The sequence below is a fragment of the Erinaceus europaeus genome, chromosome 22 (genome assembly GCF_950295315.1).
Source record: "Erinaceus europaeus chromosome 22, mEriEur2.1, whole genome shotgun sequence".
Taxonomy (NCBI): Eukaryota; Metazoa; Chordata; class Mammalia; order Eulipotyphla; family Erinaceidae; genus Erinaceus; species Erinaceus europaeus.
The window spans coordinates 1046489-1113555 of record NC_080183.1 but is presented as its reverse complement, the minus strand read 5'-3'; the positions used below and the strand labels follow the sequence as shown (position 1 = coordinate 1113555).

The window sequence follows — 67067 nt, the reverse complement described above, 5'->3', positions numbered from 1 at the left end:
CATCTTACATTCTTTCTGGGACTCCTGAAATCCAGGAGCAACTGAGAAAACTCCAGAGCTGCCTGGGACATGGAACCACTAGTGGGTCGAGTCAGAGACTTACAGACGTGAGGTCCTGAGTCTGATACCTCATGGCATCTCATGTGCCAGAGTTCTGGTTCTCTCTCTCATATACATAAATAGATGCTTTAGAAAATTAAGACGTTAGTACCACAATCAAGAAACCCAAAAGAATTCTAATTTGTTTGGTCAGCACTATAATCAGGAAGCTCGTGGTCCAGGAGGTGGCTCCGTGGATAAAGCACTGGCTTCTCAAGCATGAGGTCCCAAGGTCCCAAATTCAATCCCCAGCAGCACATGTACTAGAATGATGTCTGGTTCTCTCTCTCTCTCTCCTCCTATCTTTTTCATAAATAAATAAATTATTTTAAAAAATATGAAAGCTCAAGGGAAGGGGTAAGAGGGTGTCTGAGGTTGGGCTCAATTCAGTGCTCAAGGACTGAGGTTCAAGCCCCCTGGTCCCTGCCTGTAGGAGGAAGCGCCACAAGTGGCAAAGGAGTGCTGCAGGTCTCTCTCTCTCTCTCTCCTTCTGTCTCTATCTTAAATAAATCAATTTTTTATAATTTTTAAAATCTTTATCTGTTGGATAGAGACATAAATTGAGAGGTAAGAGGGTGGTAGAGAGGGAGAGAGACAGAGAGACACCTGTAGCCCTGCTTCACCACTTGTGAAGCTTTCCCCCTGCAGGTGGGGATTAGGCTCTCGAAACTTTACATCAGGCTCAACCTGACGCTGTTGACTGGCTATGGAAGAAGGGCAAACGCTAGAAGAAGAAGAAGGGGCTCAAACCTGGGTCCTTGTGCACTGTACCATGTGTGCTCAACCAGGTGCGCCACTACCTGGCCCCCAAAATCAATATTTTTAAAAAGAAAGCTCTGGCTTCCCACCTGGGTTCCTCCTGCCCCCAGGACATGGGCTCCCCCACTTTTAGGTGAGGGGTCCCTGGTTCATAGGGCGCCACCAGGCACAGTGACAGGGTGGCCCACTGCTCCCTAAGCCTGGGGACACTCTCATTGGCCCCCTGGGGCTTGTCTCTCCCTGGCTCTGAGTCACTCAGACCTGACCTCCAGGCTTGGGGTGGGAGGCAAATGTGGGGGCAAGGATTCTCTCTGCTGGAGCCCGGAGCCCCCAGCCCTCCCCACAGAGGCCTGGTGACTCTGAGAACGGCCCAGATGAGAGCAAAGGAAGCCTGTCCTGGGGGTCCCGGGTTACAGGGGCTAGCCTGCACACACTGAGTACAGCCCCCCTCCGCGACCCACCAGGCTGCAGCCACAGAAGGAGCTGCTCCATCTCACCCATCCCCTGACCCCACCTCACCTAGAAGCACAGGGAGGTCTCCTCAGCCCGCAGAGGGAATTTGCCACTGCAGCGGGGAGCTGGGGATGTTAAGCCCACAGAGAAGCAGCCCCACCTCAGCGCCAGCCAATGAGGTAAGTTTCTATTTCCTAAGAATTGAAACCTTGGATGTTCTTCTTTAGACAAAGTAAACATCCTGGTGACTTGGATGTCCCTGGGGAAGGGGCTGGGGCCAGTGTAGGGAAATTGTGAGGATACGGTTGAGCGTGGTATGGGACCTCCCACTGAAAAGTGGGTGCCTGGTTGGCACGACCCTTTCCTATCAGTCTCTCTCTACCTGAGATCAAGCATGGAAGAAAACCACCACCAGGAAAAAGTTCCCTCTGTCAGTCTCTCTGCCTCACAAAAGACTCTGCATGCAGCCCATTTCCTTGTTCCCAAACCAGTTGGTTCCTTTACTCAGAGGTTAATAGAAGTCCATCTTCTCTGATCACATATGGCCCAGACATCATTGTTCTGCTCCGTCAAACAGTAACTAGGAGCATTCTCCTTACTCCTCCAACCCCTCCGGTCCTTTTTTTAAAAATTTTTTAAAAAAATTGTATTATTGTTGTTACTGATGTCGTTGTTGTTGGACAGGACAGAGAGGAATGGAGAGAAGACAGAGAGGGAGAGAGAAAGATAGACACCTGCAGACCTGCTTCGCCGCTTGTGAAGTGACTCCCCTGCAGGTGGGGAGCTCGCTCTGGTCCTTTTAATCCTACATGATCTATCTTCTCTCTTAAGGCTCTTCTCTGTCTGCTGGTTATTGATAACCCTACTTCCCCGTTCCTTTGATCAACTAAACCCCTTGCTCAACATTTACTAGGAATGCTCTGACCTTTTCCCAACCCCCTACTTCTCTTTGTCCCTCTTCTCCCAAACCATATATGGAATGGATAACTTACTTCCTCCTACAATCCCTTAGCAACCCTACTTTGCTGTTCAATAAATGGACTGTCCATGAGACAAGTCCCCGGGTCATCTCTTGTCAGGGCACTAGCACGGGACACAGAGTCAGTCCTGCAGGCTCACTCCTACTGCCCCAGAACATTCTTCTGGGCCTCCGAATCTGGTGCGTAACAGAGCGGGTAAGCCAAGAGTTTGTGCCCAGAAGAGGCCTCTCCCTGGCAAGTCCGGCAGCCCAGTGTTCAGAAGACTCACTCCTTGTTGACGTAGGCACAAGAACAGCAATGGAGGGGGGGCTGGGGTGGCACACACGTTACAGTGCACAGACTCTTGTTCAAACCCCTAGGCCCCACCTGCAGGGACGAAACTTCCCAAGCAGTGAAGCAATGTTGCAGGTGTCTGTTTCACTCTTTTTCTGTCACCCTCTTCCCTCTCATTTCTCTGTCTCTATCCAGAAAGTGAGCTTAAAATAAATTATTAGCAATGGAAAATCCAAAGGGATAAGAACAAGGGTCCTAGCTGGCCAGTTGCTGGAATGATAGAAGTCCTTGAAACCAAATTGGCTTCGGTGGGGAGGTAGCCTGGTTCCTTCTCAGATCCCAGGCAGAGTGATGACTGCAGAGCCTCCAAGAAGTGGAGGACAGGGCCACCATGCCTAGGCCACCAAGCCCTGCATCACAAGCCAGGAAACCCCTGTCATCACCCAAGGGTGAGAGCAGGCAAGAGCCCCTGACCTTGGGGGCCCTGGGACCTAAGGGAAGCAAGACCAGCTGTCCCAGCTGGATCTCCAAACACTAGAGGTAAGGACCTTGCTGGAGGCCTCCTGCAGGAGGACAAGGGAGCCACTCGGGATGACCCCCATAGAGCCTGACTGTGCATCCTGGGACCAACAGGGCTAAGAGCTGAAAGTCTCCCAGAGGGTCTCAGGGATCCTGGGAAGGGGTTTTGGGAACGTGGTTAGTGTACATTTGAGCTAGTTTTCTTTGAGTTATCTCTCTTTTATAAACAACAAAGGTCTAAACAAAATAAATAAATAGCAGCCCTGTCCCACCTGCAGGGGAAAAGCTTCAGGAGTGGTGAAGCAGGACTGCAGGTGTCTATCTCTCTCTCCCCTCTCCATTTCTGACTATCTCTATCCAATAAATATAATAAAAAATTTAAAAATAAAATGAAAAAAAATAGCAGCCCTGCTCTCATCTCTAGCCCTCAGGCATGCAACCTCTGTACTCTAGTGCACTGAATACAGGCAGGTCAAGGCCGTAAGGGGTGTGGATTTTGACATCAGGACACTTGACAAACAAGTGATCAGGCCGGAAGGGGCTAATCACCTACCAGAAGACAAAAACAACAGTGGCCAGGAAGCTACAGCGGTAAATGCATGAAATGCTGTGCACACCTTCCTGCGTGGTGGCGCCTTTTTTCTTTTTCTAGATTTGCATGGTTATTTGGGTGGACTTGCAGTCTTGAAAAGCAAACTCAAGTTGTAACCTGGGTGATTCTCCCCCTTGTTATTTTGCAAGGCCAGAGCAGGTCCTCACAGGAACCTTTCCAGAAAATGATTCCGAGTTCCTTCCTCAGCATTTCCTCTGCTGAATCATGACAAACATTGCATTATGGGTACTGATTCCTGTTAACTGCAGCTGCTCTGCTCAAGTTGTACAACCAAGGGAAGGAAGCTGAGCAAACTCATGAAACAAGAAGGGTTCTGGAGTGTTACTGAGGAGCCCTGGAGCCCCTGCCCCTCTCCCCGCTTTTCTGTCCTACGAGCTGCCTATCCTGAGCTCTTCCCCGGCTCTCCCCCAGGAGTGGCCGGACTCACCCTGACCTGCAGAGTCACACTGGGCTCTGCTGATGCCCTGGTGGGTGTCATCTCCGCCTAGTTCCCCAGCTCTCCCTGCCCGGCCCTGCCGAGAAGAGGAGCAGCCCAGATCCACTCTCCACCCCGCCCTCCCTGGACCTGGTGAAGCAGGGCTGCAGGTGTCTCTGTCTTTCCCTCCCTATCTCCACCTCCCCTCTCAATTTCTCTCTGCCTCTATCCAATAATAAACAAACAAATAAATAAATAAGACAGGCAAGCCCACCACCCTCCCTGTAGAGATCCTCCTGGGAGGTCTGAAGATTTCACTGGTGACTATAGGGCAGGAGCCTGGCACAGGCTGGGCCACAGAGTCAGCTGTAAATCTGCTCAGGGTCCCTTGCATCTGTCTCTGGTGCCCTCTGCTGTGTTCCCTACAGATGGGGGCGCACCCCACAGCATCTGCCCTCTCCCTGCAGGTCTCTGACCAGGAAAGGCCTCCCAGCTGGACCCTCTCAGCTGGGGGAGGGGGCAAGTTGGGATCCTTAGCTGGTCCTTGTGCTTAGTGCCATGTGCTCCTAACCTGCTGCGCTAACGCCCCACTCCCAAAAAACATAAAAGACATCTTACCTGGGAGTCGGGCGTTACCGCAATGGGTTAAGCACAGGTGGCGCAAAGCACAAGGACCAGCATAAGGATTCCAGTTCCAGCCCCCGGCTCCCCATCTGCAGGGGAGTCGCTTCACAGGCGGTGAAGCAGGTCTGCAGGTGTCTGTCTTTCTCTCCCCCTCTCTGTCTTTCTCTCCTCTCTCCATTTCTCTCTGTCCTATCCAACAACGACAACATCAATAACAACCACAATAATAACTACAACAATAAAAAAACATAGGCAACAAAAGGGAATAAATAAATAAATATTTTTAAAAAGACATCTTACCTAATGATCTGTACAGAAGTATGGAGAGTGGCTCAGTGGATAAAGCACTGGACTCTCAGGTCCCAAGTTCAATCCTTGGCATCACCTATGCCAGCCAGAGTGATACTCTGGTTCCTCTTCCTTTCCCTCCCTCTCTCTCTCTCTGGTTCCTCTTCCTTTCTCTCTCTCTCTCTCTCTCTCTCACACACACACACACACACACACACACACACACACACATAAATATTTTAAAAGTCCTAAGTCTATGGTAAATTGATTAGGGCTTGAGCCATTGTTGAGCAACTTCTGCTTTAAAATTATCAAGAAAGCGTCTCCAGAGGACTCTGTAGGAAAGCCCCAACAATGGCACTCACAGGGTGATGGGGGAAAGAAGAGCAGGTCATTGGCCTTGGACCCCAAGCAGCTGAGGTAGGAGCATGTTTGGCTTCTGTCTCCTCTTTGCATCTTTCAGTGACACTTTTGCCCATGTCGCTGAACTTTCTGGAGAGGAAACGACCTCGTATAAGTGTTGGGACTATGCAGACTGCCCAGGATGCAGCCCCATGGAGTAAGGAGCAGGGTAGCTTGGCCCTCCACATCCAACTCCCAGACGCAGCAGGAACTTGGAACAAGACTCCTGGACTTGGAGCACAGTCTGTGCTCAGCACCCTTCTCTGCTCCCCAAGAAAAACTGGGCGGACCAAGGACGTCACCCCCACCACCACCCCCAACAGCACCTGCAGGAAGCATCCACCATGGAAACAGGACTCCTCAAATTATTATCTTGTTAATAGATCCTTTCCCCATAAGCAAATACTCACACTCACACATCAAAGAACTGTGAAAAAGACGAGACGGACTAAAACTCCAAGAGGATCAGACCTTCATAAATACAGTGTCCTGTGTTCAGTACAGTCACAAGGTGTGCGACGACTTGAGTCAAAAGATTCAGGAGAAAAGTGCTCTAGGAGGTAGTGCCGTGGCCAGAGTGCCAGCCTTACGAACCGGAGCTCCTTACTGACAGCCTGGGCACCATTTATGCCAGAATGCTGCTCTGGCCTCTATCTTACTCCCGTGTGCAATGAATAAATCTTCATAAATAAACAAATAAGAACACAAATGCAAAGCCCCAGGCAATGAACAGCCACTGTAATAACAGACCAAGAAAGCAGGTGTTCTAACACAGATGCTTAACATCTTTGGATCTTTGGGGAGTGGGGCGGTAGCCCAGAGGGTTAAGCACTCGTGGCACGAAGCGCAAGGACCAGCTTAAGGATCCCAGTTCCAGCCCCCGACTCCCGCAGGAGTCACCTCACAAGAGGTGAAGCAGATCTGCTGGTGTCTTTCTTTTCCCCTCTGTCTTCCCCTCCTCTCTCCGTTTCTCTTTGTCCTATCCAACAACGACGACATCAATAACAACAATAACTACAACAAGAGCAACAAAAGGTAATAAATATTTAAAAATATATATTTATAAAAAAAGAACTTTGGAACAGAAAGCTTTGCTATTTTTTACATTCAATTGTGATAGCCAGCACATTGTAGCAACACAAATCTTTTGCTTTTTAGGGCTCATTTTCATTATCACAGTTTATCATATTACTGTTGGCTTCGTAATGTAATGCTATATACTGAACCAATTAATTTTTTTTTTTTTTTTTTTTTTTACCAGAGCACTGCTCAACTCTGGCTGATGGTGGTGTTGGATATTGAACCTGGGACTTCGGAGCCTCGGGCATGAGAGTCTCTTTGCATAACCACTAAGCTATCTACCCCCTCCCCAAAGTTAAATTGTTTATTGCCATCGTTCATGCTAATTATGGGGCATTCAATTGTCTAGTTTTTTTTTTTTTTTTTGGTGGCTACCATTCTATGTTAAAATGCTAGATGGTGTATCTCTTACGAGCTGAATTTCACAAGATCCCCAATATGTATACCACAAATTTCATCTTAATAAACTGTGATCTTGAAAGTGGGGGAAAAAAAGGAAAGAAAGAAAAAGAAAAGAAGGGCTGAGGAGGCAGCCTGATAGTTCTGCAACAGATTCTCTGAAGTCCCAGGTTCAAGCCCCAGCCCCACCATTGGGCTCTGAGGAAAACAACAACAACAAGGGGCTGAGGAGACGGCACGGGGATGCTGCAAACACCGAGGGCCCAGGTTCAAGCCCTAGCGTCACCATCATTCCGAGCTGAGCAAGGTCCTGGGTAAAAAGAGAAGAAAAGAATGGACGGCGAGCAGGTGAAGAGAAAAGACAGAGCTGCGGGCGGCTCCTGGGACATGGCGACCTCCTGCGGTCGGTTCTGCTCGGGCGCCCCGGTCGGCGGCCCCTCAAGTGCCCGGATGCTCTCCAGGCGCACGCCCCGCTTCACAACAACACGTCAGCTCCCGAGGGAGCCAATCAGATCGCGACTCTCAGAACGAGGGCGGGACTTCCTGTCCCACTGCGCACGCGTATGTGAGTGCCGGCCCCGCCCCGGAACTGCGGTCCACGCCGCTGCGCTGGCTTGTCGCGGCGTCCGAGGCGGCTGAGGACCGTCGGAATCGGAGGCCGCTGTGGCGTCTCTGCGCGGTGAGTGCAGGGGGCGAGCTCTCGGGCTGCCGTCGGTGGCCCTGGGCTTCCGGGTCCTCAGGTTCTGAGAGGACACAAAGGACGCCGGGCCCTCCTGAGGGCAGGGTTCTGGGCGGCCGAGGAGCGGCCCCGCGTCCCGATCCTGGGCCCGCGCGGCTTGCGGTCTGGGCGCCTCGGTGCGGCGGGTAGCCCTCGGGGGGCGTCGCGTCACGATCGTCTGCGACGGACGCTCCCGGCCCGGCGGGGACACCGGCGACACCTTCTCCGGCCAGCGGAGACATCGGGACCGGGCGACACCCCCTGACAGGCGGGGACACTGAGCTGGGCGACACCCCCTGACAGGCGGGGACACTGAGCTGGGCGACACCCCCTGACAGGCGGGGACACTGAGCTGGGCGACACCCTCCCCACAGGTGGGGACATCGCGGACACCCCCTGAGAGGCGGGGACACTGAGCTGGGCGACACCCTCTGACAGGCGGGGACATCGCGGACACCCCGACAGGCAGGGACATTGAGCTGGGTGACACCCCCTCTGACAGGCGGGGACACTGAGCTGGGCGACACCCCCCCACACACACAGGCCGGGACATCGGGTCTGGGGACACCCCCCCCCTCACAGGCAGTGACATAGAGCCAGGTGACACTCCCTCAACAGGCAGGGACACCGGGACGGCATGGCTGCCAGCCCAGGGGACCCTCCTCAGCCTGAGCCTGTCCGGGTTAACCGGCTGGTGCTTAGCTGATGGGAAGGTGGGTGCCGGAGGCCTCCAACCCTGGCCCTGCTACTCGGGCTTCACCCCCCACCCACCCCACCCCACCCCACTTATTGCATATTTATAGTGAAGCACGCAGGAAAGGTGCGGATCGGACTTCTCGTCTGCTCGTGCGGTCCGCGAGGATCAAACCCAGAGCCTCAAGAATGGCTGTTGACTCCGAGCCGGCCCCCTGCCCATAGCCCCTCTCCTTGCTTCTTTTTCATATTTGTTTTTATTTAATTTATTGGGTAGAGACAGAAGTTAATGAAGAAGGAGGCAGAAAGGAGACAGAGATGCCTGCAGGCCTGTTCTACCACCCAGGAAACATCCCCCCGTAGGTGGGGAGTGGAGGCTCGAACCCAGGTTATTGTGCATGGGAAGAGCTGTATTCAGTCAGGGCACCATCACCTGGTCCCTTTTTATTATTTTTAATTAGATAGGACAGAGAGAAAGGGAAAGGGGATATATATTTGGGAAGAGTAGGGAGTGGGGGCTCGAGCCTACATCCTTGCGCTGTCGTGTGTGCCGCGCCACCTGCCCCCGGCCCCTCCTTTTTAAAAAGTTGAGAGCTCAGAGGCTCGGAGATGGTCCGAGCTGTCCAGGGACATGCGGGACTTGTGTGTGTGTCAGATCCAAGCTGGGTCAGGCCTCTATCCCGGCTCCATCTCCTGCGGCCGCAATGCTCCTGGCCTCTGGGTGCGAGCGACCCTTTCCCTCTGGTCTTTAGCACATCCGTGTTGCGGAGTGTTGCGGTCGGGGATCGGAGCAGCCCCGGGCTTCTCACTTGCCAGCCTGACGGGACATTTCTCTTTTCAGCAACTATGAAGTCGAAGAAGACGAAGTCAGATCCAAAGTCGCCACACTGTGGCCGATTGCACACAAAGGGCATCAGAGTCGTGGGCGAGTGGAAAGAAGTGAAGATTGACCCCAATGTGTTTGCAGACGGACAAATGGACGATTTGGTGTGCTTTGAAGAACTGACCGATTACCATTTAGTTTCCACAGCCAAGAATTCCTCTGGTCTCTTCACAAAGGGGACACCCAAGAAGAGAAAGGCACAGGCCGACGCAGAAGACGGGGAGAGGGAGGGAGAGCCTAGCTCCTCAAAGAAAAAGCTGAAGTTGAAGAAGCGCAAAGCTGAGGAAACTGAAGGAGCAAGTGCTCGGAGTGAGTTTGAGGTCCAAGATGCTGAGCCCAGTGTGCCAGGAGACAGCGTGCTTTGTCCTCCTCCAGAGGGAGGAGAGTTGACATCAAAAAGTCTGGCCCAGGCAGTCCCAAAAAAGAAGAAAAAGAAAGGGAAAAAGGTGCAGCCTCCCCAGGATACGAACCCGAAGGTGCCCAAGAAAGCAAAGACATGGGTGCCTGAAGCGCGCGACCACAAGGCTGATGTGTCCGCCTGGAGGGGCCTGTTTGTGCCCAAGCAGGTGCTCAGAGCGCTCAGCTTCCTAGGCTTCTCTGCACCCACCCCAGTCCAAGCACTCACCCTGGCGCCTGCCATCCGAGACAAACTGGACATCCTGGGGGCTGCTGAGACAGGTGAGGGCAGAATGTTTCTGGTGGAGTCTGGCTGCTCGCAGGCTGGCACTTCCTGCCTGGCCCTCTGGGCAGGTGGTTGGGAATGCTGCCATGTGGACTCAATGGACATGCGGGGGAAGTTGGCTCCACCAGTCTGTACGTACTCTGCAGATGGCTGAGTTCAGCATTTGACAGCCTTCCTAGGAAGTGGGGGTGAGATCAGCCTCTGGAGAGCTAGATCCTTACCAGTCAGTTTGAAGGAGAAGTTGAGCAGAGATACGGAGTCTGCTCTGAGGTGTGGTGAACGCGTTGTATTCAGACGGGTTTGAGAGTGTGGCGGGTGACTGCGGGGTGGATCCGAGCCAGATTCAGACTCGCAGGTGGGCCGAGCCTGCTGCTGGGGTGTTGCAGGGTCCGATGGAAGTAGACTGGACAGACACGAGCTGCGTGTGCCCTGCACTTGCTTCAGTAAGACTGCTGACTTTTGAAAAAAAGAGCTATTCCAGTTGGACTTTTTCCTTATCTTTTATTTATTATTACAGAGAGAGACGGAGATAGAAGGAAAGAGACAGACACCTGTAGCCCTGCTTCATCACTCGTGAAACTTTCCCCCTGCAGGTGGGGACCAGGGGCTTGAACCTGGGTCCTTGTGCACTGTAATGTGTGCGCTGAACTAGGTGCGCCACTGCCTGGCCCCGCAATTTCAAATTTCTTTAGAAACCATAAATAGCCATTTAAGTGCTCTCCGACCATGTGTGGCTAGTGGCATAGATGGGGGCGGAAGGGGCGCGATTGTGTGCCACCCACAGCACCTGCAACGCGGGTAACAGGAGTAGGACAGAAAAAGATAATGGATTTGCTGAATTTTTACTTGTTTTTTTTTTTAATTTGTGCCTGGGGGTTGGGGTTTGTACTTGTCTTCACTCCACCTATACCTGACTAGCGTCTGCGATCAGAAGTCAGTGCTGTTTAGTGAGGTAGGGACTGGGCACAGACTGGTCTAGTTATTTTCCTTGGTTTTCTGAAAGAGGTTGTATGGAATTGGTGTTTCTTCTTTCTGGAACGCAGGAGAAAGAGACCAAAGCCTTCTTGATCACGTGGACTGCTAATTGAACCTGGAAAATCATGGAATCCACCAGCCCTTGGAGCATGGGTTTCTGACCACAAATGAGTGCTTTAATACACTGTCACATTCATGGTGTTTTTCTTGAGTGGTAGTTTTCTACTTGGCATTCAACTGGTGCTTGGTTTGTGTGTTTGAAGCTCTGTTTTTAGATGCCTAAATGCTTAGAGTTGCTTCCACTCCTCTGTATGTTGGATGGTCTCTTTCTCTCTGGCAGTATTAATTTCCTATAGTCTCTTTTGTCTGCTATTAATGTAGCTTTTTTCCATGCTTTACTTTTGACTGTCTTTATGTCTATAGTAAAAACCAGCTTGGAAATGTCAAAGCATGGCAGCTATTTTGTAACTTAAAATTTTCTGGAAAACTATAAGAAATATTTCTTTTTTTTCTTCACCAAAGCCACAAGCACACAAAGCTCACACAGCACGGTTGTCTTAGGTTGTCATGACTTGGATGTGTATTCTGGTTCACTGTCAGTAACCTCAGCCCTGACTATCAGTCTCTAAGGCTCTGGTTGCAGTTCTGTGGGAAACTTGGTAGCACTTGACTACTTCAGAGTCTCTTATTTGATATAAAACAAAGGACCCCAGATAGTCGTATGGGTGTTTGTTGATTCATTTATTTATTTTTAACTTGTAAGGAAGCGGGAAAACTCTGGCCTTTGCCATTCCGATGATTCACACGGTGCTGCAGTGGCAGCGGAAGAAGAGCACCCCGACTCCAAGTAACATTGTGACGTTGCCTGGGGGGACCAGAACCGAGACTGGAGCTGAGAGCGAGTTGCCGAGCAGTACTGGAGCTGAACGCGGCCTTGAGAGTGAGGCCCCGCCGCTGGGCACTGCAGCACCACCCAGCAGGGCCACAGCCGAGATGGGAGACTCGGTCATAGAGCAGGTGCTGCCCTTCAATGACGATGACCCTGGTGCAGGACCTTCTTCCTCAAGCGGGAAGTCTGTCCCCAAACAAGAAGAGGACCAAGGGGAAGAGCTTGATGAAGAGCAGACTGGAGAATTAAAACAAGAGTTGGGCCAAGTCGTCTCCTCTAAAGCACACTCAAAACACCCTCTGCTTGGACTGGTTCTCACTCCCACTCGGGAGCTGGCGGTCCAGGTGAAGCAGCACATTGACGCTGTGGCGAAGTTCACAGGTGAGGCTTCCCAAGATGACCCGAGTGTTGGGTTGACACAGTGAGGAAACCATGCCTCCTGTCCTCTGCTGGAGAACTGAGCTCTCCAGATACTTGAGTGGCACTTATTTAATACCACTAGAGCAGGGGCGCCTTCTTGTTCTGAGGGGTCATCCATCTGATTTTATAAAGATAGTTTTACTTAGGCACAATAAAACTTAGGTGCCAGGGATCACGTACTTGTTTCAACTTAGAACAGAAATAGTGTCCTGTATTACAAAACTAATCGGATAACATTATCACTGTGACTAGTTTAGTTTTTGCCACCAGGGTTATTGCTGGGGCTTAGTGCCCCCACTATTCCCAGTAGCCTTTGTTTATTGACTTATTTCGTGATTGATAGCAGGGAGAGAGAAAGGAAAGACACCACCCACTGCTCCTGAAGCTGCCCCCTGCAGGCACACCCATGTGGTAATAGGGGTTATGTGTGCTCTGCCGGCCAAGCCACCGCTTGGCTCCTAGCCTTATTAGTTCTAACAGAATGTTTAGCCCACCAGGTCAAAAATGTTCACTCTTGACTCTAAGAAAAAGTGCTTCGGCTGGGAAGGAAGCTTTAAGGTTTGGTGTCTGTTTGTCTTAGATTTATTCACTGAGAGGGGAGAAAGAACCAGAACGGCACTGGCACATGCACTGCTGAGCATCAGACTCCCAGGGACCTCGTGCTTAAGGCTCTAACACTTTATGGTCACACAAGTCTTTTTGTCCTCTTTTCTACTTCACCAGAGCACTGCTAAGCTCCAGCTTATGGCGGTGCTAGGGCTTGGCCAGGGACCTTTGGTGCCTTATGCAGGAAAGTCTTTATAACCACGGTGCCATCTCCCCAGTGGAACATCTTTAAAGATTATTCATTTTTGCAAGAAAAAGGTTTGGGTGCAGAGCCCCACTTGGGGTGTTATCAGGTGTGGGGGAATAAACCCAGGGCCTCAGACACACAAGCCTTGCATTTTGCCACACAGCCCCCCACTTACTAAAAAACGGTCTTTTTTGAAGGAAAGAGAAAATGCTGACTTCTCCCTTAGGGAATAAGCTTTCTCTCAAGAGAAGTCCTTTTGAGGATTTTAATGTTATTTATCAAACTCTGTTACTAAATATTTTGCTTGTGTGTTCCTTTCATAGTGTAGCTCTTGAAAAGTCCTCCAAGAGAGGTCAGAACTCGAGGCATCAGAAGAGATTCATATTTTTTTATTTCAGTTTTACTTATTTATTTTTGCCAGGGCTCTGGCACATGGTGGCATAAGGGATTGAACCTGGGACTTTGGGGCCTCAGGCATCAGAGTCTCTTTGCTGCCTCCTCCACCCGGTGATTCTAATTGAGGGGATGGGCAGCTCTCTGAGCACCTCCCTCTGCAAATCTCACAGAGAAGCCACAGGCAGAATAACAGTGTTCTCCATGTTTCCTTTACTGTAGGAATTAAAACCGCTATTTTGGTGGGTGGAATGTCCACACAGAAACAGCAAAGGATGCTGAACCGCCACCCTGAGATTGTGGTTGCCACTCCAGGCCGTCTGTGGGAGCTAGTTAAAGAAAAGCACCCTCATCTGAGCAACCTTCGGCAGCTCAGGTGAGAAGCACTGCTCCCTCTCCCCTCCCCCCCCCCATCCTGAAGCAGGCCTGAGGAGTGTAGTGCCTTCACTGATGACACCTCTTGCCTGGCTGACGGAGTTATATGGGTGTTTGATCTTGCAGGTGCCTGGTGATTGATGAGGCTGACCGGATGGTTGAGAAAGGCCACTTTGCTGAGCTCTCACAGCTGCTAGAGATGCTCGGTGACTCCCAGTACAACCCCAAGAGACAGACGCTTGTTTTTTCTGCTACACTGACCCTGGTGCATCAAACTCCGGCTCGAATCCTTCATAAGAAGCACACTAAGAAAATCGACAAAACTGCCAAACTTGATCTCCTCATGCAGAAGATTGGCATGAGAGGCAAGCCCAAGGTGATCGACCTCACAAGGAGTGAGGCCACGGTGGAAACCCTGACCGAGACCAAGATCCATTGTGAGACTGATGAAAAGGACTTCTACCTGTACTACTTCCTGATGCAGTACCCGGGCCGAACCTTAGTGTTCGCCAACAGCATCTCCTGCATCAAACGCCTCTCCGGCCTCCTCAAAGTCCTGGATATTATGCCTCTGACCCTGCACGCCTGTATGCACCAGAAACAGAGACTCAGGAACCTTGAGCAGTTTGCCCGGCTAGAAGAGTAAGTTAGCCCTTCCTGAGAATCCATCCCGCTCTGCCCTGGGCCCAGGGGCCAGGCTGGCAGAGAGATGCTGGAGGTTGTGTCGTGAGGCCTGCCCACCTTCACTGCTGCCATTGGTTGCTCGTCACCCCAGTAGGAACTTAAGAGTATAATGACCACGTTACTGTTATTGCTGGGCCCTCAAAGTAGATTTAAGTGCTGTGATGCCATCGAACTTGAGAACAGGCTTCATGAATGCTCTCCCAGAAGACATTATATTCTTCAGAGTAGGGGAGCTTTTTCCATACTGAGTTGATCTGTCAGGTTTTCTTTTTTCTGTTTTATTTTAGTTTTATTAGAGACAGAGAATTTGAGAGGGGAGGGGGAGATAGAGGGAAAGAGGCAGAGAGACACCTGCAGCCCTGCTTCACCATTCATGATACTTTCCCCCTGCAGGTGGGGACCAGGGGCTTAAAACCCAAGTCCTTGGGGGAGTCGGGCTGTAGCGCAGCGGGTTAAGCGCAGGTGGCGCAAAACACAAGGACCGGCTTAAGGACCCGGTTCGAACCCCGGCTCCCCACCTGCAGGGGAGTCGCTTCACAGGCGGTGAAGCAGGTCTGCAGATGTCTATCTTTCTCTCCTCTCTGTCTTCCCCTCCTCTCTCCATTTCTCTCTGTCCTATCCAACAATGACAACAGCAATAATAACCACAACAATAAAACAACAAGGGCAACAAAAGGGAATAAATAAATAAAATAAATATTAAAAAAAACCAAAAAACCCAAGTCCTTGCAAACTGTAGCGTGGGCACTTAACCCAGTGCGCCACCGCCTGGTCCCTTCGTCAGAGTTTCTTCCACTTTTCCAGTGTGCTGTGAGGGAAGTGGTCACTGAAGTCTTCTCCACGCTGCTTATAAGCATAGCTAACACTCCCTGTGGACTGTGCTCATTTCTGCTGTTTGATGTTTTACACACGTCTTCCTACTGAGTCTGCTTTGAGGAGCGTTTCTTTTTTCAGAGAACTTCTCTCTACTCCCTTTGCTGTAACCAAGAGAGCACGTTGGGTTCATATGCATGATACTCTGGTCGTGTTCTTACAGCATCACTGTTCTATATAGGTTTCTCTGACAGGCTTCCTCTGGGGTGAAGTCCACAGTCAATCAGAAAGGTCACCTGGTCGTAGGAACAGTTTGTCAGTCACCATCCACTAGGCCTCTGTCTTCTCAGGAACATAGAAAGTGCTTTTTTAGGAAAGCACACTGACATAGCTCTTTCGTGAGAAGCAGAGGGTCGGGGCCTGAGCAGCTTCATTTGTATGTCAACCTTTTCCTTCAGGGAACCCACAAAGGTTACTTGTTGGCTTCTGAGCTTGGGAGCAGGTGTGCTAAGCCCTCCTGGGACATGTGGCCAACGGCGTCTTCCCACTTAATGTAGCACAGGCACCAGAACCACATTGAAGGGTAGAGCATGCCAGTCTCTCTAAGAGGCTCCTTTGAGTGCTGGCCCATCCTTAACATATTTTTTTTTTTTAAATTTATTTCTTTATTGGGGAATTAATGTTTTACATTCAACAGTAAATACAATAGTTTGTACATGCGTATCATTCCCCAGTTTCCCATTTAACAATACACCCCCACTACGTCATTTATCATCCTTCATGGACCTGTACTCACCCCCCACCCACCCACCCCAGAGTCTTTTACTTGGGTGCAATATGCCAATTCCATTTCAGGTTCTACTTGTGTTTTCTTTTCTGATCTTGTTTTTCAACTTCTGCCTGAGAGTGAGATCATCCCATATTCATCCTTCTGTTTCTGACTTATTTCACTCAACATGATTTTTTCAAGGTCCATCCAAGATCGGCTGAAAACGGTGAAGTCACCATTTTTTACAGCTGAGTAGTATTCCATTGTGTATATAGACCACCACTTGCTCAGCCACTCATCTGTTGTTGGACACCTGGGTTGCTTCCAGGTTTTGGCTATTACAAATTGTGCTGCCAAGAACATATGTGTACACAGATCTTTTTGGATGGATGTGTTGAGTTCCTTAGGATATATCCCCAGGAGAGGAATTGCAGGGTCATAGGGTAGGTCCATTTCTAGCCTTCTGAGAGTTCTCCAGACTGTTCTCCACAGAGGTTGGACCCATTTACATTCCCACCAGCAGTGCAGGAGGATTCCTTTTGACCCCACACCCTCTCCAGCATTTGCTGCTGTTACCTTTTCTGATGTATGACATTCTCACAGGAGTGAAGTGATATCTCATTGTTGTCTTGATTTGCATTTCTCTGACAATCAGAGACTTGGAGCATTTTTTCATGTGTTTCTCGGCCTTTTGGATCTCTTCTGTGGTGAATATTCTGTCCAAGTCCTCCCCCCATTTTTGGATGGGGTTATTTGTTGTCTTGTTGTTGAGTTTCACAAGCTCTTTATATATGTTGGTTATTAAACTCTTATCTGATGTATGGCATGTAAAGATCTCCCATTCTGTGAGGGGTCTCTTGGTTTGGGTAGTGGTTTCTTTTGCTGTGAAGAAACTTTTTAATTTGATGTAGTCCCATAGGTTTATACTTGCCTTAGTCTTCTTTGTAATTGGATTCGTTTCATTGAAAATATCTTTAAAATTTATGCAGAAAAAAGTTCTGCCAATATTTTCCTCTAAGTATTTGATAGTTTCTGGTCTAACATCCTAGTCCTTGATCCACTTGGAATTTACTTTTGTATTTGGTGAAATACAGTGATTCAGTTTCATTCTTCTGCATGTTTCAACCCATTGTTTCCAACACCATTTGTTGAAGAGACTCTGCTTTCCCCATGTAATAGTCTGGGCCCCTTTGTCAAAGATTAGCTGTCCATAGGTGTGGGGCCTCATTTCTGGGCTCTCAATTCTATTCCACTGGTCAGTGTGTCTATTCATGTTCCAGTACCAAGCAGTTTTGATGACAGTGGCCCTATAATACAGTTTGAGATCTGGGAGTGTGATGCCTCCCTTTCTGTTCTTTCTTCTCAAGATTGTTTTGGCAATTCTAGGTCTTTTCTGGTTCCAGATAAACATTTGTAGCATTTTTTCTATTCTAAAAAATGTGGTTGGGATCTTGATGGGGATAGCATTAAATTTATAGATGGCTCTGGGTAATATAGTCATTTTGATGATGTTAATTCTTCCAACCCATGAACATGGAATATCTTTCCACTTCTTTGTGTCTTTTTCAATTTCTTTGAGTAGTGACTCATAATTTTCAGTATACAAGTCTTTCACTTCTTTGGTTAGGTTTACTCCTAGATATTTTATTGTTTTTGTTGCTATAGTAAAAGGAATTGATTTCTGGATTTCAATTTCTTCTAACTTAGTGTTTGCATAGAGGAATGCCACTGACTTTTGAATGTTAATTTTGTAGCCTGACACCTTACTGTATTGCCTGATGATTTCCAAAAGCTTCTTGCTGGATTCCTTAGGTTTTTCCATGTATACTATCATGTCATCTGCAAATAAGGAGAGTTTGACTTCTCTTCCAATCTGTATGCCTTTAATTCCTTGCTCCTGCCTGATTGCTATGGCAAGAACTTCCAACACTATGTTGAATAGTAATGGTGATAGTGGGCATACCTGTCTAGTACCTGATCTGAGTGGAAATGCTTCCAGTTTTTCACCATTGAGTATGATGCTGGCTGTAGGTTTGCTATATATAGACTCCACTATCTTGAGGAATTTTCCATCTATTCCCATTTTTTGTAGTGTTTTGATCATAAAGGGATTTTGTATTTTGTCAAAGGCTTTCTCTGCATCTATTGATATGACCATGTGGTTTTTGGTCTTGCATTTGTTGATGTGGTGGATCACATTGATTGATTTACGTATATTAAACCAACTTGCATGCCTGGGATAAACCCCACTTGGTCATGATGAACAATCTTTTTGATATACTGCTGTATCTGGTTAGCTAGAATTTTGTTCAGTATTTTCACATCTATGTTCATCAGAGATATTGGTCTGTAGTTTTCTTTTTTGGTTGTGTCCCTGTCTGCTTTTGGTATCAGGGTGATGTTGGCTTCATAAAAGCTGGAAGGGAGTATTCCAGTGTCTTCAATCTTCTGGAAGACTTTTAAAAGTAGAGGTATTAGTTCTTCTTTGAAGGTTTTGTAGAATTCATTTGTAAAACCATCTGGTCCAGGACTTTTATTTTTGGAGAGATTTTTGATAACTGTTTCAATTTCATTAGCTGTGATGGGCCTGTTCATGTTATCCACTTCCTCTTGACTTAGTTTTGGAAGTTGGTAGGTATCTAGGAAATGGTCCATTTCTTCCCGGTTCTCTAGCTTGGTGGCATATAGTTGTTCATAGAAGCCTCGCATGATATGTTGAATTTCTGCGGTGTCTGTTGTGATATCTCCTCTTTCATTTACTATCCGATTTATTTGGGTCTTCTCCCTTTTTTGTTTTGTGAGTCTGGCTAAAGGTTTGTTTACTCTTTCGAAGAACCAACATTTACTTTCGTTGATCTTTTGTATGGTTTTCCTATTCTCAATGTTATTTATTTCTGCCCTAACTTTAGTGATTTCTGTCCTTCTGGTTGCTTTAGGGTTCCTTTGTTGTTCTTCTTCTAGGTCTTTAAGATGTGCAATCAGGCTGTTTATTTGTGCTTTTTCTTGTTTCCTAATGTGTGCTTGTATAGCTATGAACTTCCCTCTTAGGACTGCTTTAGCTGTGTCCCAAATATTTTGATAGCCTGTGTCTTCATTTTCATTGAACTCTCGAAACATTGATTCGAGAAACATGATTTCTTCCTTGATTTCCTCTTTGACCCAGTAGTTGTTAAGAAGTGTACTGTTGAGCTTCCACATTTTGGGACTGTTAACTAATCTTTTGTTGATTGTTAAGTGTTAGTTTAATTCCACTGTGGTCTGAGAAGATGCTTGGGATGATTTCAATGCTCATGAATTAGCTGATGCTGTCTTTGTGGCCTAACATATGGTCTGTCCTTGAGAATGACCCATGTGGATTTGAGTAAAATGTGTATTCCAGTTTCTTGGGATGAATGACTCTGAAAATGTCCAATAGTTCTAGTTTATCTCTCTCTTCATTTAGCTCCCTTATGTCTTTATTGATTTTCTGCCTGGATGATCTGTCAAGTTGAGATAGTGGGGTGTTGAAGGCCCCTACTATGATTGTGTTACTGTTAATATATTGCTGTAGCTCTTTCAGTAGAAGTTAGATGTATTTAGATGGCTTCTCATTGGGTGCATAGATGTTAATAATTGTTAAGTCCTCTTGATTGACTGATCCTCTGAGCATTAAGTAGTGTCCATTCCTATCTTTTTTAATCTTATCTATTTTAAAGTCATGTCAGATATGAGAATAGCTGCTCTTGCCCTTTTTTGTGGGCCATTGGCTTGTATGATAGTTTTCCATCCTTTCACTTTAAGTCTGTGTTTGTCTTGTTGAGTTAGGTGGGTTTCCTGTAGACAGCATATTGTTGGGTTGTGTTTTCTGATCCGTCTTCCTACTCTGTGTCTTTTAATAGGTGAATTCAGGCCATTGACATTTATTGATATCAAAGATTGAAGATATTTTAACGCCATTCTTGTAGAGTTTTAGGTTATTTTATGTCCTATTTGTGGTGGTCTGGTTGTTTATAGGAGACCTTTCAGAACTTCTTTCAGGGCAGGCTTGGTGATGGTTGATTCCTTCAACTGTTGCTTGTCTGAGAAGGTTTTGATGCCTCCATCTAGTCTGAATGACAGTCTAGCAGGATATAGTATTCTTGGCTGAAAGCCTTTCTCATTGAGCACTCGATAGATATCTTGCCATTCTCTTCTGGCCTGTAGTGTTTGTATGAAGTCTGCTGCTAATCTTATGGGTTTTCCTTTGTAGGTGACTCCTTGTTTTTCTCTTGCAGCCTTCAGGATCCTTTCTTTATCCTTGTTCCTTTCCATTCTAAGTATGATATGTCTTGGTGTCTTTAGGTCTGGGTTAATTCTGTTTGGGACCCTCTGGGCTTCTTGAATTTTTATGTCTTTGATGTTGTCTAGACTAGAGAAGTTTTCAGCTACTATGGCCTGGAAAATTCTTTCTTCCTCTCCTTCTCTTTCTTCCTCTGGTATGCCAATAATGTGTATATTGTTTCTTTGAAGTCATCCAAAAAGACTCTGTTGTTGTTTTCAGCATCTCTTAATCTCTTTTTGAGATATCTTACTTCTTTTTTAGTTGTCTCTAATTCATCCTCAATCTTGCTAATTCTGTCTTCAACCTCATAGATTCTATTCTCTCTGCCCTCTACTGTTTTCTGGAGTTCATCTATTTTGTTGCCCTGCTCTGATACTGTTTTAGCTTGTTCAGCTAGTTGCATTCTTAGCTCAGCGATTTCAGCTTTCAGCTCTCTAATAACCATGAGATAATTAGTATTTTCTTCCATATTCTCATTTGTTGTTCCTGCATTTCTGGTTACAATTTTTTCAAATTCTTTACTCACTCCTGTTATTATCTCCTTAGCTAATGTTTGGATGTTGAACTCGTTATTTTGTGCTTCACCCTCTGGAGGACTTTTAGCTGGACTCTTGTCCTGGTTCGATTCTCCAATATTTTTTCTTGTTGTTTTAACCATTTTATATATTATGTTATGAGTTCCCTTTATCAGTACTTTTCAAATTATTGATCACTATTGCCTGGATTGACTTGTGTCTAAGTAAGTTAATTAAAGGGTTCACAGTGGTGCAAGTTAACAGTTATTTCAATCCCTGAGTTGGAGCTCAGTGGTTTAAAAGCCTCTTTCTTTTTTTTTTTCCTTCCCTGTAGGCTATGGGAGCCTGAGGGCTTTTAAACTATCAATAGGCTTTTTAGCTTAATCACTGACTCCTGACCAAGAGATAAAGCAGGGTGTGGCAGAGATAGTCCAGTGGTTATGCAAAGAGACTTTCATAGCCCCTCAGCTATGCCACCGAGGTATAGGTCTTCTCCTGAGTTTCCTGGTTAGATCTCTGTCCCCTGGTGTCCCTTCCTGTCGCTGCTCCAAATTCTGAGGGTAGTAGCAATGGAGACTCAGAGTTGCACTTGGTGAGTCTTTGGGGAGTCCTTTCCTCCCTTCAGCTGTCCCCTTGTTGTGGAGCAGACTAGAGGTGGTGTCTCCACTGATAAACTGCTGAAGTGTTAGCAGTCACTTAATCTCTCCTTAGGCCCCTCTCTCCTCTCTGTCACCAGCCACACGTGTTTGTACTCACCGGTGATTTACTGGGTTCCTGTGGTCATTCTACTCCTGTCTTGTTTTGGTCCCGGGTGGTCTCCTTTGGTATTCCTAGTTGATAGAGGAGAGGAGAGAAAGCGATCTGCTGCTCATAGCTCCGCCTCCGGAAGTTGAATCCCCCTTAACATACTTGACAAAGAGCAGAATACGCCATTACCAGAGCGCAGGTTCTGGAAACAGACAGCCTGAGGACAAAGCCTAGTTGTGCCACTTCCTAGCTGGCCAGATGATACTCTCATTCTGTTTCAGTTTTCTCACAGTTTAACAATTTGAGCTATCTCAGAGAGTTGTTACAAGGATTAAGAGTGAGAGAGAGAGAGTATGTGTGTGCAGTGTATTTGGAGCAGTGACCTTTTACACTGCTAGCTAGTTTGTAAGTAATGCAGTGCTGGTGAGATGGTAAGAACTTGACTCATGTTAGCAATTAGTTACTAACAAGCTTTTGCTCTCTGTCATAGCTGTGTTCTCCTGGCAACAGATGTGGCAGCTCGAGGCCTGGATATTCCTAAAGTCCAGCATGTCATCCATTACCAGGTAGGAGTTCAAGCCCCTGGTCCCACCTGCAGAGGGGAAACTTGATTGAGCAGTGGAGTAGGTCTGCAGGTGTCTCGTTCTTTCTATTTTCCTGTCTCTATAATGTAAAAAGTGATGGGGGAGGGTGCCCATTTGACTCAGAAAGGTCACCTGGTCCTAAGAACAGTTTGTCAGTCACCGTCCGCTAGGCCTCTGTCTTCTCAGGAACATAGAAAGCTTTTTTAGGAAAGCACACTGACATAGCTCTTTCGTGAGAAGCAGAGGGTCGGGGCCTGAGCAGCTTCATTTGTATGTCAACCTTTTCCTTCAGGGAACCCACAAAGGTTACTTGTTAGCTTCTGAGCTCGGGAGCAGGTGTTCTAAGCCCTCCTGGGACATGTGGCCAACGGCGTCTTCCCACTGATAGCTTTGGATTGCATCAGGAGGGGTGGGGAAGACTAAACAAATAAGAGAGGCTGGGTAGTGGCTCATCTAATTGAGTGCACACTCTATGATGATCAAGGACCCCGGTTCAAAACCCCCAGTCATCCACGTTAGGGGGAAGCTTCATGAGTGGTGAAGCAGTGCTGCGGTTGTCTCTCTCTCCCTTCTTCCCTTTTAATTTTTTTTCTATATCTAAAATAAATGGGTAAGATAAGTGAATACAAGAAGTGACTGCCTTTGTTCAGTTGCGTGGTTATAAGAAACTGAACCGGGTTGAGGGCTCTCTGAGGGCAGTGCCTGCGCAGTGAACAGGCAAAACCCTGGGCACAGTTTTAATACAGGACTAAGGGCTGGGTCTGCCTGTGATGCTGGGGAGGCTTCTAGCTGCCTGGGGTCAGGCTCCAGGCCCCAAGGGGCGAGGCATTGTGTGCCGATGGCCCAGCATTGACCTAGTTTTGCTTTGGCCAGGTCCCTCGCACTTCAGAGATTTATGTCCACCGAAGTGGTCGAACTGCTCGTGCTGCCAGTGAAGGCCTAAGCTTGATGCTGATTGGGCCTGAGGATGTGGTCAACTTTAAGAAGATTTATAAAACTCTCAAGAAAGATGAAGATATCCCACTGTTCCCAGTAGAGACAAAGTACATGGATGCAGTCAAGGTAACAAGTTAGATGCTAGTGAGGGGAGGCTGCCAAGGACAGAGGGGAAGGGAGGCTTGTTATGTTTTAAAAGGATTGGAGGAGCTGTGCCTGCCGAAGGGAGAAGGAGTGAGTTGACCAAAAGTGTGGGGACATTTTTCCCCTGAAGTCCCTGCCCTCCACTGGATGGATGAGTGCACACGGCTGCCTAGCCATGCCGTCTAGCAGTCACGGGGAAGGGAGGTCGGTCAGTGTGTCTTCTGAGGTAGCTATGAAAGCTGTGCCACATTCCTGACTAATAGACCAGGAATTTCTCCTGTGGGGGTTTGTCTTGACCAGCAGGCGTACACTGAGTGAGTGCTGTTTCCCATAGACCACGGTGTGTCAGGTACCGGCAGGCTCACGGGCCAAGCCCGTGCTAAAGCTCAGGTACAAGCTGTGGGTCTCCAGGGCATGTTTGCGGGATCCTCCAGAGATCAGGAGTGAGTCAAAGATGGACGCCCAGAAATTGAGGGAACGAAAGACTGTTGGCTTATATGTTCCAAAAGGAATGTCAGTTGTGTGGGAAAGACCATTAGAAGAGGAGGGTAGGGAAGAAATGGTGATTGCAGCGAACTCATTCCCTTGGTGCTTGTGTGCACAGTTCTGGGTAATGTTTGCCCTCTGGGTTTTTATTAAGAACAAAAGCATTTTGATGTGAGTTCCATTAACCAGTGATCTTAACAAGCTTTTTGAAACTGTTTCCTGGGGGGGGGGGGGGGGGAGAGAGGTCCTAACCCCGTCACCTAAATGCTTTCTGTCCTGTCTGCCAGCAACGAATCCACTTGGGCCGACAGATCGAGAAAGCCGAATATCGGAACTTCCAGGCTTGTCTGCACAACTCTTGGATTGAGCAGGCGGCAGCCGCCCTTGAGATCGAACTGGAAGAGGACATGTACAAGGGTAAGTGGGCTGGCAGGGCATTTGGCACTTTTCCTTTCTTTGAGGGTCTCCTCATCACCATGCAGCCTATCAGAATCACCAAGGCTCGTTTCCTTTCGACGTCTTGTCGAGTCCTCAGCGCCACATGCAGAGGTGAAGCGGGGTGGCACAGTGGTATCTGGGGCAGGCACTGTGGCCAGACCCACCCGCATAGTTGAGTGCTGGCTCCTACCCTCTTTGTACCTGGGCTGTTGAGTAATGCAGGGCATGAGCAGCGCACCTGCTTCTTCAGGCTTTTAGACAGTGACTTGAGCTAAAGAGTATAACGTGCTTACAGCAGAGTCTGGGAGACAGTCCTTGAGAGATCTGAAGCGACTTTTCTGGTATATGGCGCCGGGGCTTCCTGCATGCATGACTGCACTGCTCCTAGGCCAGCATTCATTTTACTTCAGAGAAAGAGAGCAAGACATCGGAGCACTGCCCCATCATCTGTGCAGTGTCCCCTGGCGTCATGGTACTCCCTTTCAGTATCAGGGCTTGAGCATGGTAAGGAACCTGTTCTGCTAGGTGTGCTCCTCCCCGGCACCCTGAAGCTATTGCTTTTATCATCATTAGTATTAATACTACACCTGCCTTCCAAGGTAACGGAGTACTATTACTATAGTCATTACCTCGTTTGATCTTCTGGCTGGCCTCATGGTAGACCAGTGCTGAAATAACTTTTTCTCATGGGAACTAAAGCTCACAGTAGGGTTGTCAGGAAACATCTCTGACGCCTAGTGTTTCCTGACTCCCTCTTGGTGAGGTGTGAAGAGCTTAGCTGTGTAGACAGTGTTCTGTGTCTTCCAAGAGGTGTTTAGCAAGTGGGTGGGTCACTGGAAACCAAGCTGATCTTCAGATCAGAATAGGTTCCCATCTCTCTGTGACCACTAATCCCGTGACCAGTTAGTGACGCCAGGCCCGAGTTTCCTTGTCTGTAAAGTGAAGAATGACCTTGAGCATCCCCAGGCAGGCTGCAGCCAGCCACAAGCTTCTGAGAGGACACTGGAGCCTGCCTTTCCAAGAGTCCCCAAATAGACAGTCAGGTGGTAGCACAGCGGGTTAAGCGCACTTGGCACAAAGCCCAAGGACTGCCATAAGTATTCTGGTTCGAGCCCCCGGCTCCCCACCTGCAGAGGAGTCACTTCACAAGCGGTGAAGCAGGTCTGCAGATGTCTTTCTCTCCCCCTCTGTCTCCCCTCCTCTCTCCATTTCTCTCTGTCCTATCCAACAATGACGACATCAACAATAATAATAAATGTAACAATAATAAAAACAAGGACAACAAAAAGGAAATAATAAATATTTTTTAAAATCTTTTTTAAAAAGGAGCCCCCAAACACTTTTCATGGAATGTATAATTCGCCAGAGGAAAGCGATGTTTCTCCATGTAGTAACTATGAAAGGGCCTTGTATTCCCAGGCGCAAAAGCTGACCAGCAGGAAGAACGACGGCGACAAAAACAGATGAAAGTCTTCAAGAAAGAGCTGCGCCACTTGCTCTCCCAGCCACTGTTCAGAGATGAGCTGAAGACTAAGTACCCCACTCAGGCAGGCAAGTTGCCTGTGCTTGGATCTGCCCCGAGAAGCAGCGAGTCTGCTTTGAATTGCCTCGCCAAACAGAAGAAGAAGAAGAAGAAGCCAAAAGAGCAACACCAGAACCAGCCACAGCCCAGTACAAGTACAGACTGACTGCCCCAGGTCAGTCTCTGTGACCAGTGTGTCTGTGTTCTCTGCTCGGATGGGAAACTTGCTTCCCTCTGTCCCTTTACTCCATAATTAGCTTGGTTGTGACCATCTTGCTTTCTCCATTGCCTCTGCAGCAAGCAGCCCAAGTGTTTTTGTGTAAAGGTGTTTGTGAGCTTCCTGTATGTTTGACTAGATTTCATCAATTAAAAGATTTTAAAACTAGAGTCAAACCAGCACGTGACCCTGAGTTTTTAGGATTTGGGGTGGTGGCTCAGTTTGCTTCATCAGCAATTCACCAAGTGATTCCCCCTGGGCCCATGTGGCACCGGGCCCTCTGGCTGTGAGTGCACATGGGCATCTCACCCTGCTGAACAGGGTGGGTGACCAGGAGGCTGGAGAGGTTTCAGACCACTAAGAACCATTCTCCTCACGTCCACAGCATGCGTCCCCACTCTCCCTGGCAAGATGGCTGTGTGACGGTTTAGTGCTCTATTCTTGCTCACCTCTGAGTCATCTTGGCAGCGGGGAAGGGGGCTGCTCTCCTGACTCCTGGAGAGCTCAGGCTTCCCTGGCATTGTTGTGCTAACTGCAGAAACCAGAAGCAGTGTGCTGAGTAACTTTGGAGAGGCCAGGAGCCATTTCTCAAACTGACTTCCATCCCTTCTCATTTCTAACATAACTACATTGGTGGCTGCTTGCAGTCCCACAAGCTGCATCTCTTGACCTGAGCTTTTGCACAATTTTCTTATTTTATTATCAGAGTGCTGTTCAGCTCTGGCTTCTGGTGGTGCAGTGGATTGATCCTGGGACTTTAAAACCTCAGGCATGAGAGTCTGTTTACATAACCATGATGCTATCTTCCCTGCCCTGCATAAGTTCTTCCCTTGACCTGACTTCCTCTTCCATCTTGGAGCACTGCTGTGAGTTCTCCTGGTTTCTGAGCCCCCAGGAGGTGAGGAGTGGTCATAACACCTGTGCTGATCTTAGCTGACCTCACACGCTATTGTTTTGGCCGGGCTCTGTGAGTGCAGGAGGTTTCTTTTCTCTTGAAGCCTTCAGGTCTAGGTCAGGCAGGCTGGTAGATCCCTATATGAAGAATTTGTCGTCCTGCTGCTGCCCTACTTTCATCCGTATGAGTTGCCACAACTCTCGGTGTCATGACCAAGCCTGGACCTCTGGTCACAGCTGTTCCTTATCCGCATCATAGCTGCTCATGCCAGGAGACCCCATGGGTTTGAAGAGTTACACAGAGAAGTAGGTAGCCCAGCAAGCCTCTGACCTGGTTCCCTTCAGCCTCACCACGGGCAAAGTTGGCACCAGTATTTCCTGATCCCTTCTAGAGAAATGCAGCAGGATAGTGGGCTTGAACTCTGTTTCAGGTGCCATCAAGTATTGACCAAGAAGTTAGGGACTTTAATCTCCTAGTTTCCCTCAAGACCCGGAGAGCTTTTAATACCCTCCCATAATTGAGGAGATTGACGATGGATGATTAAGATTTGCTTAAGACCACACAGCAGCTAGGTGGCAGAGCTCAGATCAGAACCCAGGATGTCAGGAGTTCCTGTGGACCCAGAGCAACTTCAGGAAGCTACTTCAGTCTTGAAAAGACTGCACTGTTACCCAGAATGCCTCCCCACTGCCAGAGGTGAGTTGCGCAGTCCAACACTAAGACATGGATCCTGTAGCAGCACCTGAGTTTTGAGGGACTTGAGGCCCACCAAAGGCCAAGCAGAGCCAGCATTTTTTTGTTTTTGATATGATACCATGTTAAAAGTGAGTGCCAGCCTAATAGGCACTTCTGATCTGATGAGGTGGAGCTTTGGTGCCTCTACTCCAAGGGGAGTGATGGTTGTCTGTTAAACAGAGTCCTCTCCAGTGCCCTCCCCACCTGCTGCTCCCCTCAGTCGCTTCAGTCCCACAGAAGTGTGTGTTGATCTTAGGTGCGTGACCAGCATACTACTACTACTGCATGTGCCGGCCACTAAATTAGAATTCAAGACACAGGTTGTCACGGAAACCTTTTAATGTGGGGAAGATGTTTCCAGCTGCCCAGGCAATCTGTAGGCGCTGCTCCGTCCCCCACAAGAGCTGGGACTTCTGACAGCCAACGCCTGAGCCACAGACCCCTCTTCCACTTCCGCTCAGTGTGGGAACGTGTTTCGTGCTTAGATCTAATGGCTGGACACGTCTATGTCAGGCGAGCCACAGCACCACTGCCAGGGTGGTTTTCCATCTTGCAGCGCTCTTCCTACTAGGAAGAGTAAGTTGGGGAGTGTTCCACTTGGACAGCACTTAGTATGTGCTGGGCCTTGTTTTCGTTACATGATCTTGTTCCACCATAACCATAATACTGATATGTAGGGACTGTCTCCATCTTGGAGTTGTGAGAACTGGGGCCCAGAGAGGCAAAGTGACCTGACCAAAGTGACACAGCTAGTAAATGAACCTAGGCAGTCTGTCTGTCTCTTGAGTTCTTTTGTTCAGAAGCAAGGACAGTCTGCTCAGTTCTGTTGATCTAGAATGCCACTTTTGGAAGGAAAGAAAATACAGTCGTGAAGGTAAATTCTCAGGACAACTTTCTGGTCAGCTTGTGGTCTGAACAAGATGGTTCATGGGTTGGAGAGAAAAATTATACAGAAAACGGTCGTGGCATAATGGCCGGCTGCAGTAGGCAAGCATGGTACTTTCCACGGCTGACTGGACTTCGGGCGGCTTCACTAAATCCTGGCATTCGTTGTCCTCCACTAGTGCCTACCCTTGGAGACAAGCACTGAGGGCAGATTCGAAGGGCCCCCTGCAGTGACTTAGTGAGAGGAAATAACTTGTCCTGACGGGCATGCTCCTGAGAAAACACTTCCCTGTGAGCTGGCGGGCCTGGGCACACAACGTTGGCAGGTCTTAATGTGAAGCTCTTCCGCAGGTCTGTCAAGAGAGAGCTCTGCAGAGAAGTGGTAGCCAGAACTGCCTACGCTAAGCTTGAGAACCCCGCAGATACCAGGTCCCACCTCTTAACCCCTCAGAGCACCAGGGGCATTCAGCTCAGCACCAGTGTTCAGCCCTTCAGTTTGGAAGTGGGCTGCTTACATTCACAAGACGAAAAGCATGCTCCCTCTAGTCCCAGTGTCTTTCTCACAGAGCAGGGTGGGACGCTGAACCAGGTCAGAGGTTAGGGTGAGGTTTACATTCCCCTGGGAAAGTGACACAGTCACTCAGCTTGAGCCCTTAGGTCCAGAGTCCAGATGAGGGTAGAAGGAGAAACTGATCCCTGCCCGGAAGTAAAGCATCCTGGCATGCTCTCCATGAAGGGAAGCTGTGGCCACACCTCTGGTGTTTCAGTGGCCGTCCCTACCTTGTGCACAGTGTGACTGCCTGTGGACTTGCTCCAAGCACTAGCAGCTTCTCATCGACCCTACTAGATGCAACCTGTGAGTTGGCAGCCTGAGGAGGCGGCGCCCTCAAAGGACAGTCCCACGCCTCCTGCAGTCTCCATGTCTTCCTAAAGAGCAAGACTTGCTAGCAGTTCCCCAGTTCAGCCAGCGCCCCTTGAGGTCCTGCAGAAGAGACTCAGCATCACGTCGCATGTGGGCAGATGGGTAAGGAGGCTGCCGACCAGACCTCCAGGCTGCTTCCACAGCAGCTGTCTACCCCACTCAAGTGTCTCCAGCTTATTTCTTCTGTCCTTTCCCCCTTGCCTCTGACCAGCCCGTAAACTGGGAAGCAGCGGGGAGAAAAGACACCAAGGGTGGTCTTGTGAAACATTTGCTGGCCTGTAGTCCACAGCTGTATGCACAACGTGTTCACCTTGTGGAGTATCTGGACTGTGTGTCCAGAATTCACTGGGGTGATGTAATAGCTGCATTTCCTGATTAGACAAAGGTCCACGAATTCTGGGAAGTCCTGACCCTGGTATTTCCCAAGCTCTGCCCAGGTGGTGCTGGTGACAGGATGGTAAATGACCTACCCCACAGGACCAGCAGTTCTGACCTGGGTAAGAAGGCCCAGTAACTGAAGCTTCCTGCTCAAAGCTTTGGTTTAGACTTTGATGTGAAAGACTCCCTCTAGCCCCCTTAAGTTGGGGGCCAGAAAGCACCATGAATGCTTGGAACCACAAGGGGCCCACTTTCAGATTGGCCTCAGCTGGCCAGTGCTTTTAGTCAGCCATCCACCCAAGTCGAGTCCAACAACTGATTGGACTTGAGTCTTTTCTTACAAAACTGGCAAGTCACTTAAGTTAGCGGACCTTGAGCTTTTTACACAGAGGAAAATGACCCTGTGTCTGTACAGCATTAGGATGGCATGAGCCTCTAGGTGAAGAAATAGCCCCCTTGAGGTCTTGGGGAAGTGGGAGAAGAAGCCGGTGGAAGCTTCCCAGCCCAGAGTTAGAAAGCATTGATGCTCCGTGAGAACCAGTACTAAAGTAGTCACCAAGTCACCACAGTCCACACGGCAGGGCCTGGTTCTCAGCGGCTCCACCCAAAAGGCTGTACATTCTCTAACTACAGTGCCAATCACTTAAAACTGAGAAGCCGGCATGTTGTGTTCAGAATGCAGTCCCATTAGGTGACAAGCTCCACAGCATGGCCCAGAAGGAATCAACGTTTATCAGCTGTGTAAAGGATGTTGTAGTGGGATGTTTTATAGAGCAGGTAAACGGAAGGGATGGCGGCCTCAGGGAAGACGTGGTGGTTCAGGGCTGTGTCCATCTCGTCCACGTACTCCACCTGCAGTGCGATGCTCAGAGCCTGTGACAGGGCCGTGATCTGGATGTGGTCGCACTCCATGGCCATGGGCTCCACTTCCTGCAGAGGCCAAAGTGGAAACAGCCTGATTTTAGCGAGGAGACCCAGAGGACAGGGAGAGCTTCAACCCCAGCTTGCCTAGTCATGGGTCAGAGCCTCCGTGCCAGGAAGGAATGTTCCCTACAACCAGGCAGGTGCTGAGAGAAAGTAATCGATAGAAATCACTGGTGGTGTAAGGTTTGAATCTAGAGCTTTTGATTCCATGCCCTCCTCTACCTGATTGAGGATACTATGAAGTTTATGGAAAGGGAGGCAGGGATTTTTTTGTTTTTAGCTTGGGTTTCCTAATGCAGACTGAAAAAACTCAGCTGAAGGAAGCTGAGTTTCTCAAGCTTCAATCCTTACAGAGGCCAGACATCCGAACAAGTCAGGATGCTGCGGAGGTAGCGAAGCGAAAGGCAGAAGTGGTGGCGAGTTCTCACTGTCCTCAGTGCTAAGCTGGAGCCACTCAGCTCCTGCTGCTTGTTTCTGCCGTAAGAGTGGGGCCTGAGAGCCGGGTACTCTCTTGTTCCCATGAAACCCTGACACTCACATGAAGTTGCCCAGTGGTTAAGTGTCAGCAACTCTTAGAGATCAATATCATACGTTATTAAAGACAAAACAACAACAAAGAAGACCCACATCTTGTCACAAATATGACTCCAACACTGTTACTCAGTGATTCGTAAACAACCCACCAAGGTGAAAGTGCAGTCCAGAGAGGGCCGTGAATTGCCTGAAGCCTAGAGCTTGGGCAGCGCAAAGCGGACCTGTCTCTGGCTTGCTGATCCGGCACTGAGGTGTGCAGGTGGACCCCCAAGTCCTAGCACTAATGTCCTCAGCAGTGCAGGACGAGCACAGGCCACGGGGCTGGGGACCTACGTGTGTGCAGAAGTCTTTGATGTCCATCTCCTCGTCAATGAAGTGTCGAAAGAAGTCCGCACGGTTCCTGATGAAGGCTGAGGTGAGCAGGCGCAGGAACTGCACGATCCTGTCTGAGGAGCTCTGGTCGTTGAACACCTTCAGGAGGCTGGACACTGAGCCGTCGGTCTCCAGCAGCTCCACCACACTGTAGAACTGGAGCGGACGGGGTCACCAGGGGGCCCAGGCTGGGTCCGCCTCCCCCTCCACCAGACTCCCTCCTCATGCGTTTTCTTTTTCAGATCCTCAGGTTGAGGTCTCAAATCCATCTGACATCCCACAAATCTCAGTGATGGGTTAGAGATACTTTGTAGCAGCCCAGGCGGTTGTGCAGTGGTTAGTGCTCCAGATTTGTGTGGTTTGATCTTTGGCCCTACACATGCCAGGACGAAACTGCTTATCTCTCACACATACATTAGTAAAAAAATTTTTTTCCAAAGCACTGCTCAGCTCTGTCTTATAGTGGTGCTGGGATTGAACCTGGGACCTTGAAGCCTCAGGCAGAGAACACTATAACTATTGTGTTATCTCCCAGCCCAAATTAACTTAAAAACAAAACAAAAACCTTCATAATGGGTGCAGTGGTGCAGAGTCATGTCTAGGCAGTTGGGGTCTCCCGTTCTTGGCTGAAGTTCATACATTCCGATTACAGGCTTAGAGACCAAGTCCCAGTAGCTTCACAGGGACCCAGGCAGTGGGGGTGCAGGAGGGTGGGGCATTCCTCCAACCTGAGAGCCACAGCCCCAAATGCAGGGCTCCTGAGGGAGTCCAGGGCTCTGGGCTCCCTGAACCCCACACCCTAACAAGCAGGACATCACCACAGAGCCACAGGCTGTGAGGGGCTTCCGTCAGTGCCCACTCCTATCAGCCATGTAGGAAGACCTGACCCCTCAGTGGCCGTGCCCTAGTTAACTTACAGCATTGAAGAAGTTACGGAACTTGTGCTCTTCAAAGCCAGCAGCCAGAAGGTCATTGGGGGTCTGCAGCACACGTTCTTTGAACCTAAAGGGGGCAGTAGGGAGACTGGTATGCACAGGAGACTGGTATGCACAAGCTACCTGCCACCCCCCCCACACACACACACACGAGAAGGCGAAGGACTTGCCCGTAACCACAAATGGACGTGTTATGTTATGCCCACCTGCTATGCCCACGGCCCATGAAGCTCCCCTTTTGCTGCCAGAGGTACATACATGCTCACAAGAGCTAACTGCTTCATGGCGCGTGCTAACCGAGTGCAGCACGACCTGCTTTTTAACAAGTCCCAGGTGGCTTTTCCATATGGGGATGGAGGCATCCTAAAGCAAGCCAGCACGCCAGGTCTGACGGGAGGGCTGTCGGGAGCTGGCCAGAGACCCAGGGCGCTGGCCTCCAGACCCAGCTGGCTGTGCACACTGGTCCAGGGAGAAGCTCTCACAATAGGGACAGGTGTCTGACACTACAGGGCTGGCTGGAAGCAGCTGGAAGGTCACCCGCTCCACCCCAGCCTCCCCCGAATCAGCACAGCTGCCGGGAGCCCGCACACCCTGCTCACTTGAGGATCTCTCTGCTCTTGCCCAACAGAGACTCCAGGTAGGAGTAACCCAGGGCCCGGTAGAAGCAGTTCCCGTCCCCCTTGGTCTTGCGGATCGCTGTGAACCTTTTGCTGAGTTCCTGCGCAACAGAGAGAAGAAATGCAGGCTCAGTGTTATAGTGCCCTCACTCCCCACAACACCCGCTGCCTCCAGTCTCCGTGGTCACAGCTATGCTTATTGCATCCTTGTGTCTGGTGCTGAAGGGGTCCCTACCCTCAGAGTACAGGGGAGAGAAGACAGACTACTCTGATTGTGACAGGAGGTCAGAGGAAGCAGAGTGGTGAGGTGGAGCAAATGTCTCTACCAGACATCAGAGATGGGTCAAGACTTGCTGAAGGAACTGTGCTCAGCAGAGCAGAAGTCCTGAGTGTGGAGCAGTGGCAAGGCAGAGGGGGATGGGGATGGCTAGGCCAGAAGCAATCACCAGTCAGATACCTTCGGAGTCCTGGAAATGAATTATCGCTTTGCTGCATCTAACAGAACACATCATTGCCCTTCGAGAGTGGATGGACTGCCTGTGCCCACCGCCAAGTGGACAAGCACTGTGTTCTAATTCAAGTTTCCTTTTTATTTCTTAAAATTTTTTTTCACAGCAGTTCTAGTGTAAGCACAGGGCTGAAGTCTATTCTGGTAGCTTGTAAAGTGTGGAATCAGACAAGAATTGGAGTTGAATAGGAGGCACCCTTCAGATACACCAGCCAGTCCCTCAGGTGTGTCACCTCCCCCAGCTCTGCGGCTGGCTGCTAGCTTCCCTCTGAAATGGTCTGCCTCATGGAAGGAGGGTCAAGGTGCTGCCAGCAGAGCGAGTTTGAGGGCTGCTAGTGTTTCTGCTCCAGAGCAGTGGGCACTCCACCTGCCAGAGTGTACCTGAGCAGGTGACGGGAAAGGCTGGGAGTTCCCCTGTTCTCACCCCTGAGAGAGGGCTTTCACCATGAAAGGTAATAAAAACACTGGTTTCAAGAAGCGTGTGGGAAGACCCAGACTGAGTCCAGCGCCAGAATATTCCCGTCAGTTTGCTCAGGAACCTGGTCCAAACTCTCAACCTTGTTTGCTTTCAAAGTCACCCAAGCCAGGGAGACAGCATCATGGTTCTGCAAACAGACCCTCATGCCTGAGGCTCCCAGACCCCAGGTTCAATCCCCCACACCACCCTCAGGAGCCAGTACTTAGCAGGGCTCCAGGGAAACAACAAATAGAAATCAACGTGCCCCCCACTGCCCTACTCCCAACTCCAACCCATCCAACGGGCCGTCTCCTCCTCCGCCTCACCTGGATTTTCCTCTGGTAGATCCTGTTTTCTGGGTGGTCTCGGAGAATGGATAGAATGTCACATTTTTCTGATATTAAGTTGAAAGATGTTTCACTCTGAAAAGCAAAGAAGCAGAGCTGTGATGTTTCAAAAGCAACAGGTGGGTTTTCACCAATGAGACACCAACCTGCTAGTTACATGGCCTAGTGAGAGGTGACAAGATGGCCAGGCTCTCGGATGGTGGTTCCCTGGACCACTCTTACAGAAAGGAGCCACCCCGTAACCCCTGCACTGATGATCCTATAGAATATGCCTCGAACGCAGTGACCCCACATGCTACCATAAGACACGTCTCCTTCACGTCTCCTGAAATCCAGCCTGCTGGAAATATAGAGCACCTGTCCCCAACAAGGCTTAGAGTCTGGAGGGAAACAGCAGTGGCACAAGGTCCTGAAAAGAAGCCATACTTCAAAGAAGGTCCCCCACCGCCACCAAGCCCAGGGTGCCACATCCAGTGCCAGCACAGACACCTATTGGTGAAAGCTCAAGTTGCAGCCAAGCTCAGTCAGGAAACCCCGAGGTCCAGGCCTGCCGGGCCGGGCCAGAGTCTGGGCTTCTCCGGACCACACACTAAACTCTGGCAGGAAGGAGGTGACGGCCAGGGACGATGCAGGCACATTTCTGTTCTCTTTGGCAAACTCCCCCCTCTCCAACCAACCCCAACTCATCCTCTCACTTCTCCTGCCCAGACTTAAGGCCCAGACAGGTGGGTGGGTGGTACACCTCTGCTTCAACCTGCCCCCGTCAGAGTCTCTGGTTTCAGCATTAAAGTATGTGTGAGAGATTGGCCTTTAGTCCATCTGGAGTTTGCTGCCTAGTGACCGGACCCTCGAACAGGCCTCTGGGGATTACTGGGAAGGCTGTGGTTTGGGACAAAACCTTCAACCACCTTGAACACAGGTGCAGTATCTGCATTACAGCAGACGGCCAACTATGAACTTGAAAGTCACAAACAGATGGGACTCACTGCCTAAGTCAGGGTGTGTGAGTTAACAAATGTCACTACTGTGCGCTTACTGCGTGCCGAGTTCCAGAGCCCACCTGTCCTTGTCATCACTTAGTCCCCACAGACAGGCAAGCCCATCCACAGCTGCTAGACCAGAAAAGAATATTCTAGGCAAAGCACTTTGGGGCCTTCTCACCACCAGGCCCTGAGCTCCTCTCCACCCAGGCAGCAGCTCAGTGCCTTAACAGTGCCCCTACAGCAAGACACACTCTTCACAGGTGAGGCGAGAGACCGTTCGTCAGCAAGGTCCTAACACAGCCTTAGAAGACACTGCAATGTCTGGAAGGCAAGTTCCTCCTCTCCACTGCCCTTTTTTATCTTTATTTATTTTCCCTTTTGTTGCCCTTGTTTTATTATTATTATTGTAGTTATTATTGTTGTTGTAATTGATGTTGCTGTTAGATAGGACAGAGGGAAATGGAGAAAGGAGAGGAAGACAGGGGGGGAGAGAAAGACAGACACCTGCAGACCTGCTTCACCACCTGTGAAGCGACTCCCCTGCAGGTGGGGAGCCGGGAGTTTGAACTGGAATCCTTCCACTGGTCCTTGCACTTCACACCATGTGTGCTTAACCCGCTGCGCTACTGCCCGACTCCCTCCACTGCCCTTTATTATTGCCACCAGGGTTATTACCACCACATCTAGCAGCCACCACTTCTGGCACCCATTTCTTCCCTTTTTTTTTTTTTTTTTTAATAAGACAAAAATTGAGAGATAATGGGGAGATAGAGAAGGAGCTAAATGAGACATCTGCAGACCTGCTTCACCTCTTGTGAAGTGGAGCCCCTGCAGGCAGGGAGTGGGTCCTTTTCTTTCCAGCCTTCTAACTACACCAAGAATGAGTCAGGGCTAGCACGCCATGACACCCTCTCTTTGGAAGACTGAGTCGGCCTCTGACCTGGAGACTGAAAAGGTTCTATTTTCACTCACAACCTGTTTTTTATCTGAAAACAAGCTGATTTTCTAAACTTCACTGGCATCCTTACACAAGGGTTTGGTCTAGTCAGAACCACAAAAGGCCTACGTTGTTCGCGTAGTAATGGCCAGCATGCAGTTAATGTCTCTCACATAGGCGTCAGTTAACCAAATACTCATGGGACTCCCATCATTCAGAATTTTTTTTAAAATCCACCTTTTTAAAAAAATCTATTTATTCCCTTTTGTTGCCCTTGTTGTTTAATTGTTGTTATTGATGTCATCATTGTTGGATAGGACAGAGAGAAATGGAGAGAGGAGAGGAAGAGGGGGAGAGAAAGACACCTGCAGACCTGCTTCACCACTTGGGAAGCAACTCCCCTGCAGGTGGGGAGCCCGGGGCTCGAACTGGGATCCTTAAGCTGGCCCTTGCGTTTTGCACCATGTGCGCTTAACCTGCTGCGCTACCACCCAACTCCCAAAAGTCCACCTCTTGAGTGGACAGCAACAGTAGCTAGAAACAGGCCTCACAAGTCCATGTCCCAGACTTCATCTCCAGAACCACCACGTGCAGTTCCTCCCTGCCCTTCCTCTTTCTTTCACTCTAAAAAAAAAAAAATCAACATTTTTCAAAAAAAAACGGGGGGGGGGGGGAGAGGCCACAAGATAGCTTATCCAGTCAGCTGTGTGCCTTGCAAAGCCCAGGCCCAGACTGGAGTGCCGGCCCCATGAGAGTACCATCACAGCAGGAAGCCCTGGCGCTGTAGTGGCTCTCTCTCTCAAATGAAAAGGAAAAGTCTGAGAGCAGTGGAACCGTGCATACTGGAGACCCGGCAACACACACACACCAAGTGCCCGCACTCCACACCTCCTTGCTCACCATTTTATTCCATTCCAAAGTTCCACTTCTTGTCTCACTAACAAAAGCCCTCATGTTCACAGAGAGCTGACTTAAATTGACAGTGTGGATCTTTTTAAGCAAAGAGTTAAAAGGCAGTGCAGCTGAATTCAATGATGCTTGTGCTGGAGCAGCTGAAACAAGATACGGACAGTGGCAGGAAGGTTGAGAGCAATGCAAACTCTGGCTTGTTTGTTTGTTTGTTTCTATCAGAGCACTGTTTACCTCTGCTTTATGGTTGTGCTGGGGATTGAAGCTGGCACTCCGGAGACCCAGCATGAGTGTCTCTTTGCAGAACCATGATGCTGTCTCCCCAGCCGTCAGGTTTATTTAATGAGTGCTTTCTGATAAGGCCTCACTGGGTGGAGGAAGGACTGGGAGGCATTAGCACACGCAGAGCTAAGTGGCCCAACAGTGGCGATGAGGACATGAAAGGGAGGTCAGGAAGGGGATACCCACTTTCTTACGCCAAGGAAGGGGGCCAGGCTTGGCATTTGCCAGAGAGCTTCAAGTTGGCATTTTTTCACAGACTGCTTACATTACTGCAATGTGGATTTTGCAGTGGCAGAAAAGCTCACCTAGATACTTCTCGGTCATGCACATGGCCTGGGCTCAGGCCTGGCCCCAGCACGGTGGGGAAGCTTTGGGGTGAACAGCATCTACCTACCTCTCTCTCTCCCTCCCCCTTCCTCCCCCCTCCCCCCTTCTCTCTCTTGCTGGCTGGAAAAGTCAGCCTGCATCAATGAAGTTCTAGCAATAACAAGAAGAACAAAAAAAAAACCCTCTCTTATCAAATGGGAAATGCATATTTAAAAAATACATTGTTTCAGTTCAGCACAAGGCCACTAAGTGATTCGGGGCCCAGTATCTCCAGAGTGTTGTGGTTGACATTTCTCCTTCCTCCCTGCTCCCTGTCCTCAACCTTGACACCCTCCCTCTATGATCCCTGCAGTAAGTCTTAAAGAAATAAAGATTGCTGATTTGTGAGGAGAGGTGGAGGGTGAGAGAGCGAGGGCGCTCTGGCACATGCCGAGTCGGGCACTGAGTCAGGCAGGACCCTCGAGCAAGGGTCCAGTGCTTTACCCACGGCCCTCCTCCGAGGCTGCACTCCTAGTGTGGTCTTTTTGTGGGTCTTGAGGGTAAGAGAGAAAGTCTGCAGGGCAAAGCAGGCCACCCTGACTGCTTGAGCGCCCCACCACCATCTGTCTCCCATGTTTCCCAGCTTTCCCGGCTGAAACACTCCCTGCTGAACACAAACTTTACATTCCCCCTTCTCCCTAATAATCATGTTTTGATTTTCTGCTTGGACTACCCAAGGGAGCTCCTATCAATGGGATGCACCTGCCTTTTAAAAAAATAAAGCATCTTTAGGGCCAGATGGTGGCGCACCTGGTTGAGCGTACATGTTAGAGTGCTCAAGCACCCGGGTTCAAGCCCCCAGCCCCCAACTGCAGGGGGAAAGCTTTGCAAGTGGTGAAGCAGGGCTGCAGGTGTCTCTCTGTCTCCCTCTCTATTCCTACCCTCTTGATTTCTGGCTGTCTCTACCCAATAAATAAAGATAATAAAAAATGAAAAAATAAAATAAAGCATTTTTAGGGCTAGCAAAATAGCTCACCTGGATAGCATGCTACTTTGCCATGTGCACAACCCAGATTCAGACCTGGCCCCACCTCTTGCAGGAAGCTTCGATGCTGTGGTCTCTCACTGTCTGTCTGCCTAAAAATAATCAATTAAAAGAACCAGGTGGCGGTGTACCTGTTGAGCACACACATTACAGTGCACAAGGGTCAGGTTCAAGCCCCCTGTCCCCACCTGCAGTAGTAGACTTCACAGGCGGTAAAGCAGGGCTGCAGGTGTCTCTTTTGTCTCCCCCTTTTCTCTCAACTCCTGTCTACCCATAATAAATAAATTCACAAATAAATACACAAATATACTTGTAAAGACCACACGGGGCTGGGCACATAGTATATGCTCAGTAAGTGCTGGGTTTGCCCCAGACTCCCCAACAGACCAGTCTGCCCATCCCTGGCCTCAGACCTGACGGGTGAGGGCTTGGTGCCTCTGAGCCTCTGGCCTCTCACTTCTGATCCCACAGGTACAACAGGCAGAAGGGTATTAACTAGAGACCTCGCTGTGACAGGAGAGTCCCAACCCCCTTCGGGTCGCTGGTGACCAGAAAACAAGCCAGCTCCAGGCAAGGTGACTCACCCCATTATTACCCCTGTACCTCCCCCACCCACCCCAGCAGATGAGGCGGCAACCCCTGGGCCCCGTGCAGCTGCAACTGAGCCAGGAAAGCCCCAGACCAGGGCAGAGGCAGGAAGCTGCAGCTTCCAGGGGTCCCAGAGGCCCCATGCCACACCCCAGCAGGCTGGTTTAGCCGGGCCAGCCTGAGCTCTGATGCCCTGGCTGCCCACTCTATAGTGCAGACATGGCCGTGCCATGCCCAGCTCTGACCCTGGCCCCTGCCAGCCTGCAGGGGCCCCACTTCTCTGCTCCAACATGGAAGCAAAGAAGCCAAGCACAAGGAACCAGGCACCTGTACATGCCCTCTGCCAGGCTCTGCCAGCTAAGGAAGTGTCACCTCCTGGGGTCTGCACACCTGCCCACTGGATATGTGTGCAAACCAGGGTGTGGGAGAGGAAAAGGACATCAGCAAGGTGGAGATAAGCTTTGAGGGGCTCAGAGATGGAGCACAGGTATTGGAGTGTATGTGTGTGTGTGTGTGAGAGAGAGAGAGAGAGAGAGAGAGAGAGAAGGAGGAGGAGGAGGAGGAGGAGGAGAGCTGGGGACAGCTTAGGAGGTAGAGCACACATCTTACTGTTTGAGTCCCAGCACCACGTAGGAGCACCACTGGCAGCACAAGAGGGGCACCATGGATAGAGTTGGCATTTTGATTTGTCTCTCTTCTCTTCTCTACCCCACCCCACCCCCCACCCCTGTCTCTTTCAAGAAAGTAAAGAATTGGGCCAGGAGGCTGAGAGACAAGCATAATGGTTGCGCAAAAGATTTTCATGCTGAGGTTACGAAGTCTCAGGTTCAATCCCCAGCACCACCATAAACCAGAATTGAACAGTGCTCTAGTGGAAGGGGGGCAATGGGAGGAGAGAGAAATGGAAAAGTTGGACCAGGGAGGCCACTCAGCAGTACTACACAGGGGCAAAGACCTGGGCTCATTCCTGTACAGCATAAAACATAAATGAATAAAAATAAAAACGGGGAGTTGGGCGGTAGCGCAGCAGGTTGAGCTCACATGGCGCCAAGCTCAAGGACCAACATAAGGATCCCGGTTCGAGCCCCCAGCTCCCCACCTGCAGGGGAGTTGCTTCACTGCCCCCCTCTCTGTCTTCCCCTCCTCTCTGTCCTATCTAACAATGATGACATCAGTAACAACAATAATAACTACAACAACAACAAAAAAAAGGCAAAAAGGGAAAATAAATTTAAAAAAAAAATTAAATAAATAAATAAAAACGGAACTCAGCTCTCACACTCAGTCCACAGGCAAGGGCCTTAGGTTTTAGGCAGCGTCACAGTCCTGGGAAATGGCCTAATTTCCCTTCACAGCTCCCCCCCTCCCCCTGCCCCACAACTGATCTAATCCAGAGAGCACTGATCTAGGAGTCCCAGACTGGAGGTCCAGTCCTCCCACCCCACACCTCACCACAGTCAGTCCCAGCCCTTTCCCTGTCTGTGCCTCAGTTTCTCCACCTGTCCAAGCCCCAGGTTCTGCCTGGCTCAGATGGGACCCTGAACCCATGGGGCTCTAGCCTTGGGTACCCTGGCCCTGGGAACGGGTCTATGTGTGTGGGATGGGCACCTCTGCCTCCAAGAGGATCACAGACTGCCCGGCCCTCCCCACCCAGGCACCCCCAGATCTACTCATGGGGATTACAACGGTGTCTCTGATGACAGAACCTCACATGGGGGTCCTTTTCAAAAAGGGCACCGTGGTCCTTCCAGCCTACCTGCGCTGTCGGGGCTGAGACCACGGGGACACCTGGGATGAATGTGGAGGGATGTGGGCTGGACTGGGCCTCCTGGGTCAGGGGTGCAGAAGACGGGTCTGGGGTCCCCACACCCCAGTATTCCTGGGAAATCAGAACTCTGCGGTTGCCTGGAGTGCACAAACGGTCCCCCACCTGCAGCCCCCAACCACTGCCTACCCAGAGTGACCGCTCACTGCCCACCCAGAGTGACTGCTCGCTGCCCATGGTGACTGCTGCCCACCCAGAGTGACCACTCACTGCCCACCTAGTGAGGGCTCACTGCCCATGGTGACTGCTGCCCACCCAGAGTGACTGCTCACTGCCCACCCAGAGTGACTGCTCGCTGCCCATGGTGACTGCTGCCCACCCAGAGTGACTGCTCACTGCCCACCCAGAGTGACCGCTCACTGCCCACCCAGAGTGACTGCTCACTGCCCATGGTGACTGCTGTCCACCCAGAGTGACCACTCACTGCCCACCTAGTGAGGGCTCACTGCCCATGGTGACTGCTGCCCACCCAGAGTGACTGCTCACTGCCCACCCAGAGTGACTGCTCGCTGCCCACCCAGAGTGACCGCTCACTGCCCACCCAGAGTGACCGCTCACTGCCCACCCAGAGTGACCGCTCACTGCCCACCCAGAGTGACCGCTCACTGCCCACCCAGAGTGACTGCTCACTGCCCACCCAGAGTGACCGCTCACTGCCCACCCAGAGTGACTGCTCGCTGCCCACCCAGAGTGACCGCTCACTGCCCACCCAGAGTGACCGCTCACTGCCCATGGTGACTGCTGCCCACCCAGAGTGACTGCTCACTGCCCACCCAGAGTGACCGCTCACTGCCCACCCAGAGTGACCGCTCACTGCCCACCCAGAGTGACCGCTCACTGCCCACCCAGAGTGACTGCTCACTGCCCACCCAGAGTGACCGCTCACTGCCCACCCAGAGTGACTGCTCGCTGCCCACCCAGAGTGACCGCTCACTGCCCACCCAGAGTGACCGCTCACTGCCCATGGTGACTGCTGCCCACCCAGAGTGACTGCTCACTGCCCACCCAGAGTGACCGCTCACTGCCCACCCAGAGTGACTGCTCGCTGCCCACCCAGAGTGACCGCTCACTGCCCACCCAGAGTGACTGCTCACTGCCCACCCAGAGTGACTGCTCACTGCCCACCCAGAGTGACCGCTCACTGCCCACCCAGAGTGACTGCTCGCTGCCCATGGTGACTGCTACCCACCCAGAGTGACCACTCACTGCCCACCCAGTGAGGGCTCACTGCCCATGGTGACTGCTGCCCACCCAGAGTGACCGCTCACTGCCCACCCAGAGTGACTGCTCGCTGCCCATGGTGACTGCTGCCCACCCAGAGTGACTGCTCACTGCCCACCCAGAGTGACCGCTCACTGCCCACCCAGAGTGACTGCTCACTGCCCACCCAGAGTGACTGCTCACTGCCCACCCAGAGTGACTGCTCGCTGCCCATGGTGACTGCTGCCCACCCAGAGTGACCACTTCCCATGATGACCACTGCCTACCCAGAATGACCGCTCACTGCCCACCCAGAGTGACTGCTCGCTGCCCATAGTGGCCGCCGCCCACCCGGAGCGCCCCCTGCCCCCTGCCCATAGTGGCCGCCGCCGTCCGGAGCGCCTCCTGCCCACTGACCATAGTGGCCGCCGCCGTCCGGCCAGTTCCCGCCCAGCGAGGCGCGATCCGATGCGGGAGGCTCCGCCGTGGGCGCGGGCGCCGGGCCTGGCGCGCGAAGGGCGAGCGCGGAATCCACCCGACCGCTCCGCGGAGCCCAGCGGAGAGCTGCGCGGCGTCCCAGCGAGACACACGCCCCCGAGACTGACGTCCGCGCCGAGCAATCACGAGTCGCGACGCGCGACGTCACAGAAAGGGGGCGGGGCAGAGCCCGCCCGCAGCCTATGCCTTCCCGCCCCGCTGACGGCGCCCCGCCCCCCCTTAAAGCCGCAGACACCTTTTGATCTTGCAGGGGGTGGCCAGCCCAGCCTCTGGGGTCTGAAGGGCTCTGGACCCTGCACTGAAAACTGTCGTCTTCGGGTCTTCGGGGAGCCGGCCGCCGTCATTAACTCCCAAACAAGATCACATAAGTACAGCCTGCTAAGATGAGAGGACAGGGCTGGGGAAGCACATGTCTGATGACATGAAGTCATCAGCGTGCTGCTGCTAAAGAATACTTTATCCCTTTTAGATGGGAAGCCGCCAGACTCCCAGGAATGTTTGTGCAATGATGCTCCTGAGCCTCAGGGACTGGGTGACACAGGTGGTGACCTGGGCAGGTGAGTCACCTGCATACAAGCGCATTATCACTGCCCATCAAACAGAGGGACTAGCATCACTCAGAAGTGCTCTGGGGGAGGAGGAGAGCGCCAGGGGAGACGTTTGGGGTCCACTACAGTAATAGCATCTGATTTACTTTGAACATTTTCTATTTTTATTTATTTTATACTGAGACAGAGAGGAGGGCGGGAGAAAGTTTCTTTTAACACAGTGGGGGCCGAGCTCCAACCCTGCCGTGCACATGACAAAGCTGTGCACCTGAACTATTTTGCCAGGCCAGGTTTTTTTTTTTTTTTTGAAGATTTAATTTTGTGAGAAAATAGGGCAGGAAACCATCTGGCTTATGATGGTGTCAGAGACCCAACATGGGGCTTCAGACCCTGAGGCAGGCAGAACCTGTGTCCCGTCAGGCTGAGTTCTCTCCCCAGCAAGGAGCGAAGCTTTTCCACAGAAGCATACATAACCTCACTCAGAGTCTGTTCCTGCAGAATGCCGTCTTTTCTCAACTGCAGGTCAGAAAGAGCCAGGACCACGCCACCTGTTTCTGTACCTAATCAGCTCTGTTCAGGAGGTTTCCTTTACATATATGTGCACATATGTGTGTGTGTGTGTGTGTGTGTGTGTGTATATGTATATAATATTGGGTAGGGAGAGAGAAACTGAGAGGAGAGGGGGAGATTGAGAGAAGGAAAAAGAGACAGACACCTAATGCCACACTTCACCACTTGCAACATTTTCCCCATTTTCTCTCACATGCCTCTGCATTCCTGCCACACCCTGGCTGTCCTTTTTTATGGAGCTGGTCCCTCACGCCGGCCATGGTAATTGCAAGCGTGGGCAGCGGCATCGAGTCTGTGGGTATTGTGGCTACCCTGGCATCGTTCCTGGAGCAAGTCCTCTCTCCAAGCCTCAGTTTCCTTATCTGTATTAAGTTCTCTCTGTCCTATCAAAAAAGGAAAGGAGGTGGTGGCCACTGGAAGTGCTGGATTCATTGTGTAGGCACCAAGTCCCTCTGATAACTCTGGTGGCAATAAACATATATATAATTATTAAAGAAATGGAAAAAATCCAAATCCCACAGTTGAGCACAAGGAGGCAGAGATGCCTAGGTGGGTACTGGTTTCCAGGGAGCAGGGTAGGCAGAGTCCCCCCCAGACTGCTCCCCTCCTGTGAGACTTCAGAGAACACACTCGTGGGGAGTCCATGTTCCCTGGGAAAGGCCCATAAGAGCCTCTGGAGCAAAGCACAGTGGTCCTTTCATGTGACCACCCATCCAGACTCTGAGACCTCAAGACAGCTGAGGTGCAGGGCTTGGGCACTGAGACTTGCAGCTCTCACCTGCCAGTAAGTTCCAGCCTGGAGCAACTTCTAGTGAGAAAATGCCAGCATGGGAGATCTGTGACGTCAGCACAAGGCTGGTGCTGGGACCATAGGCACTCTGGTGAGAGAAATGTCATGAGACCCATCTCCCCCAGATCCAGAGGGAGGGCTGATCTCCAACCCTGATGCAGCAGGAGTCGCCAGAGACAACTGCTCAGCATGGAGCTGCCCAGGGCTTCTGAGATTGGTTCTGTGGGGCCCGGCCTGAAATCTAGACTTGGCAGGAGGTCCCAGTTGGCTTAGAGACAGACGTGTCTCCACACACTGGATGAGCCTCACCAGCTTCTGAATCCCACAGAGAAGAGAGTCAGGCTCCCCTTTAGCTGGTCTTCAGTTGCAGGAAGGACTTTGGAAGCAACAGACATGCAAATTAATTAATTAAAGACCTGAAATTAATGTGCACAAAAAACTAAATTAATGTGCCCATACAAGAAACTAAATGTGTCTACTGCAGAACACAGAAAACAACACGCTGTGGGTGATGGTGAGGAATTTGAAAAAAGGATCAGTGTGATATGTCAGAGAGAGAGAGATAGAGACTCGAGCACCATACTGTCGTTCATGATGCTTTACTTGACATATTTACTTTGTTTTCATGCGGCGTTGAGGATTGGACTCAAGGCGTCACACATACAATGGGAGGAAGCCAGGATTAATGTTTTTGATATTTAAAAATCTCTTACAGGGCCAGGGAAATAACACAGTTGTTTGCACAACAGATGTTCATGACTGAGTTTAAGAGGTCCCAGTTTTAATCCCTGCACCACTACCTACTGGAGCTGAACAGTGCTCTGGTTAAAAATAGCGGTGAATAACACCGCTACCGTGTCTCAGTTAATGGCCCAAGCAATGGGAGCAAATTGGAAATTTCACTGTGCTTATTGGGCCCCAAAGTAGAGAGGTAAATTAGACCTTGAAGGAGTCTTTGGCCAAGTTAACCCTTGAAACTGGTGGGGGATGGGTTTCGCCCCGACCTCTTGCACCCCTGAGTGTGTGCTGTTCCCCTTATGTAGATCAACTGTCTCCCTTTGAAATTATTTTTGGCAGACCGCTGCCTCTGATGCCTGTCATAGCCCTGATGCTCTTGTCACTAATCCCACCACTGTTACCAAGTCCTTACAGAATCTCCAGCCTATATTGCAGGACAGTTGGAATGCTGTGGAACAGGCCTTGGGGAAGGACCAGTCACCAGCTCCACAGATGCCTCTGGTGGCTCCCCTTGGAGAGTATAAATGGTTGTCTTATAAAATAGGTGGGGTGGACCTGTTACTCCTGAGATAAAGAGAACTCTGCACTGCGTTAGGAGAGACTTGCTGTTTTTATGCCAATAGCTCAGGTGTGATCAGAGATAATATGGCCCAGCTTAAAAGGGGTTGAGGGAGCAAGAAGAAAGGAAGAATGAAATAACTTGGTTTGAATCTTTGTTTAGTTGGTCACAGTGGCTAACAAGCCTCATAACTGCCACAACAGGCCCACTTAGCGATAGTATTGCTTACTGTTAGGCCCTGTGTTTTAAACAAGTTAGTTAACTTTGTAACCCATAAAATAGAGAGTGTAAAGTTAATGGTCATGAAACAACAGTATATCCTACTAAGAGAAGTCAGAGATCCTAAAAAAAGAGTGGGACAGATGTCCTTTAAGAGTTATAAGAAGAGGAGGGATTATGAGAAAGCGAGTTTACCCAGAGGCTTGATTCAGAGTTCTCTCATTTTAAAAGTTCTCCATTTTTCCAGGCCGCCAGACAGAGGCCACCTGGCTCCTCAGATAGTGGGAAACTCCCTCTTGCTGAGCACCCAAGGCCAACTGGCTCTTCAGATGTTAAGATGTTAACGCCCCAAGGACAAATGTTTACAAAGAGTGAGATTACAGAACTCACCAAAAAAAAAAAAAAAAAAACCCTTTGCCCCTCTGACCATTTGAAAAAGACATGAGTTTGAAGATTCTGTCTCTCTCTCCCAGGCCATGGAGCCACTTTTGGCACTCTGGCTTGGGAGGGGACCCCTCAGCTTTCCTGAAGTCCTTATGTGTCAGTTCCTGTGTCTTTACATGTGTAAGTTGTTATAATGGCTATCCTGTGTGCTTGTGTAAATACTTTTATCTTCCTCTAAAAAAAAAGGTGAATGAATGAACAAATAATGCTTAAAAGGAAAAAGAAATCAACACCATTGTTCCAGTTGAGCCAGTCACAAAATAAATGTGGTCTATAAATATGAATAGTGTTTAGTCTCCATTTACTCATGACACAGGCAGTGTGAGAGCATCACTGAGCCCCCAGGACCCCCCCCCCATCCCATGCTCAGGTGGACACAGCTCCCTGGGGCCTTGCCACCCCCCAGGATAAGCTGTTGTCCCAGTGGCCACCGAGGTTGAGTCCCACAAAGCCAGGAAAGAAGCTCTTGAGCTCTCCAAGGGAGTTCGGAGAAAGCTCTCACCTCCTCCAGAGTCCCAGAATCACAGGAATAAATCATGCAGCCTGTCCCACGGGACAGCTGCCAGCACCTACCCCAGCCAAGATGGCGCCCTCTTCTGGAAGCCAGCAGAGCCTTACTCCCAGCTCACCCTCGGCAGCTCCCAGGCTCTCTCATACAAACATTGAAATGCCTAGAAAAAACCAGGATGGAGCCTGTGCATGTTTGCACACAGATGCACACATGCATACACATAGATATTAATGTATGAATAGGCACACATGTACATGCAGGTTATATGTTTAAACATGTCTGTTACTAGTTTATCCACAAATGAGAAGAGAATCGCCCACTCCAGAGGATGGGCTCGGGGAAAACCTGACTGAAAGTGATTCACAATGTAAAAGACAGGGTGGTGGGGAGAGCGTGATGGTTACGTAGAGACTCTTATGCTTAAGGCTCCACAGTCCCAGGTTTAGTCTCCTGTACCTCCATAAACCAGAGCTGAGCAAGGCCCTGGGAAAAAGAGACAAGAGACGGGCTGACAGATTTTCTGACTCTCCTTGTACACAGGACCCTGTGGCACACTGTTTAAAACACGCAGACACTGGATTTAAGAGCTTTATATAACCCAAGTCGAAGTGTACGATCAGTTCCTGCCAGAGACGAACACAGGCAAAGATGGCGGCTCACTTCTTCATTCCCTCACAGAAGGGTTCTAGGCAGAATTCTGCCACCTAGCCGATGGACTGATTTTTACTCCTCCCCCAGCAAGGGGTAAATAGGTGATATCACGGCGTGTGGTCAGTCAGAGAGAAGCAGCTGCATGTCCACTTGGCTGGAGGCAGGGTCTCTTCAGGGCGACTGAACCTCAGCTCAGAGAGGTGCAGACCTGGCTGAAGGCCACACAGCAAACGGATGTCAGAGTTCAAGTCTGAATGGCTGCACCTTAGGTTACTTCTCCTGACTGAAGTTTCTGGGTGCAGGGAGGTAGCACACCTTACCAGAGGCCCTGGGCTAGCAGCACACTCCGGTGGTGCTTCCTGGGGTGGGGAGGGGCAGTGCTGTGGTATCTCCTCCCCCAGTCTCTCCCCAACCCTTTCTGAAATGAAAACAGAAAAAAAAAAGTAGTAGAAGCACATGTGTGAGGCCCTAACATTGCAAAACAAAGCAAAGTGATGGAAGCTTCTAGAAAGTTCCCTTAAACATATCTACTGGGAGAGAAAGCAAGTGAGGGACATGGCTCTTGCGCACGAGTGAGGCCAATGATCTCTGCATGTCCGCATTCCAGTTGACAGTTCACGAGTGGACTCTTCATGCTGTTTCAGATATCTGGTTCTTGGGCAAAGATCCTGTTTCCTGCTTGCAAAGACCAAGCCAAGCACACAGTCCAGGATGCTGCTCCCTGTCTGTGCTACCCCTGCTTTAGTCAGACACACACACACACACACACACACACACACACACACACACACACACACCCCGTCGACTATAAACGCATCTCAGGTTTCTAGAAGCTTCTTCCACCCCCTCCTAAGCCTGGTTTCTCTGAGCTCCACTCTTGAGAGGTCTTGAGAGTTTCCAGGGATTTCAGAACCGGGAGAGGGTCTACTTTTCATGTCCTGCGGGTGGTATTTTGAGGTTCACAGAACCTGGAGTTCTGCTCAGTGAGTCCAGGCTGTGCTCTGGTGCCCTCACCCCATCTATCCAGCTAGCACCTGTGTGCACCCTAGACCCTCTGTTTCCTAACACCCACAGCCAGCCTACCCCAACCTGCAGGCCCCTGTACCCCACTCACCCCCTTATTCCTGGATCTAAAAAGCAGTCTCTGGGCATCTGCCCCCAGCAAGCCCTCTCAAGGCAGTCCCAGCTCCTGGAATGCACCAGAGACACTCCTAAGATCTGTGCCCAGGCTTCCCCTCCACTTCTACCTGCTCCTTCTCCTGTGGCTCTGCTCTCCTGCACCAGTGTCTTGGCCCCACATGCGGAGCCTTGTCTGCTCTGCTGTACTCTGAATAGGCGAGCAGCTCCCCCACACCCTAAGGCTTTGGGGGAAGCCAGGACAGGGACTTTCACAACAGCCAGGCCTCTGCCCACGGCTCCTCCTCACAACAAACCTAGTGAGAGCGTAGCCCCAGCTCCTGGGTGCAGTCTCGAACCCAGGACTTTCCTCTGGGTTGTCACTCTAACTTAAGCACCTCCCTCTCCATGTCCCAGACAGGCTTCACCAGGCAGGAGCCCTGCTAATTCCTCCAGTTTGGGGAGCAGCACCCCCAACCTCAGCTGCCCAAGAGTCCTGCCCCCGCCCCATCTGGCACTGGTGGAGGAAAAAGGAGGCTGAGGAGGAGAGACAGTCATGTTGCTCGGAGCCGTGTCACAGCGGGCCTGAGGGCTCTGAGCTCCGGGTGCCGGGTAAAGGGGCCCGAGAGGCAAGGCCTGCTCTCTTTCTGTGTTTCCTGAAGGGTCTGGGGTGACTTTGAAGTGTTTGGTCCTTGGGGCTGTGCCCTGGGCTGCAGTCCACGACCTGAGAGGCCAGTCTCAGCGTCTCCGTTTTGTCCAGCATGAATTCCTAGGATGAGAGAGAGAGCCTGCTGGACAGCCCACAGGCGGGCGTGGGCTCTGCGTGCACTTCCAGGTGTGCAGGGAGGGTGGGAGGGAGACTGCATGGAGCCAGGACCAGGCACGCCTTCTGCCCGTCTTGTATGCTCATTGCCCAGCTGCTGAGGGATGGACCGAGGTGAAGACAGGCTGGGGGTCGGGGCAGCCTGGGGCGTGGGGAGCTGCACCTGAATCAGGTCCAGCTTGGAGAAGACGTCCGTGGCCTCAGCAGCAGCGTGGGCAGAGGACCCGCAGCGCCCCGCCATGTGGCAGATGGCTGCGCGCACGTAGTGCAGCAGCTGGTCCTGCAGGAGGAGGGAGGAGGCTCTGCCCTAGACCTGGGCCCAGAGCCACCTTCCGGTCTGGGCTCCACTTCCAACGGGCCCTGGTGGTACCCCCCACCCTCCCAGTCTAGAAGGGCCTAGACTAATGGCTCCTCCCATGGGCACTCCTCCTGGAATCCTCTGTGCTCCATACCTGGGGCAGTTGCCAGCAGGGGACCCACAGGACCCCTGGACTCCTGGCTCCCAGGGCTCCAGGCTTGTCAGCTGCTGCAGCCTTGCCCCCAGCCTGAGAGAGAAAGGACCAGAAGGACTGAAAGGAGCTGTGGGCTGCTCACTCCCAGGACCCTCCTGCAGGCCTTCTAGACTCCAGCCTCACAAGGACCCCCAGGGCCTGAAAAGGAAGACCTCGCATTGGCTGACCAACTCTGCCCAGGAGGGCATGGCCCAGGCCTTGCTCCCCCAAGGCCAACACAGCACAGGTGCTGGGACAAGGGTCAGGGGTCCACAGGTGACTAGGCCAACACCCAAGGCCAGGACAGAGCAGCTCCAGACAGAAATCCCAGAATTCTGGGCACCAATCATGGGCCCAGGCTGGGACAAACCTTTCTGAGCAAGTCCTTTCCCATCTGTGGACAAGGGGGTGCAGATGAGGCAGCCCAGAGGCAGTGGGGCCTTTCTGGTCAGCCCTGTGCTAAGAGCTGTCCGGTCACCACCAGGGAGACCAAGAGTTGCTGTGGCCTGGAGGGGCCAGGTGGTAGGGCACAGGACTTGCATGAGTGAGGGCCTCCCAAGTTTGATCTGCAGCCCTGCTGGTGCCATAGTTGCTCTGGTCCTCTCTCTCCCTCTCCCCCTCCCTCTCACTTTCTCTCTGCTTCTCTTAGCAATAAATCTATTAATTCCTGGGTGTGGAGACAGTAGGATGGTTCTGCAAATGACTCTCCTGCCTGAGGCTCTGAGGTACCAGTTTCAATCCCCAGCACCATCATCAGCCAGAGCTGAGCAGGGCTCTAGTCAAAAAATAAATAAATAAATTTCCCAAATAAATAAATAAATTTCCTGAACATAGTATGCTTACCTAATGTCAGTTTTTTAATATTTTATTTATTAGATAAAGAGAAATCAAGAGAGGGGAGGGAGAGATAGAAAGGGATAGGGAGACCCCTGCAGCCTTGTGAAGTCTCCCCCTTGCAGGTGGAAACCAGGGGCTGAACCTGGGACCTTGTGCACTGTAGCAGACATTCTCAACCAGGTTTGCCACTGCCCAGCCCCTCTAGGTGTCAGCTTTTAACTGAGGCACTAGCCTTGCAGCAAAACTGAATAAACTCCCAGTTCTTTTCAGGCCTGGAGCTGGGTTTCCCACCTCTGCTTCCGTTTCTCTTTAATACTATCCTTATTTATTATTTATTTATGAGGGGGGAGAGGATCAGAGCATCACTTGGGCCCACGTGATGTTGGAGATGACACTTAGGACCTCATGGTGGTATGCCCAACACTTTATCCACTGTGCCACCTCTCAGGCCGTCTGGCTCTGTGTGCCCATGGCACACGTGTGAGGGAGAGAGTTGGGGTGGAGATTACTGAGGAAACAGCACTTCCCAGTCCCTGTCCCCATCCCTGACCAGCTCACTGCACTCACGCTGCTGCTGCACATGTCTTTCTGGGAGGTGGGACCATGTTCCAGCTGCCACCACCGCCCCTGCCTGAGGTGACACTTCTTCTGCAGCTGACACAACTGGGTCTTGAGGTTCTAGGGGGCGAGGCAGGTGTCCACAAAATGGTGCAGGATTTTAGCACTACCACTAGAGGGCAGAGGCTCTCTGCAAATGTCCTATTCTCGCCAAGAATCAAGCACAGGTTGAAATTTCTTTCTCCTGTCCTCTGCCCTTCTGTGTCCCCAAGCCCCGAATGCAGCAGGCAAACTCCTCATGCCTGCTCTGCCTGACATGCCATCTGCCTGAAGTTCAGAGAGAGCATAGCCCTGCCCAGGGTGGGGGGCGGGTAGCACCTGAGAGGCTGAGCTGCATTTGAACCCCAGCCTGTCTCCCTCAGAGCTCAGGGCTCTGTGCCAAGAAGCAGGGGCCCTTCCAGTATGAGCTGAGCCTCAGGGGAAAGCCTGAGTCAGCCCGCAGGAGGGGAGAGAGAGGGCTGGAGGGCACACTTCTGAAGGGGCACTGCACCCAGAAGCTCTCGGGAGCCCACCCAACTCCAGGCCTCTAGGGTGCAGGGAGAAGGGGGTCCCCCACCCCCAGTGCTCTCAGCAGCTGTTACCGGGATCAGAGTCCTGTGGGTCTGCTCTAGAGACTCCAGGCACTGGTGGGCAGCCTGGCTCATCTTGGAGAAGAGTTCTAGATGCTTCTGGGCATCCCAGCTGGCTGTGAGGAGCCTTTCGTAATAGTCCACCAGGGCCTCTACCCGCAGCTCCCCTGGGTCCCCTGCTTGCTGGCAGCCTAGGGAGACAGACAAACCAGGCTGGGTGGGCACGGAGCCCACAAGATGCCCTCGGGTGGGGCTTATGCTGCTGCCCCCGCAATCTAGCCCCCAAACAGGTGTTTCCTAGTCCCACAGAGGGGCTCCAGTCCCTGACAGGCTCTGAGGCTCCAACACACTGGAAGGCCGACCACCAAGCCCACCCCAAGGGGTGAGAGTTGTAGCCTGCGCCTGTGCTCTTCCCACTCGGAATTCAACGAGCTATGTGAAGTCTCCCCTGAGCTCCAGGGAAGAGACCTGGGTGCGGACAGATCCGCTCCACATCGCTCACCCCAGTGGCCAAAATCTAACTCCCAGACCCACTGCTTCCTGGCTGGGCAGCCTTGGGCAAGCTCCTTAACCTCTTTGAGCCTGGGTAGCTCAGAGGATAGAGGGCAGGGCTTTCAGGCTTGAGGCCGCAGACCTGACCCCTGGCATCCTGTATGCCAGTGCAGAGCTCTCTCCAACAGATCAATAAGCAGATGATAACTAAAACAAATAAAATGTATTTTTACCTTAATGAGAGAGAGATACAGCAAGAAACAGAAGTACAGAGAGAGAGCAGAGGGCTGCTTAGCTCTAATTTGTGGTGGTTCTGGGGATTAAACCTGGGACTTTAGAGCCTCAAAATGAAAGTCTTTTTGCAAACCACTATACTGTCTCCCCCTGCCCATAAAGAGACCTTTTTCAGGGTACAGAAATGAGGCTCCTTAAGCCACAAACGTGCATGAGAAAGGTCACAAGTTTTGGTCTGTGGTGCCGTAAGGGAACGCCGCTTCACCAGTCTGTTGCCTGTGTAATTATGAATGCATGCATGTGTTTACCAGAGTACTGTCAGCTCCAGCTGACAGGGATGGAGCATGTACGCTGGTGGCTCAGGCATGAAAGGCTTTTTGCACAGCCACTATGCTGTCTCTCTGGCCCTGTCTGTGTGACTCCTGATAAGAGAAAAACAGAAGCAAGTCCGGAGGCCAGAGGAATAGCAGTAGCAGTGGCTGGACCACGCCACCACGTTAAGGACAAGCCAGCGTGCTCCCGCTCGGCTCACACCATCTGCACAACCTGCATGAGGAAGCAGAGGCCCACCTGGGGGTCTCAGGCAGCTGTCACCTCGCTCCCCCGTGCAGACGCCATCCTGCCGCTGAGACTCAGAGGAGTCACGGCACTCCCACCCCACTCCCGCACCATCCATAGGCGGGTGTCCCGGGGAAGTCTGCACGCACCCTTGGGGGCTGCCTCCAGGACCCGGTTCAGATAGTCTTCAAAGCACTGGTGCCCCTCCACCGCTCTCTCCAGCCTCCTCTGCCTGCCGAGAGAACGAGGGATGGAGGGTGACCCCTGCCGAGGGTCACTGCCTCAGTTTCTCCCCTGAGCCAAGCAAGCCAGCTGGGGGGTGCTGGTGGTCAGGTGGCAAGGAAGGGGAGTGGGAGGGTGTCCTAGTGCTGGGACCCAGGGGTCTCTCCTGGAGACTGCCCCCCATGCCAAGACCTGGGACCCAGGGGTCTCTCCTGGAGACTGCCCCCCCATGCCAAGACAGCATGTCTGCAATGGGGTGGGGCTGTGAACTCTGCCCCCACTTCCTAGGCTGGCTGGGCTCTCACCTGGGCACCCACATATTTTTCATTTTATTTTTATTTTACTTTATTATTATTTTTTTTTCTCCAGATCCCTGTTCAACTCTGGCTGATGGTGGTATGAGAACTGAGCCTGGAACTTTTGGTGTCTCAGGCATGAAAGGCTTTTTGCAGAACCACCAGGCTATCTCCCCAGCCTTGGGTACCCACCTACATCTTGTGAGTGCTCATTCTGAAGTAGACGGGTGGAATGAGGGGCCCGCAGCCCCCAGACGGAAGACACTGCCTAGTCCCGCCAGACTCCGAGGGGCCTCTCAGAGACAAGTCTCTCAGTGGCCCAGGGCAGCAGGAAGGGTGGGCTGCCCTTGTCAGCTGAGCCACAGGCCTGTGGTGCTGTGCAGAGTGAGCCGCTCTGCCTTAACACACCGCCCCAGAAAACGCTGGAATGCCTCCTTTCCTTCCTCCTCCCAACTTACTTCTTTTTCTTTCAAATTTATATTCTTTTTTTAAACTTTATTTATTTTGTCTGAGAGGTCAAAGAGAAATGGAGAGGAGGGGGAGATAGAGATGGAGACAGGGAAACACCTGCAGCCCTGCTTCACCACTTGTGAAGCTTCCCCCCTGCGTATGGGGGCTTGAACCTGGACCCTTGTGCATGGTGACGCATGCACTCAGCCAGGCCCTCCTTTTCCTTCTTTGTAGGAGCGTCAACTTTCCTTTTCTCATTCTTTTTACTTTAGAGAGCAGAAAGAGAGAGAGAGAAAAGAGGGGATGGAGGGAGAAAGACACCCTGCCCCCCGCCCGGCACTCACCTACCAGCTGAGAAATCTACGGACCAAATAGTCCCTTTCTCCACCACTCCCAAGTGAACCGAGACACTCATTAAAAAATACATAGGATTCTTATTGAGGAGAGTGAGCAGAGCCTCCCTCAGTCTGTGGTGGTGGGGATGGAACCCAGGGCCTCAGGCATGCAAGTCCTGCACTCTGCTTGCTGGGCCAGCTCCCTGGCTGATCTCTGTGTGTATGGGGTTGCACAGGATAGCTGCCCCTGCCCTTCCTTAGGGAACTCAGCTCTGATTTATGGTGGTTCTGGGGATTAAATCTGGGACTCTAGAGCCTCAAAACCAAAGTCTCCCCCTCTGCTCACCAGAGCACCCCTCCCCTTCCAGCCACCCACCCCCACCTCACCCCCCCTCCACTGCTGGTGGCCCTGAGGCTGTACAGAGTCTCTCGGACCCGGGGCCCCTCATACTTGGCCTGGAGCTGGAAGAGCTCTTGTAGCAGAGCCTGAAGGTCTCCGTTCTGGTCCCAGGAGTATCTCAGGTCAATCTCCCGGTGGGTGTCCATGTTCTCTGGTACTGTCCCACCACCCTCCTGTGAGCTCCAGGTGGGAAGGAGGGTGGCACCTGCAGCTTCTCTCCTGACCCTCCTGAGAGGCCTCAGCAGCCAGTTGTTTCACAGAAAGGGAAACCGAGGATCAGGGAGGAGCTCCCTATCAGTTCCAGGCTGTCCAGCAGAAGCAGAACTCACAGAAACCAAAAGTCTAGGACCTTGGGGCTGCTCTGAAGTCTGGGGGGGCCATCCATGCCTCTCTCTAGCAGAGGAGATGACCTTGACACCCCATAATTTGTAGGACCCCCATCACCACAAAATCCTAAAAGCACTTGGAAATTCCAACAGGCTCCTGGGAAGAGTTGGGGTACAGGGCTGGGGTGGCCCACAGGGCACAGAGGCACCATTGTGACCTCTGCCCCCACTCCGCCTGCCCATCTCCACAGTAACTGGCACTGTCCCAGTGTCCCAGTGTCCCAGGCTGAGCAGAGCCAGAAGCCTGTGAGGCCTCTGGGTCCTCCAACCTCAAGGACCACAGTTGCTCAAACCTCCTCCAAGAACAGAGCCCAGAAGAGGTCCTAACTTCTCCATACTTGTTTGGTCATTTTTACCAGAGCACTGATCAGCTCTGGCTTCTTTCTGGTGGTGCAGGAGATTAAATCTGGAACTTCAGAGCCTCAGGCATGAGGCACTTTGCATAGCCATTAGGCTTATCTACCCACCCCCCCACCCCCATATTTATTCTAGACAGAGGCAGAGAACTAGGCCACAGACCAAGCTTCCTTCAGTGCCGTGGGGGAAGGCCCCAGTTTGGGTCGCAAACAATACACTGTTCAAGCGAGCTACTTGCAATTCTGAAGGAACTGACGGAATGCAGGAGCTGGATGCAAGAGCTGTCTGTCTGTCGGCAGATGCAGCTTTTGTATCTTAACCCTTCCCTGTGGAAGACTCCCCACCCCACATCCATTATCTTCCCCTCAGATCCAACAGTCCTGGCCTCAGGGACCTGGTGACACTCTGCCGAGCCCTGCCACCCACTGTGGATGCCATCTGATGCCCCCTCAGCTACTGCAGGGGACCTGGCTAGACCTGTTGCAAACTCTGACTGTGCTGGCTTCTCGTGGAAAGGAGGCTGCATGGGGGGAGGATACAGACAGAGCCCAGGAGCCGGACTGGCCTGCAGAGGAAGGTGGATGTCACAGGACAGGTGGGCAGAGTCCTGTGTCAGATCCTCCCCACACAGCCCTGCATCCCAGAAGCCCTCATGCTCTCACCCCAACCCTGCTCTCACCCCAGACTCTTCCCAGGAGCCTGGGAATTCCTAGGTGCTTTTAGGATTTCGTGGTGATGGGGACCCCACAAGTTATGGGGTGTCGAGGTCATCTCCTTTGCTAGAGAGAGGCACAGCTGACCCCCCTGGACTGCAGAGCAGCCCCAAGGCCGTAGACGTTTGGATTCTGTGAGTTCTGTGTTGAAATCTGCATGGGGTGTTGGAAGTAACCAGATAGTCTTGGGACCAAAAGACAGGAAATTGGTGAAGGCTGGGCTGTGTCTCCAGCCGGGGGCCCTGGGGACTTGGAAGAAGACCCCAAAGCGTCCCCAACTCTGAACCAAAGCATCAGCCATCATCCAGGAGGGAGAACACAGTGTCCCCTGAGAGCAGAGGATTTGGCAGGGTGGGGGTGGGGCAGAGCAGGCTTCTATGCACCCTGGCCCCTCTGTCCCCTTGCCAACACAGCTGGCTTGGCTATGTCTGCCTGACAGGCGCTCCACCCCCGAGGACAGAAGCAGCGCTTGAATGCCACCAGGACATGGCGTCTTTCTGCTCTCTCACAAAGTGGCTTCTGCAAAAAGCTGTGATGTGTCGTTTCTCTAAGTGTCGTGAGAGGACTACTAGTCAGATACTGCAAGGGTCTTTCTATCTGACTTAACTGAAACTAGAAAGAATTGAGCTACTTCCTGTGGGAGAAATGAAAGGGGGGGGCCAGGTGGTGGTGCACCTGGTTAAGTGCATGTATTATCAAGCATAAGGACACAGGTTCAAGCCCCCAGTTCCCACCAGCAGGGAAAAGCTTCATGAGTCCTGAAGCAGACCTTCAGGTGTCTCTTTCTATCTCCCCTTTCCTCTCAATTTCTCTGTTCTATCAAATAAAGTTTAGAAAAAAGAATGGAAGAGGGAGAGAGGGAGGCGGGGAGGGATGTGAGGACTAGAGCATTGCTCGGTGCCAGCACCAGGTGTATCTGGGCTTGAACCTACAGACATGCAAGCTGGTGTTCTCACAGACGCAGCTGTCCTGTCAGGGAGCCCAGTGCTGGGGACCCCGTGCCCTTGGTCACTCAGCCCAGCCTAGCCCAGCATGGCGCCACCTCAGCCCCCACACTACACTCAGACTCCAGGGGAGGCCACAGCCTAGTGTTTATTTCTCAGCCTTCTGTGAACAATCTGATGGTGCTGGAGTTGTCTTTGGGGCAGTGCCGTCCTGAGGCCCAAAAGAGTCACCTCACAGGGGACCCCTTCTCTGATCTTGTACGGGGCCTCGATGGACGTGGAGGGAGTGATACTTCTTAGCCCCACAGCCAGGATGCCAGAGCTGACCCAGCTGAGCCCAGCAGGACGTTGGATGAGGTGGACAGTCCAGCCGCACCTGGGGAGGAGGGGAAAGGGCTCAGGGCTCAGGGGACAGGGGCCCCGCCACCCTGACAGGGTGTAGGGTTGGCGGCGGGGACCCTGGGAGGCAGGAGGCTAGCCTGCCCCCTCAAAGGCTCAGGGCGTCTGTCTAGGGAGAGGCAGGTGTTGCTAAGAGAGGGGACCTGAGCCCTACAGGTGACCTCCCCACCCCCATCGGGGCTGCCCCCAAGACCACAGCTGCCTCACTGTCCACACAGGTGGGGACACAGGGAGGGGACCTCACAGGTGCTGTGGGGGCATGTGGAGTGCGGAACACCTGGGCAGAACCTGTACCCTCTACCCACACCCCAACCACAGGAGGGAACAGTGAGGACCCAGAGCCGGGGGGGTGGCCCCTTCAGGAGACCCCTTGGCAGCCTCCCCCCAGCTGGCCTGAGGCCTCCCCTTGCCCCCACCTGGGACACTCACCCACAGACTGGAGAGTCGCCACTAGGCCTCCAGCGGCCACTCCACCCCCGTTGGCAATGGCGGCTGAGGACATCATGCTGGCAGCGATGGAGGAGGCGGCGATGCCTGCCCCGGTGAAGCCCACGGCACCCAGGACCACGGGTGCAGCTGCCACAGTCACAACTGCAGGGGGCAGGACCATTAGGTGGCCGTGGAGGGACCCCCAGGACCCTGGCTCTTACAGCAGGGGCACCAGCTCCCAGGATGTCCATCAGGAAAGAGCATGGCCCCTAGGGTCACTGAGCCTGAAGCTCTGGTCACAGCTGGGACTGCTTCCAGGAGGGCAAGCAAGGGGAGGGGATGGGCTGGGTCCTGTTTGGGGGTCTTGGGGAGCACTAGCCCCTGCTGGAGGAGCCCGAGGAACACTAGAAGACGGGGCTTGTGGTGGGCACTGAGCCCAGGGGCACCCTGGGCAGGGTCTCCACCAGGGCCTGGGTTGCTGGCCCTGACTGTGTTTGGTTCCTGTGCCTGAGGTCTACTCCCTTCCAGTGTCCCCCCCTCAGGCCCCCACGCCACAGTCCCCAGGTGGGTGGGGCCAAGCTCCTCCTAAGGCTACTCACCTCCTCCGACCAGAGCAGCAAATATGTCTGTGGACAAAGACTAGGATGAGAGCCCCGCCCACTGCCTTTCCAGCCTCTCCACCCTCCCCACAGGCTGGGCAGCCAGGCCCAGGCTCGAACCCCATCAGAGGAGAGAGGGTTAGAACCCGAGGCCTCAGGTTTGCTGACCCAGTGCTCCCCCGCTGAGCTGTCTCCCCACCCACCAGCAACAGCCGCATCTGCCCCTGGTGCTCTGACCAGAGAGAAGGCTGTGGGCTTCCCTGGGCCTCCTGGCTGTGGGCAGTCACCCAGGCTCAGACCCGCTCAGAGCCGCCTAGGGGTCAGAAGGCCCCAGATGCAGCTTCTCTAGAAAGGTCTCCTTTCCGCAATGCAGTGGACAGAGCCAGGCCCAGTGCTCTGACCCCTGCCTCACCCCCATGGCTCTGAAGCCAAGGTATCAATTGAGTCTGAAAGTGTCTGTTTGCAGGGGAATCAGCTGGGGTGCAGGTCACTGGGAAGCACAGCCACCCAGGCCCCAGGGCCAACCTGCCTGGCCCCTCTGCAGACACTTTCACCCTGAGCTTTGGCGCAGGGCCCTCGGGTCCTGAAGCATTGCAGAGGCCCTGCCCTCCATCCTGAGCTGGGCAGGGGGTGGGCGAGGCCTGGGGATCAGTGCCCCCCAACAGTTACCTGCCATCGTCCCTGCTCCTGAGGGGTCTCTGGGGATCCCGGGTACAAGCAGCAGAGTCCTAGAGTGTGTAGGGTGACGGGAAGGTCTCTCTTCCTTTGAAAAGAAGCAGAGGGTGTGTTCAAGGGGTGGGCAGCTGTGCACCAGGGTCCCCAAGACCCAGGAGGACCTGCACACCAGCGCCCCCCAGCTCTAAGAAGTCTAGTGCGGAGGCCTATTAAGGACTGCTGTGTGGGCGGTGAGAGCTGGAGAGAGGGCAAGGCCGGGGTCTGCTGGGGCCTCACCCCACAGAGAGGGAAGGGGAGTAAGGCACACTCCTGGCAGCTCCAGGCCACAGCCCTGCACCCTGACTCCCCTGAGCCCTGGGCCACCTCTCTCCAGAGCCCCTGGATCTACTCCTGCCCGAACCCTGGGCCACCTCTCTCCAGAGCCCCGGGGTCTACTCCTGCCCGTAACCCTGGGCCACCTCTCTCCAGAGCCCCCGGGTCTACTCCTGCCACAGCCCTGGGCCACCTCTCTCCAGAGCCCCCGGGTCTACTCCTGCCACAGCCCTGGGCCACCTCTCTCCAGAGCCCCCGGGTCTACTCCTGCCAGAGCCCTGGGCCACCTCTCTCCAGAGCCCCCGGGTCTATTCCTGCCCGAGCCCTGGGCCACCTCTCTCCAGAGCCCCCGGGTCTACTCCTGCCCGAGCCCTGGGCCACCTCTCTCCAGAGCCCCCGGGTCTACTCCTGCCAGAGCCCTGGGCCACCTCTCTCCAGAGCCCCCGGGTCTACTCCTGCCCGAGCCCTGGGCCACCTCTCTCCAGAGCCCCCGGGTCTACTCCTGCCCGAGCCCTGGGCCACCTCTCTCCAGAGCCCCCGGGTCTACTCCGGCCCGAACCCTGGGCCACCTCTCTCCAGAGCCCCCGGGTCTACTCCGGCCCGAACCCTGGGCCACCTCTCTCCAGAGCCCCCGGGTCTACTCCGGCCCGAACCCTGGGCCACCTCTCTCCAGAGCCCCCGGGTCTACTCCTGCCCGAACCCTGGGCCACCTCTCTCCAGAGCCCCTGGGTCTACTCCGGCCCGAAGGCATCAGCAGCTTCCCGTCTGCTTCCTGTGACTTAGCTGCCTTTTGGTGGCAGATGGGAATACTAAGTACAGACCAGCCACCCCACTACTTTCCTTCTTTAGAAAATATTTATTTATCTGAAATAAGAGAGATCCACAGCACCACTCCACCAAATAAGGTGCAGGGGCTTGAACTCACGGCCTCAAGCCCACAAGTCTGGGGCTCTGCTGCTGGGCCACCTCCGGGGCCTCTGCCCCCTGCACCCACTCACCCAAATGTGACTCAGTGGGTGACACAAGGACCTCAGGAGACTAGCTTGTTGCCAGGGCCACTTGCACTGCACCTGACCTCTAGAGCAGGGCTGGGACCATGTGGGTATCTGTCTCTCAGGCCCAGCAGGCCAGACTGGCAGCTCACAGCACTGGACTCTGAAAACAGCCCAGTCTGCCCTGAGGGGCCTCAGGCAGACCGCTCCCCTCCCCTCCCCTCCCTCCAGGCAGGCCCGCATGGCCTCACCCCTGACCTGGAGAGAAAGGTCCCCAGGGGCTCCAGGTCTCTGTGTCCTCGCAGCCAGCTCCCAGATCTCAAGAAACATGTTCCAGGGAAGGAGTGAACAGGCAAGATCCTAGGGGTGCCGGGGGTGGGAGGGCCCCTACCTTCTCCCTCTCTCCCTCCCTGTCTCTCTCTCTCCTTCCCTCCTTTCTCTCCTCTCTGTCTCTCCCTCTCCCTCCCAACTCTCCCCTCAAGGATCGTCTCTCTCTTCTACCCCCTCCTTACTCTCCCCACTTGTCTGCCTCCTGAGAACAAGCTGCTGTAATAAGAGGCCCCCTCAGGCCTTTAGCTGCTCCACTCCAGGGAAGGGGGACACTGTGGAGCCATGGGGCAGCAGGGGGCTGGGGGGCTCCTGTGCCCCCCAGGAGCTGCCTGGTGCATCTCAGAGGCAGGGGGACAAGGTCACACCTGTCCCCCTCCTGTTCTGGGTGCCACCCCCAGTTCTTCTCTGTAATGGCCCGTGGAGCTGACGGTGGCCAGGCATTTGCTGCAGAAAGGCAGGTGCTCCAGCTCACACCCACAGCTACACCCTCAACCTCTGCCCCAAATGAAGGGGCTCCAGAGTCACATAGCAACTAGATCAAAGGTCCCTGCCCCCATGTCTCCTGCACCCTGCCTGCCCCCCACCCCCCAGCCCCTCTACAGGCTCTGCCCCTGCTCACAGCAGCCTCCAGTCTGGGGGGAACCCAGGCAAGGGCTCCCCGCAGGCCCCAGACATAGCCAGCCCCTCCCCACAAATATCAGCCGGGGGGAGCAAAGGACAGTTCTGCCCGCCCCGATTCCCAGGGACCCCACCCCAACCCAGGGACCCAGCCCAGCCCAGCCCAACCCCACCCCACCCCACCCCACCCCACCCCACCCCACCCCACCCCACCCCACCCCAGGGACACAGCCCAGCCCAGCTCACTGTGTTGGCTCACTGAGAAGCAGGAGCTGCCTCCTCAAGCTGCAGAGGGAGAAGCATCTGCAGCTTCTGAGCTGCCAGCAGCCAGCCAGGACCACCCCTGCCCCTACGCCAGCCAATCAGGTTGGTTTCGGTTTCCTCAGGCTGCAGGGGGGAGGGGGGGAGAGCCAGCCACCAGCAGCCAGCCAGGCATCACCCCTGCCCCCACGCCAGCAGATCTGGTTGGTTTCGGTTTCCTGGGAGTGAAACCAAGAATGCTCTTCTCTGTGCTTTAGTCAAAGGACACGTCCACTTGTTACAGAAGGTGGGAGCATGGAGGTGTCATCTTACCGGGGTGGGGAGTGGGGCCTGTTCTTTCTCAGACCCCCCAGGCAAAGCACCACAAGCCAGGAAACCCTTGTCAGCCCCCAAGGGTGGGAGGAGACAAGTGCCCCCCATGACCTCTGGGGACCCCCTGACCTTGGGGGCCCTGCCAAGCTGACAGGAGGCGCTGGGACCTGCAGGAAGTAAGACCAGGTGTCGCTGTGTGCCTCGGGGAGGGAAATTGGGGCCTGGAGATGGGAGTGGTAAGAGGTCTGGGGGTGGCTTAGACAGGTGAAGGTGAGGCTTGGGTGTTTATAGGCTACACCTGTAGGCATGGTGCTCCATCTTCCTCCCTCCCTCCCTCCCTTCGTCTCCCCAGGAGAGACTGCGCATGTGAATAAAGGGGCTCTTCTTTCTGTCTTTCCATATATCCCTCTCCCCCTCCCCCTCCCCCTCCCCCTCTCCCTCTCCCTCCCTCCCTCTCTCCCTCCCTCTCTCTCTCCCTTGCCCCATCCTAACACGTGGATGTTTTCAATTTCCTTTCTTTTTTTTTTATTAGTGATTTAATAATGATCAACAAGATAACAAGATTGTGGGATAAGAGAGGGACAAGCCCACACAGTTCCCACCACCAGAGTCCTGTGTCCCCTCCCCTCCATTGGAAGCTTTCCTGTTTTTTATCCCTCTGGGGGTCTGGACCAGAGTTCTTTATGGGGAGCAGAAGGTGGGAGTTCTGGCTTCTGTAATCGCTTCTTTGCTGGACATAGGTGTTGGCAGGTGGATCCTGTTTCTATCTTTCCCTAAAATTGCTGAAAATCATGAGTTGGAATGATGAGTGACAAAACTTTAAGCTTGTGGGGAACAAACTAGGCTCACAATTCCCCCCCGGGTCAGGAGCACTCAGGGCAGGAGCTGACATCAGCTGGTGTTGAGGAATGTCTTCTCTTTCCTTCTCTACCTCCAGGGTTATTGATGGGGCTCCACAGCCATTTTTCCCTTTTTATTTATCTTTTTATTTTTGATAAGAGAAAACTGAGAGGGGGAGTGGGAGGTACAGAGAAAGAAAGAAAGAAAGAAAGAAAGAAAGAGCACTGCCTCCCCTCTGCAGGTGGGGACTGGGGACTTGAACCCTGGTCCTTGCACATGGTAATGTGTGTGCTCAACCAAGTGCACCACTGCCCAGCCCCTGGGGAATTACTTCCTTTGAAAGCATCTTTTAGGGCGGCTCTCAAGTTCTCCTTAATACGGGCTGGGCAAGACTGTGGTGGTCTCTAAAATGTGAATGTCCATGACCCTCCCCGCCCCGTCCCCAGCCACAGCCTGAGGAACAGAGGGGCTGGGGTGAAGCTATGGCCTAAGCAGGCAAGGCTGCTAACCATGCACGTGTGCAGTTACCCCCGACTGTGACTCTCCTGCTCTGTGTCGCAGCAGCTGTGCAGAAGCCGCAAGCATCCCACCGTGTTCGCTGCATTTCTCAGGAAGGAAACTCCCTCAGGCCTGCCACAGCCATCTCGTGTCTGTTTATTCTTTTAACTTAATACAACCAGATGGGCCTAAGGGTCTAAAAGCTGGCAGAGCTGGGTTTGGGTTTCAGGAGAAAATGTGCATTATTGCCCAGTCTGTTCAGGACACAGGTGAGCTGGGGCTGTTTTGTCTGCGGACAGCCACCTCCTGCCACCACTCAGAGGACTGCAGCCCTGTGCTCTGTGGAATGCAAACTGTCTGCTGACAGAGCGCCCTGGGACCACCAGGCCAGGCTGATGGTGCCACCGCCGGACACTCACACCTGAGACAGGGCTGGTGTCCAAGGAGCAGGGCACACCGTGACCCAGGTCATGCTCCACTGCCGGAGACAAGGAAGGTGTCCCTAAAGAACAGGGGACCTGAGCTGCTTCCCGGATGTTGCCTGCAAACAATAGTTAACATGATGAAACCAAATCTGGAGGGCTGGGGCCTGGCCCCTCGCAGAGCACACACTTTATCCCATGTGAGGACCCAGGTTCAAGCCTCCAGCCCCACACGAAAGCACCGTATACAGCAGACGTTTCACAAATGGTAGAGTGATGCTGTCCCCCCTTTCTTTGAAAAATATCATTAAGCTGCCAGGTGGTAGTGCACCTGACTGAGAACACATTACAGTGCACAAGGACCTGGGTTCAAGTCCCCAGCCCCCACCTGCAGGGAGAACACTTCACAGGTGATGTGAGACAGAGTATTTCTCTGTCTCCGTCTCTCTCTCTTCCCCTTCCCTCTTTATTTCTCTCTGTCTCTACCCAACTAAATAAATATCATTAATGAGTGTAACAGAGAGAACCAGAGCATCACTCTGGCACATAGGATGCTGGGGATCAGACTCGAGACCTCAGTGCTTTACCTGCTGTGCCAACTTCCTCACTGTTCCCTCTCAGTTTCTATCTGTGACTGAAGGTTGCGCAGGGGAAGCCTGGGAGGAGTAAACTTATGCAGGTGTGGAGACCTGGGTAATCAATCATCATCATCACCATCATCTGGGTGTTAGTAATCGTTAACACTCCAGTCTGAAAACAGCTTCAAGGACTCCCTCCTTCTGGCCTTGCCCTCTTGAATGATGCAGTTCAGGTCAGTCAGAAGCTTTTCTGGAAGGAAGTTCAAGGTGCCATGGTCCTGCAGCTAAGACTGGGGACCCTGCACACCCTCCCCAATGGTCCCCAAATCCAGTTCCTGGCTTTCTCCCCAGCCCCGAGTCCCACCTGTATAAAAAGCTAAGGCTCCTAGGAGGACAGGGAGATTGAATGGACCCCACGCTTTCGGGCCTCTGGCAGCTGGTTCTAATGCCAGTAAAGCTGTTTGTCCTAAACACTGGAGTCACTAGGTGGGTCTGGCTTCCTGTGGCTCTGGGAAGCTTCAGGCACTTCAAAGATGTGCCCCCTGGAGATCTGCAAAGTGAGGCTAAAACAAGACAAGCTTTGGGGATCAGAATGTCAGGGACAGGACTGGGAACAGGTTTCTGCTAACAGGAGACTGAAGCCCGGCCCAGCGGGGGACTAAGAACAGGGGTATACGCAGGTGTTCAGAAGGGTCTGGAAGACACGGGCCTCAAGAAGCACTTGTGGCTGTGCTGATGCAGGAGGGACAGTATGAATGCAGAGAAAGCACAGCTCAGCCCCAAGCAAATGAAGGCTTCAGGGCATGCAGCTCTGGTTGGTGGAAAGCTCAGTAAACTCATAGGCGGGGCTACCTCACCTCCAGGCTCACTGTTTGCAAATAAGGGTTTGCTCAGTGCAGCTCTGGTTGGTGGAAAATTCTCCAAGCAGGGATTGGTGGGGCTTCAGTCCTGTCCACCAGGAGCTCAGGGTCCTCCTGACTATTGTTTTCACACAGCCTAAGGAGCACCCTTCATAGTTGCTTCCTGGTAGTGTTTGTCCTTCCAGACCACGGCTATCCAGCCACCACTGTCAAGTCCCTCCTGAGTTCCTGTTCACCCAGAGACCCCACACCCCACCCCACCCTGCCTCCGCCAGAGCTGTAAACCAAGCTCCACCACAAGAACACAGCACACACACCAGTGACAGGTCACCCTTTATTTCTCATGACTGAACAGTATCAGAAGGTACTGTAGGGGGGGGGGTGTCACCCTGAGGTGCTACAACTTCCGCTCCATCACAGAAGGCCTGCTCCCCTTCAGGGATGGACCCACCACAGAAGGCCTGCGCCCCTTCAGGAACCAGTCCGCCACCAAGAGAAGAAGGCAGCCAGCTCTCTACGTCACACAGCCAGGCCCCGAGAGCAGACCCGGCAGAGCCCAGAAGGATGTTGGAGGAGGCAGACAGTCCAGCTGCCCCTGGGGAGGAGGTGGGAATGAGAGCACAGGAGACAGGTGCCCCCGCCTTGATGACTTGAATTTTCAGGAGACCTGAGGCACAGGTCCTGTGCACAAACTTTTTCCCCCCAGATCCCTGCTCAGCTCTGGTTGGTGGTGGTGGTGGGGGTTGAACATGGGGCTTTGAGCCTCAGACAGGAGAGTCTCTTTGCAGAACCATTATGCTATGTGCCCAGCCCCGTCTGCATGTTCACTTGTGCTGCCTACATGTTCAGAATCTCTGCTCTGGGGAGAGATCTGCTCAGAGGAGAAACATAAACTCTGGAATGGGCCTCCCTCTGAGAGCCACGGACTTACGTTCCACACAGGTGGGGACAGAACCTCACAGGTGCTGTCAGGGGTTGGGGCATGGGACCTGGGCCACATTCCCATCCCACCACCCTCATCTGGTCCACAGGAGGGAACAGTGAGGGAGAGTTAAAGGAGCAGGAACAATGAGGACCATGGTGCTCAAAAGAGGGGACAGACCCTCCTT

General features: G+C 52.2%; 6 protein-coding genes across 12 annotated transcripts in view; 1 reads left to right on the top strand and 5 right to left on the bottom strand.

The window, feature by feature from the left end:
* The window catches only part of LOC103118876 (interferon alpha-inducible protein 27-like protein 2A), a 5926-nt gene extending 4402 nt beyond the window's left edge, over window positions 1-1524 (bottom strand). Inside the window, exon 1 of one of the 2 annotated variants that reach the window (XM_060180971.1) lies at window positions 1378-1524. The gene's annotated coding sequence lies outside the window, so the exon portion shown is untranslated. The remainder of the gene's footprint in view (window positions 1-1377) is intronic. The other variant, XM_007529095.3, reaches the window with a different exon arrangement.
* A 5951-nt stretch (window positions 1525-7475) lies between these two features.
* DDX24 (DEAD-box helicase 24) lies at window positions 7476-26050 on the top strand. 2 transcript variants are annotated; one of them, XM_007529071.3, is made up of 9 exons: window positions 7476-7583; window positions 9157-9876; window positions 11619-12125; window positions 13573-13726; window positions 13852-14367; window positions 22044-22119; window positions 23011-23199; window positions 23991-24120; window positions 25561-26050. In XM_007529071.3, exons 2-9 carry the CDS (start codon window positions 9162-9164, stop codon window positions 25827-25829), a joined length of 2556 nt encoding a protein of 851 aa, XP_007529133.2. In that variant the 5' UTR covers window positions 7476-7583; window positions 9157-9161; the 3' UTR covers window positions 25830-26050. The 2 variants fall into 2 exon arrangements, with proteins under 2 accessions (XP_007529133.2, XP_016046283.2); XM_016190797.2 differs by lacking the exon at window positions 7476-7583 and adding an exon at window positions 7590-7996.
* A 1781-nt stretch (window positions 26051-27831) lies between these two features.
* Window positions 27832-43099, bottom strand: OTUB2 (OTU deubiquitinase, ubiquitin aldehyde binding 2). The gene is made up of 6 exons (XM_016190798.2): window positions 42882-43099; window positions 34369-34464; window positions 33060-33178; window positions 32443-32527; window positions 31487-31681; window positions 27832-30625 (listed from the first exon to the last, which is right to left on the bottom strand). The coding sequence occupies exons 1-6, from the start codon at window positions 42882-42884 to the stop codon at window positions 30419-30421; spliced, it is 705 nt and encodes a 234-aa protein (XP_016046284.2). The 5' UTR covers window positions 42885-43099; the 3' UTR covers window positions 27832-30418.
* Window positions 43100-47990: 4891 nt separating this feature from the next.
* Window positions 47991-57246, bottom strand: CCDC197 (coiled-coil domain containing 197). 3 transcript variants are annotated; one of them, XR_009547199.1, is made up of 8 exons: window positions 55485-57246; window positions 53880-53962; window positions 52459-52637; window positions 51827-51937; window positions 50384-50476; window positions 50095-50211; window positions 49587-49877; window positions 47991-49551 (listed from the first exon to the last, which is right to left on the bottom strand). XR_009547199.1 is itself a non-coding variant. In XM_060180983.1 (7 exons), the coding sequence occupies exons 1-7, from the start codon at window positions 55577-55579 to the stop codon at window positions 49683-49685; spliced, it is 873 nt and encodes a 290-aa protein (XP_060036966.1). In that variant the 5' UTR covers window positions 55580-57246; the 3' UTR covers window positions 47991-49682. The 3 variants fall into 3 exon arrangements, 2 of the variants coding, with proteins under 2 accessions (XP_060036966.1, XP_060036967.1); XM_060180983.1 differs by having other exon boundaries at window positions 47991-49877; XM_060180984.1 differs by lacking the exon at window positions 50095-50211 and having other exon boundaries at window positions 47991-49877.
* Window positions 57247-57956: 710 nt separating this feature from the next.
* Window positions 57957-62528, bottom strand: LOC103118873 (interferon alpha-inducible protein 27-like protein 2). Of its 3 annotated transcripts, none has more exons than XM_007529092.3 (5): window positions 62434-62527; window positions 59930-60023; window positions 59261-59287; window positions 58662-58823; window positions 57957-58209 (listed from the first exon to the last, which is right to left on the bottom strand). In XM_007529092.3, exons 2-5 carry the CDS (start codon window positions 59934-59936, stop codon window positions 58130-58132), a joined length of 276 nt encoding a protein of 91 aa, XP_007529154.2. In that variant the 5' UTR covers window positions 59937-60023; window positions 62434-62527; the 3' UTR covers window positions 57957-58129. The 3 variants fall into 3 exon arrangements, with proteins under 3 accessions (XP_007529154.2, XP_060036968.1, XP_060036969.1); XM_060180985.1 differs by having other exon boundaries at window positions 62447-62464; XM_060180986.1 differs by lacking the exon at window positions 59261-59287 and having other exon boundaries at window positions 62434-62528.
* Window positions 62529-66278: 3750 nt separating this feature from the next.
* Window positions 66279-67067, bottom strand: part of LOC103118872 (interferon alpha-inducible protein 27-like protein 2) — a 4492-nt gene continuing 3703 nt past the window's right edge. Inside the window, exon 6 of the mRNA XM_016190799.2 lies at window positions 66279-66553. Within this exon, the coding sequence (XP_016046285.2) occupies window positions 66300-66553 (254 nt within the window). The 3' untranslated portion in view covers window positions 66279-66299. The remainder of the gene's footprint in view (window positions 66554-67067) is intronic.

Coding starts and splice junctions, on each gene's coding strand:
- DDX24 (XM_007529071.3), top strand. CDS start 9,162: ATGAAGTCGAAGAAGACGAAGTCAGATCCAAAGTCGCCACACTGTGGC. Junction 13,727..13,851: donor AGCAACCTTCGGCAGCTCAG/GTGAGAAGCACT, acceptor TTGATCTTGCAG/GTGCCTGGTGATTGATGAGG. Junction 22,120..23,010: donor AGCATGTCATCCATTACCAG/GTAGGAGTTCAA, acceptor TGCTTTGGCCAG/GTCCCTCGCACTTCAGAGAT.
- OTUB2 (XM_016190798.2), bottom strand. Junction 33,179..34,368: donor TCTACCAGAGGAAAATCCAG/GTGAGGCGGAGG, acceptor TCTGTTGCGCAG/GAACTCAGCAAAAGGTTCAC. Junction 31,682..32,442: donor TCCGTAACTTCTTCAATGCT/GTAAGTTAACTA, acceptor CGTCCGCTCCAG/TTCTACAGTGTGGTGGAGCT.
- CCDC197 (XM_060180983.1), bottom strand. CDS start 55,579: ATGGACACCCACCGGGAGATTGACCTGAGATACTCCTGGGACCAGAAC. Junction 52,638..53,879: donor CCTGGAGGCAGCCCCCAAGG/GTGCGTGCAGAC, acceptor CTGTCTCCCTAG/GCTGCCAGCAAGCAGGGGAC. Junction 50,477..51,826: donor AAGACATGTGCAGCAGCAGC/GTGAGTGCAGTG, acceptor TTTCTCTCTCAG/GCTGGGGGCAAGGCTGCAGC.
- LOC103118873 (XM_007529092.3), bottom strand. Junction 58,824..59,260: donor TGCTGCTCTGGTCGGAGGAG/GTGAGTAGCCTT, acceptor TGCCCCCTGCAG/TTGTGACTGTGGCAGCTGCA. Junction 58,210..58,661: donor GGCGACTCTCCAGTCTGTGG/GTGAGTGTCCCA, acceptor CCTCCTCCCCAG/GTGCGGCTGGACTGTCCACC.